Source organism: Sprattus sprattus, assembly GCF_963457725.1.
Source record: "Sprattus sprattus genome assembly, chromosome: 5".
In the NCBI taxonomy this organism is placed as follows: Eukaryota; Metazoa; Chordata; class Actinopteri; order Clupeiformes; family Clupeidae; genus Sprattus; species Sprattus sprattus.
This window is the reverse complement of record NC_137924.1, coordinates 25,586,845-25,657,640: the sequence shown is the minus strand read 5'-3', so window position 1 is coordinate 25,657,640 and position 70,796 is coordinate 25,586,845. Positions and strand designations below refer to the sequence as shown.

The 70,796-nt window shown below is 43.0% G+C and overlaps 6 protein-coding genes across 6 annotated transcripts; 2 read left to right on the top strand and 4 right to left on the bottom strand.

Moving 5' to 3' along the window:
• Positions 1-3,769: 3,769 nt before the first annotated feature.
• On the top strand, positions 3,770-21,276 carry wdr75 (WD repeat domain 75). Its single transcript, XM_080839185.1, has 21 exons — positions 3,770-3,857; positions 4,518-4,647; positions 7,852-7,917; positions 8,034-8,133; positions 8,813-8,937; positions 9,259-9,329; positions 9,799-9,915; positions 10,655-10,743; positions 11,054-11,209; positions 11,428-11,487; positions 12,320-12,435; positions 12,832-13,007; positions 13,528-13,679; positions 14,128-14,326; positions 16,151-16,245; positions 16,665-16,760; positions 17,226-17,395; positions 18,908-18,967; positions 19,073-19,222; positions 19,668-19,759; positions 20,758-21,276. Exons 1-21 carry the CDS (start codon positions 3,772-3,774, stop codon positions 20,978-20,980), a joined length of 2,529 nt encoding a protein of 842 aa, XP_080695311.1. The 5' UTR covers positions 3,770-3,771; the 3' UTR covers positions 20,981-21,276.
• Positions 21,277-22,678: 1,402 nt separating this feature from the next.
• slc40a1 (solute carrier family 40 member 1) lies at positions 22,679-30,960 on the bottom strand. The gene is made up of 8 exons (XM_080839196.1): positions 30,816-30,960; positions 30,617-30,684; positions 30,075-30,234; positions 29,781-29,896; positions 27,358-27,484; positions 26,653-26,898; positions 25,717-26,352; positions 22,679-25,496 (listed from the first exon to the last, which is right to left on the bottom strand). The coding sequence occupies exons 1-8, from the start codon at positions 30,847-30,849 to the stop codon at positions 25,183-25,185; spliced, it is 1,701 nt and encodes a 566-aa protein (XP_080695322.1). The 5' UTR covers positions 30,850-30,960; the 3' UTR covers positions 22,679-25,182.
• Positions 30,961-35,943: 4,983 nt separating this feature from the next.
• Positions 35,944-38,621, top strand: asnsd1 (asparagine synthetase domain containing 1). The gene is made up of 4 exons (XM_080839195.1): positions 35,944-36,019; positions 36,096-37,580; positions 37,730-37,911; positions 38,152-38,621. The coding sequence occupies exons 2-4, from the start codon at positions 36,162-36,164 to the stop codon at positions 38,396-38,398; spliced, it is 1,848 nt and encodes a 615-aa protein (XP_080695321.1). The 5' UTR covers positions 35,944-36,019; positions 36,096-36,161; the 3' UTR covers positions 38,399-38,621.
• LOC308365692 (glucose-1-phosphate adenylyltransferase) lies at positions 38,581-40,414 on the bottom strand. Its single transcript, XM_080839201.1, has 8 exons — positions 40,159-40,414; positions 39,971-40,060; positions 39,656-39,735; positions 39,423-39,538; positions 39,176-39,273; positions 38,988-39,056; positions 38,811-38,869; positions 38,581-38,713 (listed from the first exon to the last, which is right to left on the bottom strand). Exons 1-8 carry the CDS (start codon positions 40,348-40,350, stop codon positions 38,593-38,595), a joined length of 825 nt encoding a protein of 274 aa, XP_080695327.1. The 5' UTR covers positions 40,351-40,414; the 3' UTR covers positions 38,581-38,592.
• An 11,026-nt stretch (positions 40,415-51,440) lies between these two features.
• Positions 51,441-53,340, bottom strand: rfc3 (replication factor C (activator 1) 3). Its single transcript, XM_080839200.1, has 2 exons — positions 53,238-53,340; positions 51,441-52,912 (listed from the first exon to the last, which is right to left on the bottom strand). Exons 1-2 carry the CDS (start codon positions 53,322-53,324, stop codon positions 51,929-51,931), a joined length of 1,071 nt encoding a protein of 356 aa, XP_080695326.1. The 5' UTR covers positions 53,325-53,340; the 3' UTR covers positions 51,441-51,928.
• A 16,481-nt stretch (positions 53,341-69,821) lies between these two features.
• LOC308365693 (claudin-like protein ZF-A89) lies at positions 69,822-70,454 on the bottom strand (the record flags this gene model as incomplete). Its single annotated transcript, XM_080839202.1, has 1 exon — positions 69,822-70,454. The coding sequence occupies one exon, from the start codon at positions 70,452-70,454 to the stop codon at positions 69,822-69,824; it is 633 nt and encodes a 210-aa protein (XP_080695328.1).
• Between the last annotated feature and the right edge of the window lie 342 nt (positions 70,455-70,796).

Genomic DNA, 70,796 nt, shown 5'->3' with positions numbered 1-70,796 from the left:
GCGCGTACAATCTCATCAGAATACGTGAGGGGGACGAGTGGAAGACGCCTTCATCAACCCTAGTGGACATTATGAATATTGCGTGATGCCTTTCGGGTTGGCCAACGTCCCCTCCGTATTCCAAAGTTTCATGGATGACGTGTTCCGGGAGTACCTGAATCGGTTCGGGATCGTCTACATTGACAATATTTTGATCTACTCCCGGAACGAGACCGAACACGTCCAGCATGTCTCCCTGGTGAACACCACCTCTTTGCCAAAGGGGAGAAGTGTGAGTTTCATCAGGACCTGATGAAGTCCCTGGGGTACTACATCAGCCCAGCTGGCATTAGCATGTACGAGGGGAGGGTGAGTGCCATCGCTTCCTGGCTCCAACCGAAGACCGTGAAGGAACTACATTGCTTCCTCGGCTTCGCGAACTTCTACCGACAGTTCATAAGAGGCTACAGCCAGATCACGGCTCCACTAACCACACTCCTGCGGGGTCAGCCGAAGTCCTTACCCTAGAACCCAGAGGCCGTCGCAGCCTTTGCCCTGCTGAAGAGTGCCTTCGGAACCGCCCCCATCCTCACCCTGCCGTACTCGGAGGTCCCGTTTCTCGTCGAGGTGAATGCCTCCAAAACGGGGGCGGTGCTCTCCCAGCGCTCCGGCTCTCCCATTCAGCCCGGCGGAGCTTAACTATGATGTGGGCAATCGAGAACTCCTGGCGGTCAAGCTCGACCTTGAAGAGTGGCGGCACTGGTTCGTGGGGGCTCTGTACCCCTTCACCGTGCTCACGGACCACAAGAATCTGGAGTACATTCGGGAGGCCCGCAGACTGAATCCCCGGCAGGCCAGATGGCCTTAATTGTCGCTCCGATCGTGTGGGTCCTGGACGAGGAGATCCGCCAAGCACAGATACAGGATCCTGATCCGCTGGGCACCCCCGCCAGAAAGACATACCTCCCCGCCTCCCTCCCGGAGCAAGTCATCGAGTCTACACACACCTCACTGGGCACAGGTCACCCGGGGGTCAATCTGACACTCTCTCTCCTCCAGGAGCGTTTCTGGTGGCGTGGCATGGCTGAGATGGTTCGTAGGTTCGTGGCTGGATGCACAGCCTGTGCCATGGCGAAGACTCCCCGACAGCTATCTGCAGGGAAACTGCAACGGCTGCCCATTCCCAGAGACCATGGTCACACCTAGGCATTGATTTCATCATAGACCTATCCGCCTCAGATGGATAAACGTGTATTTTTGTCGTTGTGGATCGTTACTCTAAGTCATGCAAACTAATTCCCATGCTGCACCTTCCCACAGCAGCCGAATCCGCGCCCTGTTTCGACCACGTCTTCCGGCACTTTGGTATCCCGGAGAACGTGGTCTCGGATAGGGGTCCACAATTCATCTTACGCTTCTGGAAAGCCTTTCTCTCATGCCTAGATGTGACGCTCAGCCTATCCTCGGGTGAACACCCGCAGACGAATGGGCAGACCGAGAGGAAGGTCCAAGAGATCAGCCGGTTCCTGCGAACCTTCTGCCACGGCCACCAGCACAGCTGGAGCCAGTTCCTCGCCTGGGCTGAGTATGCCCAAAACTCCCTCCGTCAGGCCACAACTGGGCTCACCCCCTTTCAGTGCGTACTCGGGTACCAACCGCCTGTTTCCATGGTCTGGGGAACCTTCCATGGTTTCCGCGGTTAATCACTAGTTCCAGCAGAGTGAGAGGGTCTGGAGCGAGGCACACGTCACCTCCAGAGGGCAGTCCGACGCCATTAGCATCATGCGGATGTCTGGAGGAGATCTAATCCTGCCTACACCGTCGAACAGAAGGTGTGGCTCTCCACTCGGGACATCCTGATGCGACTGCCCTCCCACAAGTTAAGTCCTCGCTTCATTGGCCCCTTTGTCATCATTTCACAAATCAATAACGTGTCATTCAAGCTTGATCCTCCCCCTCACTATGGTATTCACCCTATATTTCATGTGTCCTTACTTAAACCGTATCACCCACCGATCACCTCTCCCTCCTCTTCTTCACAGCCTGACGTCGACGTACCGCCGCCGCCGCTCCTGCTCGAAGAGGGGCAGGTCTATGCCATCCGAGAAATCCTGGACACACGACGTCGTCAGGGTCGCCTCGGATGCCTCATAGACTGGGAGGGGTATGGTCCAGGGGAAAGAGCTTGGGTGCCCCGGGACGACATCCTGGACCCTGCCTTCCTCGCCGAATTCCATAAAGACCACCTACTCCGCCCAGCACCCCGGACTAGAGGTAGACCACGGCGACGACGTCGGGGTCCGAGGCCCTCAGGAGCAGTCCCTGGGAGGGGGGGTACTGTCACGTCAGACCCCGGAACCTGCACCAGCCATGCCCACCTTGGTTCCCACTCGCTCACTCTCACGGAGTACTAACACCTGCATGTCACTTTCCTGCACCACACTCAGTCATGGGAGCATTGATCACTCACACCTGCGTCCTCACTCACCTGCACCGCATTTGCATTCACCGAACGACTAATCACCCACACCTGTCACAGCCCCTTCATATACCTCACTTGCCTTTCACGCAGTGTCTGGTATCGCACTTTCAAGGAGGGCACACGTCTCAGTATTTCCACAGCCTGAGTTCTTTAAGTAAGATCTGTATCGTCGTATTCGTTAGTTTCTGTTTTGTTCATAGTCTTAGTTTCAGTTTGTATTTTCAGTAAGTTCAGCGTTTCTCTTTTCCAAGTGTGACTCGTGATTTGTTTGCCGTAACGGTGTTTATAGTTTATAGTTTGTTTATGCAGAGGTTGCCTCTCCGTTTTACTTTCTGAGTTCTTGTGAACCAGTATATCAGTTATAGGCAGGGCCTCAAGCCTGTGCCCCTCCGTGGGCTGAGCAGTCCGCTCAGGACGAACATTCCCTGTCGTGATTATCTGCATCCTGATATCCTGTTCTGTGTGTTGCTGGTTGATATAAATGTTGATGTGGTCATGACAGTTGCCATAAAGGGTTTGTATTTCTCATGTTCATTAAATCTGTGCAAATTTCCTCACAGGTCTGCTGCTGTCACTGATAGTGAGCTGGTGCCAAGACACCTGCCACCTTGTGGCAACTGTAAAAATAAAAGTTTATCTGACAAACTGATGTCCAATTCCTGAATAATCTGAAAACATGTGGGACCAGATGTGTTTCATATCAATACCACAACAATAACATTAACTCAAAAGACAGAGTAATGCAAGGTAAAGATGGCTGCAGTATAATTAGGCCTATATAATTAAATTGGTTATGAGCTATGATTGTAAAACCTCTGTTTGTGTCAGATCTAAAGATTCTTGTTTAAGATTCTTGTTTAAGTATTATTATGTATTCACTGTTAAGGCATGGTTGAAGAAAGTAGTTTACATTCCTGCTCCAGGCTGACACAAAGTAAACAGAAAAGATGCTACATGTCCGCACAGACCGTTGTTGCTTTGCTGCACGTCAGGATAGTAGGCTGTTCCCTGCTGGCCCTAAATTAATTGTTTTCAAAACAGTCAACATAAATGCTTGCAATTAAACGTTCCACTGGACTGCTCTGAATTCCATTTAGGTAATTTACCCGATCAGAAGCGAAAAGTAATATAATCCGAAACTGGAATAAATTGGGGTAAAATATGCACTGTCCAAAATATCCCAAAGGCTTCTTAACGATGAGACACGATATTAGAAGATACCTGACATTGTTGCAAGGGGGCGACAAAGAGCCACGTCAAGCACGTGTGCTGTGAGGTCAGAGTGCACAGTTCATGGGACAGACGGAAAGATGGTGGAAGGCAGCGAAATCCGCGTGGTTCGTTGTGGTGGAAGCAAAATAAACACGAGACCGCCGATAATCACTGTTGATTCAAGGTAGCGTCTGCGACCGAGTATAACTCTGTTTTTGATATAGTGGAAACTGTTTATTTTATGCTGTTGCTGGTAACGATAAGTTGTTTACCATTCCAGTTAGCCGCTAACCATATGCCCAGCAAGAACTTGATAGAGATGAAGCTAGCTAGTAGCTACAATATTCTACAATGTTACAACCTAGCTGAGAAATATATTTTTTTTTTTCTTAAACTTATGTATCGCAGCACATCTGGGCGTGGTTTTCGTGTAACGTTAATTGATAGGCTTAAGGTGATTTAACTGATTTAAAGCCGGTGACTGCTGATGTACCGGCAGCACTCGTGAACTGATGCATTCTGTTAGCTACGTTAATGCCTGTTGCATCTCACATTGATCTGATTTGTCTTTTTCAACTAGTTGTTAACAACTTGCTTCAGACATCCTTGGTGTTACATGCTGTGAAAGATTTTAGCAGACAGAGCTTACCAGTTTGTTGCCTGCCATTGTTTGGAAAATACCACAGATAATTAAGTTAGTTAACTAGCTTGACTTGTTAAGTTAACTACTCCATGTCAGGATGGCTACCCATGTTACTGAGGGTAACACTTGTTTTAACACAGCCGTGTCTTGCTTGGCAATCCCTCCTGCAGGATTGTATTAATATAGAATATTTTTTTTCAGGTTTTTACTATGCGTGTCGGGGGATCTTGTGAAAGTGTACAGCACCAAAACAGAAGAACTGGTGCGGGTTCTAGAGGGCCACACGAACCAGGTGACGGGAATCGCCCTCAACCCGGCCAACCATCTCCAGGTCTGTACTGAGTTCTGTGTGTGTCCTTGTTCTGCAGGGTATTTGCCCTTACAGTCACTGTCCAAGTCACAGTCCAGCCATGTTATGTTGTGCTCTAACAGTCCGGTCCTCTTAGTTTGAAAGGCAGCTTTAAGGGTTGCTCTTGCACATTACATTATGATATTGGTCTAACTAATTAACTAGCCTAACTGTTCTAGGCTTGGTTTTGTGAATAAGGTCATGTAAGAATCTTATCTCATCACTTCATCGTAAGTCTAAAAACATTTAGTTTTTTTGGTCAAAAAATGTCTAGAAACTGTCACCCTCGTGAAGACGATACATATGTAATCAACCAACCACACAAGCCTTGAGCTACATAGCACTCCGATGATGCTATGGTTGTCTTAATTAAAGAAAAAACAGTTGCTGGTTAAAATTGTTCATTTCAGATAGGTATTTGCTATTATATCCATCATTTGTATGTATTTCAAATGATATTGTCAAGCTTGCTGCTGAGAAGCCTAGACACAAGTCAAGCCAAGATCCGACTGAACAGCTGTTTGTCCTTATTAGAGGTGGTAGATCAAATCAATACAGTGTAGTATCACTATATTTCTTTGCACAATATATCAATATAGCGGTGGCAAGTGTCAATATTTATTTATTAAATAGTACGATTTACATTTACATATTATGATTTACAATAAAATTGCTTCTGAAGTCCACAAGATGGAGCAATACCTTTTTTCTCCTGTGTCACAGTGGAAATTAGAAAGGAAGTCAGTGCAGTACAAATTTACAGCACATTACACGGCTATGACTGAAGCTTTAAGTTATTTTAAATAATTTTTAAGTTGCTAAAGTGAGTGCATATTTATTTGTATAGACTTTTAACATCATCTAAAGTCTAGTCCTCCACAAGTGTATGTGTTAAATGAAGGATTGATTTGGAATATTGTACGCCACACATAAAATACCCAAAAGTAGTCCCTTTTGATTTTATTCCATTCAGTTCTGCCACACGTGTGTGTGTGTGTGTGTGTGTGTGTGTGTGTGTGTGTGTGTGTGTGTGTGTGTGTGTGTGTGTGTGTGTGTGTGTGTGTGTGTGTGTGTGTGTGTGTGTGTGTGTGAGATGAAGGACTGAGTTGGTATTTTGTACTATTTACAAAAAGTACAGTAGTCCATACGCTCAGGTGTAGGAAATAGTAGGACATAAGTAACAATTTTGTTCACAGTATTAAATGGGAAGATTCAAGTGAGGTTAAATGAGTTGTGTGTTATTTACCTTAAAACTTCCAATGCATTTTAATTATATAAGTACTTATATTATTACATTTACATTCAGTAATTTAACAGTAGCTTTTATTAAAAGCGACTTGCAAGGAAATGTAAAACTACACTGATGTAGGGAGTGAGGGGAATCGAACTAGCAATCTTGCTGTGTCTAACCGGCAGCGTTAACCTCTTTCCCACATCATACTTGCCATTTCGCATTCAAACATAGATCTAAGCCAAAAGACATCCTCACACAACGCTTCTTGCCTTACTCTCACAGCGGTGGCGGTGTTGAATTTTGCCATGATTACGGTCTTGTATTCTTCATAAGGGTTCCTGTTCATCTCCTGCTCGCCAGCAGAGAAAATAAGGTGCCATTTTCTTTGAGTTTATAACCATTATACCGTTAGAAAATCATGGTTTTGGTGATCGACCTTTCCTGCCTTTTGAAGCAGGACGTGCACGAGCAATTTAGCTGATACGTTTAACCTGGTGGACATTAACCACATGATTAGGATGTGGATCAGCCGTTGACGAGCCGATATATCCTGTTCTCATTTAGCGAGATTAACCTGCTAAAATGACAATTGCTAAAATGACAATTGATTAACTTAGCTTTAGTTCTACGCCGAATGGACCCCTGAACAGCTAACCCACTGTGGCACTGTGAAATAACCCTGGATCAATATAATAACCAATGTACAATTACTACCTCAACCATATTTATTTATTTCAACCTTACTGTATAACTATCATACTCATACCGTAAAGCAGGGGTCTTCAACAGGGGGGTCCGCGGAGGTACTGCAGGGGGGTCACGAAATCTTTGGTTGATAAGATAATTTTTTTAATATTTCTAAAAAAAAAATTCAACAAATTTTTTTTTCCGCAAATTTAAATGTCTTCCTTATCAGAATTGTATTTATTCCCTTTACATTAACATAAATCCAACATATTGTAGCGAACGTATAAATTGATCAAGAAGACGTTATCTTTCAGTCCAATCGACACATTCAGCTACCCACAGGAGCTCTCTCAAGCTGGGCACCGGTTCACTCACAGCACCTTTCATGCACAGGCACTAGCCAATCAGATCGCGTTTCTGCCCAAGTCTAAAGAGCGCGAAAATCAAAGATAAAAGATGGCAGACCAAACTCCATAGCTGGTCTTGTTTGTACCTATAAATTGTTAGTTTGACATTTTTTTGCTTAGATTTAAAAAAAAAAAAATAAAATAAAGAGAAATAGACACTGTACAAGGTCAAAAAACGTAAATTGTAACTGAAAAATAAGTGAGGATTTGCGAGGTGTGTGAGCCTCCTAGCTAATGTAAGCATGCTACTACCTACAATCTTAACAACTTGCTTGCGGTGTGATTGGTTTGTTGACCTGTCAATCTCACTATAACATCTATGTTGTCAACACAACTCCATGCGCCAGACTCCTCCTCCGTCATCCGTTGGATCGTGTCAGTCAGGAGTTATTGAAAAGAAGATACATCTCACTAATGTGGGAGGATGTGTGCCATCGATACAATAACAGGGTAGCTATGTTTATTTGGCACTAGGCCCAGTATATTATAAACAACATTTTATGCAATTTATATAGTAGGGGGTCCCTGCTCATCTCGCCATCAGTTTGGGGGTCCCTGGCCTGAAAAACGTTGAAGACCCCTGCCGTAAAGTATTTATTTATTCCTGGACTTTCGACCTCTTTTTCTCTTCGCACTATTTCTCCTTGTATATACTTTAGACTTCTGGGACTGTTAGACCATTGCACTGTTGTATTGTTTTGCACTGTTGTACTGTTTTGTGTTGTGATGTTTATTTTGTGTAATATGTGGAGACACACTGACAGCCACTTTACCAAGACAAATTCCGTGTTTGTGTAAACTTACTTGGCCAATAAAACCTGATTCTGATTCTGATATGGCGTGATCTTGTTCTTGCAGGTCTACTCCTGTTCAGCAGATGGCACTATAATGCTGTGGGACTTCATGGATGGCATTCTGATCAAGGTATTGGATGTCTTGGGAAGTTTACACAAACCATGGAGGAAGATGATGTTCGTGCTGTGAACAGCTTTAACTTGTTTTTTGTGTGTGTGTGTGTGTGTGTGTGTTTGTCTGTACAGACATTTGTTGTCAGTTACCCGATAACGTCCATGTACGTCTCCCAGAAACATCAAGGGGTCATTTTTGCTATCCTCCCCATGGCTACGGCAAAAGACTCCGGTAAGTGTGTTTAATAATGTGAAAATATTCATATGTGGCACGTACATGCAGCGTCTTGATTCTCCAAAAGTTTATTTTGAGCAACTTGATATGCTGATCTGCCTCAGGTGCATGCACCCCCATTGATGTTTTTAAACCTCACTTCAAAACTGCACTGACATACATAGTTCTAATGCACAGATACAATTGATAAAAAGAATATAGATAATAAGGCAATAAATAAATTGACCATACTGACCAAGTGATTTAAGCGCCTTGAGACAATTGTATTGTTATGACGCTATATAAAATTATATTATATTAAATAATATAAAAATTGAATTGAATGTGGAGTTGGCCTTATCAATTACAATAAATGCTGCAGTAGTGTGGGCCTCATGTCTTGCATGTGTTCAGTGGCTGGAAAGAAGTTAGTTCCCCAATAATAGAATGTGACAGTCAAAGAGTTTGCCCTTAGACAAACAGGCCATACCTGTCCAAACCTAGTCTCATTTACTCAAACTAACACACACACACATTCTTTCTAAGGCTTAACCATAAAGCGCGCACACACACATACTCCCTTCCTCTCACCCTAATTACACACACACACACGCACACACACACACACACACATGCACTGACAGACATACCTAAACACACACTGACTGACCCTTGGCGTGGTGTCTCTCTCCTCCAGACTCTTTCCAGTTGGTGGCAGTGCATCTGCCCAAGGTGGTGGAGGCAGAGGTGGACGCTCCTGAGCTCAGCGCTGTCTTCACAGACGTCAGCGCCAACCCCAGGTGCACCACCTTTGGCAGAGAGGTACGCCTTAGACAGAAAGAGGACGGCCATCAAAACATGAAGTTCATGATGCACCATTAATTTTTTTAATAATTCATAATTATTTGATTTAATATTATTTGATAATTATTAAGTATTATTTTGTGTGTTTTTTTTTTTTTTTTTTTTTTTTTTTTTTTTTTTTTTTAAATGAGTGGGATTCCACTTTTTAATGAAGCACATCCCATGTTTCCCCTTGATGCAAATAAGAAATTGTCTTTTTGTGAATGAATGTTATGACGTGGAATGTATGTTTTCCTCCTGCCTGTCTTCGTTTGCTGACAGAGAATGCTTTAATTTCAGGGTGAATACCTGGCATCAGGAAAGGGTCTGCAGCTCAGCATATATTTTTTCAGAAAGCAGAAGACCTACAGGTTGGTTTTACACACACACACACACACACACTCACTTCAAAGTATTCACATCTCCTCTCCCACTATCCTTTGCCAATTGTTGTTTGTGATCTCATTCATTTAGTTGCAATTCATGTAAAGATGATTTTATATTTCCCAGTCTACGTCATAGAATACTGTTTAAAATGTGATTTGCTTTAAACGTGAACCAAATCGTTGAATGCCTTTAGCAGCACAACAGAACCCATGACCCTAGTCACAGAAGTGTTGTTTCCTGATGTGTTTGACATGTTGGAACCTGCCCAAAAAGCTGTCTCTACAATCAGTACTTACAACCTGCCTTGTCTTTTCCATAGATGTTTGTCCAGCTTCCAGAGTTTGTTATCAGGAACATCTGTGATTCCAGGCAGTTGGACATGCTTGCCCGTTGTTGTGACTGAAATGGCATGTCTTTGGTTAATTTCCCCATTCTCTCTCTCTCTCTCTCCAGGCTTTTCCTGAAGGCTTCGGATAAGAAGGGGACCAAGAATGGGTTCTCCTGTGTGGCCTGCCATCCCAAGGAAGACTGCATCGCCACGGGCCACGAGGATGGCAAGATCCGTCTGTGGTGAGTGAGCAGCTTTAGGGAACTGAGGCCTCATCACTATGACACCGTCCTCAACTATTGCACGTCAGTCATTTACCCAGTAGCACAAATGGTGTGTGAAATATGGTGCCCATTTCAAGCCCTCAAGATAAAATGTCCTATGAGGTTCGTGCAATAATGAGATGTTGACTGCTTAGTTTACAAACGAAATCTATGTTTTAACTGGTGAAACTGGTAGTCATTAAAGAGTGGTATTTTGATTGGATGTGGAGGGTGGGGGTCAACCCTATGATTTAAGTGTAAGCCTGACAAGCTGTCATCTAATGAGAAAGGAGGTCATACTCCCCACCCCCCTGCAGCTTGGGTGCAGGGTATTATGCTGTTGCACTCCCCAGTTTATATGTTATAAATATGAATTAAGAAATTACGTCAAGGCAGTTATGTTTTTCGCATTCTGTTTTTTTTAAGTTTTAAACTAAAAATTCTTACAAATGGCCCCTTAAACATAAGACAGCTTAAGCATTGTTTAAGCCCAAACCATGCCCTTCTGCAGCCTCCTTTAACATCATCACCTAACCTGTAATGGGAACACAAATCGATCCAGGCGTTAGCATTTAAATTGTCTATTTCTGGTCGTATGGCAACAAAGCCTTAGAGGCCTGTTCAGACACGATCATATCCTGGTCCTTGCATAGGCAATGACCGTCCATGATCCCTTTCCTACATTTCTAAAGGGTTCCTAAAAATTGTATCCCCCCAGGAGAAACTTTGACCACAAGAAGGAGTACACGTACACAACGATTCACTGGCACCACAACATCGTCAACACACTGTGCTTCACCCCAGAAGGTAATCATGTCTCCATGGTAACATTCAGTAGAAGGCCACACATGCTGCTGTTAGATGGTGTGCCTCTTAGGAAAGTTATCATGTTGCAGTTGTTCCCAGGCTGACTTCCACAAGCCTTAAACTAACTAACTGACTAACTCACTTAGCTTTATGATGGCTCCTCTAGAACATAAATTGTTTATTAATTTCCTCCTGTGTTATATTCCTCTATTTTGTTGTTCTTTTTTGCTCATTCTCTTTGTCTTTCCCTCTCCCCCCCACACTTCCTTTCTTCACTTCCAACTGTCCCCCGTGCGGCCTTGTCTGGCAGGCACTAATCTGCTGAGTGGTGGTATTGAGTCAGTACTGGTGCAGTGGCAGTACGGGGACACCAAGAAAGCCATGCTCCCGCGTCTAGGGGGCGCCATCACTCACATCTCAGTCTCTCCAGACGGCGCTCTCTACTGCACCTGTCATTCAGACAACAGTAAGGGCTGCATCCTGCACATACACCACACAATCCTCCATCCATTTAGCTGTTAATGTGTCCTTTTTTTATATGTAGATTGTTGAAAATCACTGTTGGTTTAGATTATGAATACAAACAGCATCTATTTAACACCCCAATCACAATTTCCCTTCTTTTTTTTCTTACTTTCTTTTTTTCTTTTTCTCCCCTTTCCCTCCCTCCTATCTTACTATCAGAGATAACACTCATCCAAAGCAGCATCAAGGTGTGTGGTAACATCCAGGGCCTGGTCAAAGGTGAGTACCACATAGTGCCATTCTCCAGCGCAACCATGCAGGTTTAACTAAGCACAAATATGAAACATAACCACAGAAGGCTCCTTTCTTTCAAAAGCCTCTCTCACGAGGATTTTTATCAGTTTAAAGATGTAATCTGTGATTCTGCTGAAAAATTATGGATATTTGAGCTCAACAGCCAATCAACTTACACTCCTCCCATCTGCGCTCCTGAATACAGGGGGGGGGGGGATACAAAGACATTTTGATATGACCAAGAGAGGAAGGGTGGTGAAAACACTCACTCTCACCTTCCTCAGGGCATCTCATCTCAACCAGAAACTCTTGCATTTTAACCTAAGTCCAATTTAAAAGCAACAAATACAAATGAATATAAGGCTCATTGGATAATTGATTATTAACTCTGATCCTTAATTCTGATTTTGCAACTCCTTCAGAGTGGTCTTACGTTTGACTACTCATGTTTAAACTGGAACTAGTAATCAACACAACTGCACTATGTAAAGTCAGACAATGAGAATGAGTTAAGGAAATGGTAATGGAATTGAATGATGCTTATAAGCACTCGAAGTGCCCTGCTATTGACATGATATGATCTTTGATATGATCACATGATTTCCTGAAGTGCCCTCTCCCCCTAATTCTGGGCCCTCTTCCCGTTGAAAGAGCACTTTTGATTAAATACTGTTTGTCTTCTGGATAGTTCTTCACTTTAATACTATTTATAAGTTAAATTAACTAATTTGTCTAACTCCAGTGAACAAACAAATAAATAACAGAAAATGACGAAGCAAACAGACAAAAATAAAACTGAACTTTAATTCCCTCTCAGGTGATGCCGTGCGCACAGACCTGCTGGTCGACCCCCGCAGTAAGGCCCTGGTGCTGAACGGGAAACCGGGTCACCTGCAGTTCTACAATCTCAAACGTGACCGCCAGCTCTACAATGTAAGAACACTGCACTGTACACTATAAACCTATTAACCTGGCTTGTGAAACTGTTTCCTCACAATCTCCTCACTGAGATGGCCCTCACGACTGAACCTGTAAAGTGTTGGGAGTTCACAAAGGTCAAAAGTTCTCGTTCAGGTCGAACATTTCTTTGGTGTGTGTTTTTTTTTTTCTTGTGCAGTGTAAGCAACTTTGTTGCACAGCGGAAATTAAATGAACTGAAAAGGGGAAGTTCACCTACAAACCCCTTATTGCTTACTTGTTGTCCTTTTTTTGCTTTTAGTTATCTTGTGACCCTAATTTGCTTTATTATTGGTCTTTGAAAACTGTGCCTATTGCTTGAACATGAGCGTTATGTGAGTCAGACCCCTCTCTCGTGGTGTGTGTGTGTAGCTGGATATAGTGCAGCAGGAGTACATCTATGAGGAGGGTCTGGACCAGTATGAGGTGGTGATGGCCGCGTTCAACAGCCAGGGCTCCTGGTTGGCCACGGTGGAGGAGCGCGGTCGCAAGCTCAGCGACCTGGAATTCAGTCTCAAGCTCTGGGCGTTCGATAGGAAAACGCAAAGGTACGGGAGCCTGACTGGACAAAACACTGACGACAGAGACAAGTCCCACTGAAATGTACTAGAAACATGAAAACTAAAAATAACAAGTCTAAGTTAGACAGATTTTCTTCTAAGAGCCGCCCCCCCCCCCCCCCAACACCCACATTGACGTCCATTTTCCAGCCTCCTTCACTCCTATCCTTTTGTAGATGTTTGGGTTGGTGTGAGAATTTCAGATGCCAATAATGCTTTAATTAAAAACACCACCTTACTAAACTTGTCGGTTCTCCAATTCCCACCAGGGATTTCTCATATACTGGCATGTAAGAAAATATACTTTTGCTGCTTATCTCAAAAGTCTATGTAACCCTGTAACCTAGTAGGCTATAACATCCCCATACGTAAGCAACGTATGGAAACCCTGACCCTCAGCAAACACCATACGCATGAACGACTTCCCCATAAAGATAAGCTGCATAATGTACATTTTCTCACCATGTGATGCGTGACCATCCCTTTCCCTTTCTTTTCCCCCCTCCAGCTTCTCTTTGAACACCACTGTGGCTGCCGCCCACAACGACCAGATTAGGTCCATGTGCTTCTGCCCCAGTAGCACGACCACCGTGCTGGTGACCACCTCCAAAGACGGCCACTTCAAAGCCTGGCTGCTCGGAGCAGACGTGGACGCGGAGAGTAAGTCTAGCTTTCCCGCCACAGACCTCCGACCTCCTTGAACTCCCAATAGCCTCCAGTTATATATAAAGCTCAGTCCGATGTCCTGCAGGAGCTTTTTTCCGTCCCTACAGAAATGTCCATGATGTTTGTTGTAACAGCTTTACGGGTGAAAAGTCAAGGACTAAATATTAGCAGGTTGCTTGACTAAAATGTATCCAAAGTATTCGTTGTCTGAAGGGTAGAATGAATTGCTGTATCTGGGTTTATTCATCTCATACCAAGCAAAGAACAGACCAAACCAATGTTTTTGCCTTAGCCATCTCCAGTGTGCTTTGCCAGAATTTTAGTTCTGTGAAATATCTCACTCTAAGATGAGGATGGGGGTGGTGGCTTGCTATCAGCTTTTCTCCCTTGTTTCCTAACTCTTTTTTCAACTCTGGTTATCTGGCATGTGCTGCTCACGCAGAAGCGGACGAGGGAGGTGAAGGAGACGGCAACTGGTCATGTGACTTTGTTGGCAGCTACCACGGCCTGCAGCCCACCCGCAGCAGCTTCTCGGCCGACGGCTCCCTACTGGCCGTCAGCTTCCGCGAGGTCATCACACTCTGGAGCCCTGACACCTGGGAGCTCCTGTCCACCCTCTGTCTCCCCCCAGGGGACGTTAGGTAAGATGTGCAAGGGGGAAGGCCTCTGGTAGTGACGCGGAAGCTAATCGCGCTACGCTAATCGTGCTACGCTAATCATGCGAAATGTATGTGTGTGTGTGTGTGAGGGAGAGAGACAGATTGTGTGTGTGTGTTGAAACTACCAAGATCAGAATAGATTGGCACACAGTGGCTATGGGTCATTGGGTCTCCACTGGCCTAATTACAATGATTTAATTCTTCTAGTTCTTCAACACTGTGGGCCTTAATTTCATTGATGGGCAATGGGCAACTAGCAAAGTCCACTGCACACGGACTGAAGCTGATCTCATAACTTGGCAAAATCATTTTGCTAATTTAATACTATGAGCAGGATACTAAGCACAAACATGGGTGGGTCAGTTTAGTGCTCCCACATGCCACACGATAACTTGAAACGGACTTTGCACATTAACAGTTTCCCGTCAATGAAATTTTTTTTAGTCACGCTGTGAAGACCGCCATGTCTAAAGTAACAAAGATATACTATCTAAATTTGAATAAAAACTGCTTCAGTCATCAAAAAGGACACTAATGTGTCTTGGGCATACAGTTGTGACCCATAAGATATCCTTTCAAGAAAAATCCACTGTGTTTGAACAATGGCCTCCACTCAGGGCCGTGCTCTAGTAGGCTGCCATCCATATTTCACTGTAGAGTAACCTGGCCTGGCACTTGTGCCACTTGTCAGGGCTTGCCAGCTTGTCACTCAGCAACCTAACCTGACCTCTCAAGTAACCATGCCAGCAGAAAGTATCCATTTACAGCTGTATTAAAGATGATTAGTGCTCACATGGTACTGAGGGGCGTCAGAGCAGATTAGTTGCTAACGTGCTACATGATGTTTTTTATTTTGATTTACTGTATATTTAATATACATGTATGTATTCACTGTTAGGTCCCCCTGCTTGCACGTTCAGTGTTAAAATTCAGAATGAAGAATTATTTGAATTCAAATTCATGTGATTCTTTTTATGTAAAGATAGATTCCTTTTGATGTAATCAACATACTGTTAGGTGAAAATTCACACTCAAATTTACCTCGGACTCCAGAGTTGGATATCTTTTTATTCAACAACAACAAGCAGCTTGTCGGGCTCACTCATGTCTTGGCAGACAAGAGTGAGTCACGGGCTCACCCTCGTCCTGGAGGATGAGGGAGGGAGAGAGAGAGAGCCTGGTCTTACTCCCAAAATGCAGCAGTCGATAGAAAAGTTAAACACATCACACAAGGTTTATATGGAATGAAGTTAGCGTTCTCTGACGCTAAAGCACTAGAGATAACAACATGGTGGGTCTCCCACATTCAAGGTCATTTTGCTATGCTTTTTGGAACCTTCTTCTTATCAGCCCTTGCTAACACACACACACACACACACACACACAGAAGGTACACTTTTTAAGCACATACACAGAGAAAGTAACATCTTGTTTCAGCTCACAAAGGCATATGATTTACACCTACATACTTGATTAAAGTCAGAGTTTCATATTTCTCTCACAAACATTAAATCATAAGGGGTTTCCATTGTATCCATAGTAGAAAGATCACTATTAAAGTCTTTCATTCCATTTTAAACTTTGAAAGTCATCTCTCTTACTTACTGGATATCTGCAGATTATTCTCCACTCCTTGGAATAATTACGCTTTTGTTGTCTGTCTGACATGTCTGTTAGTAATAGCTTTTACTGATGCTAATAGCTGCTAGTGCTAATCCACACCTGTGTATGGGTGAGGTGTTTGTGGCCAAGGGGCTGATGGTGTGTCTTGTCCTCCTCTTCTTCCTCCTCCTCCTCCTCCTGTAGGGATCTGTGTTTTGGGAGCCAGAGCTGCTCCAAGTACCTCCTCAGTACCACCACCAGAAACATGCTCTGCTGCTGGAACCTTCTGACCTGTTCTTGTAAGTGTGTGTGTGTGTGTGTGTGCGCACACGTGTTCATTTTGTGCCTGTGTGTGGGTGTTAATGCATCCTTGCGAGGATGTGTGGTTGTATGTGAGTGTGCCTTTTTGTTTGTGCATGGTTGCTTGTGGTGTGTGTGTGCGTGTGCAAACATGCCTGTCTGTATGAGGAAGTCTGCTGGTTCGGTTCTCCTCTCCAGAATGCTGAATTCTAGAAGAATATGAAGCAAGAGAGGGGCTTATTGTGTTCTCTGCTCGCAGGCGACATCTGGGAATAATCTAGTATGATTGGGTTGTGCTAATAGAGTGTGTGTGTGTGTGTGTGTGTGTGTGTGTGTGTGTGTGTGTTGAAAAAAGCCATTGTTTGTACATGTGGTCTTGAAATCCTAATTTGTTTCTTTGCCTCGTCTGTATTCTCAGTGGAGTGGAGCACGTCCATGGATGTGGTGTTGCTCAAGCCTGACTCACTCTCTGACAATGTGGCAGCCTTCACCAAACAAGATGGAAACACTGACTGTGAGTTCATAGGGACTGATAGTGGCCACAAGAAGTACTTGTAGCGAGATGTAGCTGATGGAAAGGCACTGGGTTTGTGTGTAACACTGAACAGAGGCAGCAGGAAGGGCACACCTTCTCTGATGTTCTGTATAGCAGGACATGACACGAGTAGTGAGTTTGGAGGCACGTATGAAAAGGCCACATAGAAATTTCCTGAACAGCAGCAGCCCACATGCAGAGAATACCTGCGCTCGTTGATATTCGAGCAAGAGATAGTCCAGTACTGAAACAATGTCCAGTATTGTAATGCTTTGTGGCTGTGAGTGAAGATGAACAAGCATGTTTGACCCAGATCAGTTCTGCCGTCTTCCTTGAACTGATATGAACCATTCACTTGGCTCCAAAAGAGCATTTTTTCCCCCCATATTTGCTGTGTTTCGCAATGGCTCCTGATTGCAGCGTTTCCTGCCATGTCCCACACAGTGTTCGTCTTCAAGCCCAGTGAGCCACGGCCCCTCTTTACCCAGAAGGCTGTGTGCGCGGGGGACGTGAGCCGTGCCATCTTCGTGCCGCGGAGTGAGCCTTTGGACAGCTGTGAGGAGAGCACGCAGTGGCTGAACCGCTCCCAACTCTACATCCTCACAGAGAACATGGTACACACACAAGAATACTGTGCTGCATAGTATACTTACAGGGTTCCCACGGTACCTGGAAACCATGGAAAACATGGAATTTATTTTTTAATTTTCCAGGTTTGGAAAAGTCATGGAAACTGGGCAAAAGGGAACACTTACATGGAAATTGAAACAGTTGTCCTGGAAAATTTTATTGGATGATGTGAAAAATAGTACTATTGAGCACAGAATTAAGATGCGTTTATAAAAACCTTTACATGTGAACAGCTTTTGCTGTTGTTAGAAATGGATGATCCCATGTTGTAGATGTAGAGCATGCTCTTGGCATCCTTTCTGGTATATTGGATGTTGGAATTTGATGCAGGCAACCTGGTGAAATGGACTTTAAAAGTATAGTTTCGGATTGGTGGACTTCGGGAATATAGCCAAGAAACGTTACTCGCGATCTCAATAGACGGGTCAAATACATACATTTCCCAGCCAACATGGGAGCCTTGACATCTACAGTGAAACATCTTACGCAAGTTAGGGTTATTGTTTTAACTGTGCGGTAAACCTGGGTTTATCAATGTTAGGTAGTAAGCAGTGCAATCTTGCTAACTAGCTGGCTGCAACTTGCTGATTTTTACCTTGCTTTTAAAATACTAGAACTATGTTTGATCCCCATATGCAGTTTTACTCATTGACTTTTCCTAAAACCGTGTTATTCACCACATTTAGGGGAGTTTGTTTTGAACGTGGATTCATTAATGATGGTTAGCAAGCACATGCAGGTCTCAGCAGGGACGGGAGGAAGAGAGGGCCGTGGGAGCTGGGTTAGAAACGTGTCCCTAAGGGCCGTACACCAGCACACTGCTTTCTGAGGGCCGTACACCAGCACACTGGGGTGAGAGTAACGGGATCGGTGAAGGGAGAGAGAGACAGGGGATCGGTGGAGCTAGAGAGAGAGAGAGACAGGTGATCGGTGGAGAGAGAGAGAGGGAGGCAGGGGATCGGTGTAGGGAGAGAGAGAGACTTCTAGCCAACTTCTAGCATAGGTCAACCTCACAGTTGATTGTTCATCTACAGCTTGTTGCATTATTTCATGCATGAATATTATAAAAAAGACATAATCTCTAAGCATTTACAATGTAGACTTGACTGACACATCTTTTAAATCAAGTAAGTAGTCAGGTGTTCCAGGGGGTTGTGTGTGTGAGGGAAGGGGGGCACTTCAGGGGCCTATAGATCATCACTTTATATGGTACCTGAAAAATCAGGAGGTAGCATGGAATTTTTTTTCAAGGCAAGCGTGGGAACCCTGACTTAGCGTCCACTGTTGCATAGTGACGTTATGTTTAGTTTATAATTTAGTTTTGCTTGTTTCTATTTAGTTATTTTTGTATGTATTTATGTATTTATTTTCCCTTTCAAACTGTCGTAGCCTTTTCTGTTGAATTGTTTCTAAATAGGTAATGGGGGTGAATGGGAGTCCTAGTGAAGTGTTCTATCTGTTTTAAACCCTTACCTCTTTCTCCTTCTGAACAAAAGGACTTATTGACACTTTGTACGAAAACAGAAGAGGACAACATGGCCGCTTTGAGTAAACAGGTTTGTCTCTATCAACACTAAGTGACGAGTCAGGTTTTCCTCTTGCATATTTAACCCCACTTGGTATGATCACTGGTTGACCCTGTGCCCTGTTGCGTGTTTCAGCTTGTCGTCGATAAGAGTGTCGCCGTGACGCCCTTCTACCTGTTGCTAGGCCAGCACAGGCGACAGCAGCAGGAAAAGCAGGATGCTTCTGTCCACAGCGGTCTGGTGCAGAGGACGGCATTGCCTCAGGGCTCTGTGGCCATCAAAGAGGTTTGACATTCTCCACTGCTTACATCACTCCCCCTGGGCAGCCAGAATGTGTCAGAGTTCGGTTTCAGGTTTCGGAAGGTGTTCCATCAGGGTGCTGGTCTCCCGTTGCCTGTCCATGTAAACAAACTGGTAGAGCAAGGGACCAACAACAACAGTCATGGGTTTGATACTTAGAAGTACACATACTGGGGGAAATGTATATTTGCGAAAAACTATAAGCTATTTTGGATAAGAGCATCTGCAAATCGACTAAATGTCATGTAAATATGATATTAAGGCTCACATAGTTAAGGCTGTTCCTCTGCATCCTCTCTCTTAAACTAGGCTGTGTCTGTGAATATTTCAGATAACTTGTGCATATTTCTCCTCTGGTATGCTGTGTTTCTGAGCTAGTGTTGTTTGTGAGTTATTCTGACAGTGCGTGTTTGTTTCTCGCTCTCCTCAGCTGTTGCACACACCAGCTCATGTCCTTCCCTCGGCCTCGTTCCTCTGCTCCATGTTTGTCAGCTCTCTGCTCATATCCACGGCAGACAACAGGTAAGATGAGCTCCGACCGCTACTAGTGTTTATCTCTAGAGATTTGATGGTAATGAGCGCAGAAGGGATGGAAATAACAGTACTTTTTTTCAATTTTTTTATTTATTTGCATAGTCATGCAAATCTCAATTGTTTTGATTGTCACATGCATTGTCAAAAGTCATGACTTCACATCTCCAAGTTTCGGTCTTGTGACACGGCACATTTTTTTCTAAGATCTGCTGAGTCGCTGTCAGGGTTCCCACGCATCCTGGGAAACAGTTGGCCAATTTTCCAGTCATTAAAAACACATTGAAAATGAGAGAAAAAGTCAAATCTTTTGTTGTCCTTGAAAGTTATTTCAACATCCTCCTATTTTCCTTTAGCTCTGAATGAGCTAGTAGGCTGTCTATCAGATCTCCCCCAAATGGAAGACACTGCCATCTGAAAGGGCTTAGTTATGTTCAGGATCATATTCACTTTCAAATGATGGTTTATGGACAAGAGTATTAATAGGCTGCTCTCGGTTATGTTTTGGCAACGCTGTGGACACCATGTCAGGTTTGGAGGGGGGTCTTTGATATTAGACTTCCAGTGAGGAACATGTTGATGTGACCCCTGTCTGTCATACCAGCTAGATCATCACTGAAAAAGTCCTGGGAAATGATATGGGGGCTGGCAACCCTGCACTTTGAATGAAAGCTGTTCGTCAGTGCTCATTTCTGCTTCATCTAATAGAAATATGGATATAACATTCATGTCGCCTCTTTTTTGAGCTATTTCTTGAAGACATACGAAAAGAAACGTTTACAGGATACAGAGTAGTTGTTTTCTTTAGTTTTTTCGAGTGTGTGTGTTTACACATGGTTATGGTATTTAGCAGACACTTGCGGATTGTGTCTTCATATCTATACAGGACAATGAAACTGCCACTGGTCCATATAGTGTTTGAGGATCTCACCCCATAAGCTCTCTTGACCCTCTCACCTCACTCTACCTGTCCTCTCTTCCCACACAAGCAGGGAGAGCGTTCCCCAAGAAGAGGAAATGGACAGTGAGAAGGAGGAAGAGGATTCGGAGGGGGAGTCGGAGCCGGAGTCTCGTGGCGGCCAGCCTGACCCCAGCGGCGCCTCGGGCTCTGTGGTGGAGAGCGTGCCCAGACTCTCCAAGGCCCAGGAGAGGGAACTGCGGAGAGTGAGGAAAACAGACTACAGCTGGCTCAGCAGCCTAGTGGAGGCCTAGCCTCACCAAACATGACTAAGCAGACTGAGCTTTCTTTTTCCTTTTTTTCTTTTTTGTTGGTCATTTGTCTTCCACACTCTTGGAATCGATCAAACAGATATTCCGTTTCAGTAATGTAACACGGTGGTGAAATATGCCCTTAAATGTGTGGCTTTTGAGGGCCATAACACACAACAAAATGCTAGTGTTCCGCAAAGGACTAAAGGACTTCAAACAAACAGCAATTTCCATTATTGGAACACCTTCATCCTACAGACAAGATGGGGGTTAAGCGAGTAGCCAACCTGTATGGCAATCTCCCCTCTGGACTTATTATATATTTTCTTTTTCTGTATTTTTTGTTAGTTTGTTTATTTGTTTTTTAAATAAAAAACAGGTTTTACAAGCATGTTTCACATACATTTTTCTCTGACTGAAGACCTCCTAAGAGCTCATCCTTTCATAAAATGGAATAATTGTACAGCAGCAATTGGTCTATTTGCTCTCCGTGAAGAAACCCCACCCATTTCTGACTCAGCATTTCCTCATCTTTGCACTGTACTGTTCAAGGGTCCTTTTTTACAACCTGCTAGTGTAGGGTGAAATGTACACGTTTATTGGCAGAGTTGGCATACCTGTGGAATCAGGCTCATCTGTAACCAGTAGTGAACTCAGGTGATTATTCAAAAGTGGAAACTAGGTCATGAGTACCTTTTTTTTTTTTTTTTTGCATCCACTATGGATAAATAGGTTTGTTTTTGTCTTGTCCTAATATCAACCTAGATAAGAGGAGGAATAGAATGTATGTAAACAGCCTCCAACAACAGCACGTGCTCGCCTGTCTGTAAGGGTGCAGAGATATACTTGGTCTGCCCTAGAGAACTTGACTGCAAAGGTTTGGGGCATAATCCAACATCCAAAGATAAAAGGTGGTGCAATGCATTGGGTCAGGTCATATTTTCATCCACAATCAAAGTTTTCTTTTGCGTTTTATTTTCAGAGCTACATATGAACCTCTATTTATTGTTTAGTTTTTTTGGTCTTTGTTGTTTACAAGTTACAAGCCTTTTCATTTCCAAAAGAAGTATGAAGCTTTCTTATCATGTGGCCCACATTTTTATCACGAGTCCTAGTTTTAAGTCGACATTGGACTTCTCTTACCAAACACCCCCTTCCCACGTGCCTCTGGTTCCTCAAAGATGGACTTGTATAACCAGACCGTAATGGAGTCGTGGCTAAGCACCCTTTGAAGTAAGCCCATTTCTGTCGTGCAAAGTATTTTTTTTTTTTCTTCTTCCCTGAATCAAGTCCGTCAGAACTAAACTGTCTGGAAGAGCCACACATAAAGCAGGCCTTTCGACCGTGCCCACGCATTAACACCAAGGGTGTTTCTTTTTCCTTTCTTTGGTTGTCAAATCAGGTCACTCTTTGTCCGGCAGTACCAGGCTGGCCCTGATCATCCAGTTCGGCTTAAAGTCAGTCCATTAAACAGGACCCGGTTGAAAGGGGGACTCTGGAAGAAAAAAAACTACCCACTAACCCTGTAGAGGAATGTGACCCCTTACAATGGCTGCTGTGCCTGAGCCAAAACCCAGGCCAGTTTCCAGACTACTTGGCCTGTTCGAACAGCCCTCCTTTTTTTTTCTCTCCCTCTCAAATTAACATCACACACTGATTTTTTTTTTGTGCGTTTGTTTTATTACAACTGTAGTCATCATCTCATTTACACATTAACATGCAATTTCAAGAACGTTTTTTTCCGTTTTCTTAAATATATCAAAATGCACATGCAGTCAATTTTTGGCCATATTTTCCTCCTCAGTATGGGGTGGCAGCTGTGCTGGCCCCCCGTGTCTCAGAGAAATGGGGCGAACACAGCAATTCAAACAATGATTACAAAAACTATTCAATGTACAGACCTTTTTGCTCGGTAAATTACTCTTTTGTGCATTACAATCGATTCTTCTCCATTCTACCGTGTTCCGACAGCATGATGAATTACAAGTATATTCACGTGATTTTTGTGTAAAAAAGAAAAGAAAATCAGAGTGAGAAAATGACAAACTACCTTGCTCAATGTAAAATGAACTGTTACCACTAGTGTACAAAACATTTTAAAATACAAAAAGTTAAACATTTAAAAACAACAACATGACTGCATGATCTGACAGTGACAGACGTACAAAAATAGTTACAAACACAGTTCACAAAGTAGTACTGATGGATTACCCAACTGTTAGTTTGTCTGAAAAAAAGAAATCGTCTATTAAAAAGAATACGCCCTCAAACCACTCCAGCACAAAAAAGAACTCAAATATTCAGTGCCCTGTTCTTGCAAATGTGCTTACTCAACATTTGAAGTCAAACCAATGGCCAACATCAACACCTGACAGTTCTGGCATTTGCTTTTAAGAGTGGAGGGAGGCCGACTGTACGGACCAGCTGCATTTCAACGAAAGCCACAAAAAGTCAACAAAATCACCACCGGAGGACCATCCCACCTGATCCTCCAGCCGTCTGCTGCGATCCCAACACAATAACCTCCTTGTGCTGAGCGCATGGCAAGGCTGCCCACTCTCAGTCCAACCTCAACATTACTTCAGTTTGACTTCATATTATTTTTGTGTGAGCCATCCTGCTCATACAACCATGGCTGACACCATGAAGGCAAACCGGTTCCCCCCGCAGGTTTATTAGAGCAGGCTAGGCTCCCAGTGTCCATGGTGTCAGCACCACAACATGGCAGACCAGAACAGAAGCACTGGTGTTAAAGGCTGGGTGTTTGAGGTATACCATGGAAGAGGAAAAGAGGTACTTAACCTAAAATCTACAGGACAGGGTGGGTCAGATTCCATACGCAGGCATCTGGTTCTGAGTCTCATTTTTGCTGATGTGTGATCCTTAGGGGGATGAAGTGGGTAAAACGTGAGGCTGTTTATTGATCGGTATAGGTCAGGTGGTATGCGGTGGAGGACCACCTTTGGAAACAATAGGATATCAGGAGGTTTGAACTCAGAGAGAGAGAGAAGAACGGCAGTATCTCAGACCTTGTGCAAATATGTTTTGAGAATATGCCTGAAATGTGCCTCATGGGGGGGTTTCTGTTTCATCCACTGAGGAATCGCATAAAGTGCCTGTGTAACAATCACAATCACGGCGTTGATTTCCATTTGAAGAAAATTAGACAAAAAAATCAACTTAAAATCAAAAAGATTGTATGCTAACTTAGACTGTAAACGCTGTCTGCTAATACAGCCGCTGGGGAATTTGATTGATGTACTTGTGCCAACATGAACAAAACATCACCATGATCACCACCATCACAAAAACATTTGGAATGTATTGACATGATATTCCCTCACTTCCACCTAAAAGTTTGCTTTGGTAATATGAAAATGTCTTTAAAGAGAATGCATAGCAATGGCTAACACGTAAGCACCACCAAGGCAAAGCTGTAGAATACTGACGGAATATATAGGCCTACTATACTTAAACATACAAGTTCATCCTCCTGGATTCCTGAATGAGTGTTTTGCATAACCCTTATAACCACAGATTAAAGAGACTTTATCCCTGACCTGACTCAAGCAACATGGGAAGAAATCAATTCAAGTGTATATAGCTTAACATGCTATAGTAACTGAACACAGGAAATAACACCCATAGCTACTCAGTTAATAGCACCCAAAAATGAAAATTCCCTGTACTGATCTGAAGCTCAGATGACGTGTGGATTAGGACCTTTTACAACCCGCCAAAATACATGACAGCACTACAATTTAGCCCTGCACTACTAGGTCTAGTCGCCTTCTCCCTCAATCTTAGATATTTCTTCTTCTATTTGTATTTTTTGGCTCCGGGTTGCACAACAGCACAGGCTTGGCTGAAAGGAGAGGAGAGTGCAGCTGGTCATCTTCAGTTCAAGGCTACCCTGCCAGTTGCCCGTCAGACCGACCCAGCGCAGCTCTCGTCCAGGGCCTCAGGCGGTTCTCTGCTCTGCTATCTCCGCTAATGACTATTGATACCTACCGCCACTGCTATCTGCTATAGTCAGGGCAATGCTCCAGGGGTTAAAATACGCATAGATATACATAGGCATCAGCAACTGCTAAAGAAGCAAGTATATTAGCTAAAGACTGGAATGGGTCCCCATAGGCTGGGGGCACGAGGTTAATGTGCAGAGCAGGTAACACTCTGGCTAGGGATAGGGTCTCTTTAATCAGTTACACGATGGTTGGAAGTGAGGGACTGTTGGCCTCCTCCTTTTGCTCAGGGGAGCAGCAGAGGAAGAGGCGACTCCCGAGGCTTTTGAAGGCAAACCTGAAGTACATCATGTGCCCCATGGCGACGAAGGAGACGGAGATGATGACCAGGAGCCCAAAGGCCTCTGGGTTGGGCGCCAGGATGACCATGATGAAGTGCACAAGGTCCAGGAGATAGTTCATGGAGTTCTGGACGCCGTTGATGATTCCGCGCTCGGACTCGATCACATTCTCTTGGATGAGTTGGGTAACGGTCAAGTCGAATGACCATAAACCTGGAAGGGGAAGAGAGAGGATGTCTTGGCATGTTTATTGCCGCATTAAAATGATTTAGATGACTCATTATCACCTTAATTGCATAAACAGCTAGTCGTACTAGAGTCAAAGGTTGGCAACACAGCTCTCAGTGTTTAAAGACTACAATCTGAAAATCAAGAGCTACGTTACGACACTTCTCAGAATTACCAAATTACGAAACCAAAATAACCAACTTACCAACTCTAGCAGCAATGACTCCTGCAAAGAGGAGACTGACAGACAAGTAAGACTCGACTTGGGGTGACTCCTCGAACACCATCGTGGAGCTGTTGGACAAGTTGTCTATAGGGGGGATGCTGGGCATGGGACCTTCTGGGAGGGAACCGCTGTCCCCAAACAGGTGGCTGAGGATGTCCTTGAACGGCGAGACGGTCAGGTCCAAGGGGCTGCCCGGTGTGAAGACGGAGACAACACATAGCATGAGGCACGAGAGCTGCACCATTCCCGACAGGAAGCCAGTGCGGATCAGCCCACACTTCTTCCGGATCCAGGTAAAGGCCACCGTCCCGAAGATCCCGGCGATGGCAGAGGCACCCATGAGGAGGCTCAGGATGGAGCCGTTCAGGCCCTGGGTGTAGGCGTAGCCAGTGGTGATGCAGTCAAAGCCCAGCACAGTCATGTAAAGGAAGGCCAGAGCCATGCCGGCGAAGAAGATGGACTGATTGTAGTACGCCACCCATCCGTCTCGGAAGGTGCGCAGAGGTTCAGCCATCTGGTAGCAGCAACCAGCTGGTTTCTCCGTCTCAGTCTTCACTACAGCTGCCTCTTTCATCAGATGAGAACCTTCAGCTGGGCTCAGTCCGTTCTCCATTTCTGCAGGGGAGATTTTAAAAACATACTTCTGTCAAAATGTTTACAGTGACAGTGAAGATGATTCTGCAAGCACTGTGTTTACTATGTTGTACAACTAAGGAAAATAATTATCTCCCAGCTGAGCAAATTTTATTTGGACTCAGTGAGTTTCCAGAATGTTTTAAGTTGTCCAACTATGACCAATCTTTCTGCAACATCACACTTACTCCTGTATTGTGTTTTAAACCAAAGACAGGACACAATAGGCACAAGCTATTTACAGATATTTCTTTGTAACGGATACTGTACTGAATGGCAGACCTTTCTGGCTGTTCAGTTGTTTCATCTCCTGATCGGTCTCTTTCTGCCCGCTCTTGATGGCCAGAGCAGGTGTCTTCTGGTACACCTTCCATAACAGGCAGTACTCCAGACACATGGAGCACAAGTTCCAGCCTGAGATGAAGCCACAGCCAATGAAATGAGAGCAGAATGCCATGATATGCCCGACCAGCATGGGAGCTAGGATGTTGGTCAGCTGGTCGATGATCCTCACGGTGGCGTTCATATCTGATGTCAGAACAGAACAGATAAGAGTAAATGATGATGACGGGTCATATAGCACTTTCCATGCAGTTTCCTGAGGTCAAAGGATGTTTAAGTTTATCTGTTAGAGAGGAAATGTACGTATGCTAATGGGTGTTAACAACGCCATAACGGATGTTTCAGAAATCACAAGAGTACAGGAGGCAATCACCTGCGGATACTCAGTGGAAATGTGACTACCATATAACTGCCGTTGAGGCTTGTAAAGATACTCAGGGGAAATGTGACTACCATAAAACGTATGTACAGGCACTACTGACAGAAAAATTAAGAGTTGTAAAGTCGAGGGAAAGAAACTGGGGATTAGTGTCTACGAGCAAAGGTCAGTGCCATAACACGTGTTTTCTGTCTGCTGTTTGGCAGCCACCACCTCATATGGTTCAATCAGGGGCTTCCATGAAAGAGGCCTTGGGGGAAACTGACCTGCCAGTTTGTTGCGGTCCTCGCCGGCCACGACCACGACCCAATCTCTCTGGATGGCAATGGAGGTGGCGGTGCTGGCAAGGTTGGCAATGTTGGCAATGCTGATGACCAGGATGTAGCAGGTTGTCTGGTAAAGGAAAAATAAACAAACACATATGAATAAACTCAGTGAACTCAACTGTTCCTTCTCACTTGAAGTTAATTTTGTTTTTATGGAGCACAGAGAGATTAGCATTAGCATGGATTTCTAAGATATGTCCATTCAAGGAATGCTTTATGAGACCATAAAGGAAGACAATTACTTTATGTTCAAAGGAGGATGACCTCACGGTTATGGTCTTTGCGCTCTAAATGAACTTATGGAAGCAGTTGTTTGCACTTTTCTTCCAGTACAGCTGTCAACCATTCTTTAGAATAATGAGCTAGAACTGCTCCTTGCCATCTGCAATCCTACCCAAGGTGTTGCTTTAACCCGGACTTCATCCTGCACTTTGAAGGCCTGCAGTGGTTGAATAATTTGCTAGCCCACTGTTACTGGTCGTTGGTGTGCATTTTTTTTGGTACAGCTGTTTCTGTCATAGAAACAAGAGACGTGATTGGCTGTGCAGGTTCAGTTCCGTATCTTCTGCTAACATGACTGGCTGTTGACCTGCTGACTCATGTTTCAAAAGAAAAATGCAACAGTGGTGTAAACAGCCAGGGGCCCATCTGGGGGGGAAAATGGAGATGGGGGACTAATAACCTACTTCCCCTACTGAGTAAAACTTGTGACTTCTGACCCACTTAGGTTTCATCTCATGACTGCGCATTTCTTGTCGACCGCAAAGACATGAAACAATAAGAAGCAGGATCTTGGCCGGGTCTCCCCAAAAACATTGTACGCGTTGTAAGTGGCTCTTAAAATCCCTCTTACGGATCATCTTGAAATTTCGTAGTGTTTCCCGAAAGTATCGCAATTTAGTAGTGCTTGAAAACGCTCCTAGATTTACATTTTCTCTGTGGCTGAGAAGTTCTAAACAGGGGCTTTTCACTTTGTTCACCAGCAGAAGGATTATAATTAACATTAAATGAGGGGCCAAGCAGCGAAGCTGTGTAGGCACCAGGAGGTCAGGAGGTCAGGATTTGAAGGGTTAGCTTCCAAATTCCAAAATGTCAGACCATGTGTGTTCACTTCCGGCACCATTTCTATGAAAAGCCAATTAGGCACCACTCTATGACAACAGGCGCTAAAAAACTGTGTGTCGTCAAAGCAGATTGGTGGATGTTGAAAACTGCTCGTGATGACAGTCACAAAGCCATTTGGGAACAGCGGAGTTGGCTAAAAGTGGTGCAAGATTATATCCATGGTTTTCTTGAGGGGTAACATTTTGCAGGACAAAATGCCAGGGGAGAGATTAATGATTCAACTCAAGATTTAAGTATCCAATCCCAAACAACACCATAACGCTAAATAACTGCTAAAGAAATGGTTTTCAGTGTGAGTGGTAATGGGGTATAAGTTAAATATGCAGATGTTAAAGTTAAAATTCATCTTTAGGACAATTAGCATGTAGGTCCTATGTTTAAATGACAGCTGTGACGTGACTGTTAAACTGTATCACCAATATCCACTTGTGGATTAAACTGACTGAAACCGCAGCAAAGCACAGTGTGCCCAGCAAACATGACGTTACTTTTGGCCATTGCATCCGTGCGCAAGGACAGCAATGGCAACCATAAATCACCCTTTAGGAAGCAACCATGCTCCCGTGGACATGGCTACGTTCATTAGTTTGTGCATGACGCAAATTTCATCGGCAGGATGGTCTAGACTGTCTGTGCCGCACCAACATTGTGTGTCTGCGTGGACTTCTGTGTGCATTGACTGAGCATGTGCATGCAAGGTTTAAAGCACTGGCTCAGGGTTAAGAGAAAACAATCTATTTACACTATTACAACAGACAGCATATGGTTTTATGCAAAGTGACTTACATTACAAATGCATATTTACATCAGTATGTTTGCTCCCTGGGAATAAAACTACTGGATTAAAAAAAAAAATCATTGTTACTGGAAAACCCAGCCTTTTCAGTTTGAGGTCCTTGTCCGTATTCTCAGTGGTCAGTCTCTTAAACTCCATAATAGTGCTCTGGGGGAGAACTTACTTCCAAACATCATCCAATTTGGCATAAATCCAAAAGATTGTATAATTATGAGTCATATGTCACTCTTGTTCAGGATCAAGCCTGAACAAAAAAAATTATAATCTGGGGCTAATCGCACCAAATTAAAACCTTTAGGTCAGGTATTATCAAGGGCTAATCAAGGAGCAGAGGCTCAGCTTTGTCATTGCATCAGCACAGAATTCGACTGTTCGATTTGAATAAATTCATTGTATGACATCTACCTATTCTAACATAAAGCCTGTCTACAACATCACTTACCAACAGCCATCCATTGTAGAGTTCAGTGAGCTGTTCTTTGAACTGGAAAACCACCATAAGGAGAATGCCACAGAGTATGACTGCTGAATTCTGGATAACCAGGGAGGTCTGAGCCACTGGTCAACAAAAACAGATATCAGGCATATTACACATCTGATAAAAGCATTTTTTTATTATTATTATTTTTTTTTTTTTACAGTATATGCTCATTTTTCTCGACATTTAACTTGTTCTAGCTAATTGTTGAGAAACTAGTCATAATGCCCGTTCTGACAGGCCTTCTCCTGAACTTACCTTTGAGTCGTGGGTTTTTGTCCACCCAGTCGCCAATGATGGCGCCAAGCAACAGTACCGATCCCGCGACTACCAGCCCATACACGGCAGTCAGAAGTAAACTGTTGCCGTAAAGTTCCACCAAGAAAACGGCAACGGCGAAATTCCACATGCGATCTCCCTGTTGTTCATAATAACAATGTAAATAAGAAGGTGAAGAAAGTAATATAATTTTCCATGCCTTTTAGAATACTGCATTTTGATGTAGAAGCACATTTGTATTCCTAACTTAATAACATGTTTATGACATCAGCTGTATATTCAATAACTTTTTAGGCTTGATAATAGGCTAACTTTCAAGTATCAAGTTAACTAAATGTCGCAAACGAGAAATTCCAGCGTAGCCTTCAAAAGAATTTGAATTCTCTTGCTTTACAGACTTCGGTTCTCACCCGCTAACAGATCTCAGCTATAACCTACTTGACTTGCTTACGAATAGGTTCCTTCCTAACGTCCACAAACATTGCATGATGTACAGCTTAGAAATTAGTAGTTTTCCTTACCCATGTTGACAAAGCGTGACTGAGGTAAATAAGGAACTTTGCAGACGTAAAGAAATCGCAAACAGATCCTGCAAATGACAACCAAGGTTTTAGTGGGCTAGCTCATATTGAATGCTAGCCAAATTCTGACCCAATAGCTGGAATGCCATATTATCTGTATTCTGCTAATAGTAATGCATGCTTAGGTTACACAACTCACCACAACAACGTTTCTTCGATCCAGTGTTTTCCATTGTAACGTTAGCCTAATTCTCTTGTTTTGACCAGCTGGGTAGATGATGTTGCTCCGTTGTTGCTTAGTAATTCCTGGTTAATATTTTCTTGCGATCAAAACTTGCTTTCTCCGTTTCCCCTTCCAAACTTAGCTAACACTGTAGCTGAAGTCGGAAAGAAATAATTTCTTCGGAGAGATTGCAGAACAATACTGCAGAACAATAATGCACGGCTTCACGCGCCTTCTCCCAACAGCGATATGCTGCTGCTGCTGTGTTTATGACAGCGCTGGCCACAGCACCTTTATCAGCACTACTAGCCCGCGTCAGATCACGTGACTTGGCTTGTCAGGCGTGTGCATAACAAGAACCGCGGTTTTGCACTAGAACTGAGGGGTAACCAAATCATTCGATTGTTCACACTTAAGGTGTCTTTTTTACATTCAGGTTTGAAAGAGTAGTGGGAACTGCGGTGAGCTGAGGTGTTTGTCGCCGTAGTGTGCCTGTAACTTAACCATTGTTCACCTAATTCTTTGAAGATGGGTGGATAGGCGTATTGAGTAATTCTGTTTACCTACCTGTCTAGCCGATGGTGTCGAGGGAAGTCTCATGTTTAAATAATGTAGGCCTATTATGAATGGATTTTTCAGGTCCAGCTACTGAATTCAACTCTTCGTTACAATCACACCTTCCAGGAAATCTTGGTTGTTTTTGGGAGCAACCTTTTAAAATATAACACACTGATAAAGATTAAACCAGTGGTTTCCACCCTTTTTGGCTTCTGACATCTTACAAAAAGCAGTGAGTAGCCTAGTTGGGGTTTCATTTCAGATGGGCCAGTATCTCACCAAAAAATGTAAGATTAGAGATTTATTTTAATTTTAACTGAAACTAAATATGTGTATCCGAACTTATAGTTTTTTCTTCTCTCCTCTCCCATTAATCATCTCATGACCTCTTCAGCAGGAATTTCATGTAGGACTTTTACTTGCAATGGAGTATTTTTTGCATCATTGGTAGACCACTTTTAGTTAATTATTTGTATGTGTGTGTGTATGTGAGAGAGAGAGAAAGAGAGGGAGTGGCTCTGCGTGTGCTATTTGCATGCCAGATTGTGAGTATAAATAAAACTGTTATCATAACTGTTATCTGTTAAATGCCATTGCTCAGGTGCAACTCATTTAATTTCAGTAAAAGATAAGTAGAGTGGAGTTGAAATGATGATTTCTGTGAAACAGTCTGTCAGTGGGGTTTATTTTGGATTTTGTATATTCAGTGAACCGTTGCCCTATACCCCTCGGTTCTCCACTCCACACATACTCACATCACTTTATCTCCGACACAAACATGAGTTCACTATGATGTGAACACAATGTGACCTCTCTGTCAAAATGAACACTGTTCAGGAACTATCATCTTTGAAATGATTTATAACATTTTAATACAATCCTCCAGCAATATGTTTATGCATTACAACACAGCACACTAACAAAACCACCTGCATCTGAACTGGAGTTTATTTCATGCCAGAATGTCCACTACCAGCCAGCCCTCTTCTAGCACATGACAAATCTTCGAAGGTAATTTTTGAGAAGATGACTAAGGGAATCCATTGGCTGATGTCCAAAACCACAAGGCCAACCCAACCCGCAGAAGCCAGCTGTTGTGTTGTCATTTTCACTTGGTCCCAGGCCACATGGAATCCTTTTTCAACAAAGTATGGCATAGCTGTAATTACAAGGTGACACCTTTAGCATTGTTTTGTATGCCAGGATTTGGAAGTGTTTGTATGAATAGGATGGCATATTGTGGCGGTTTAGCACATAAGGAGATAAAGAGAGATCTCAGTCTTTTAAAGCTACTCCAGTGCCCCATACACCACACGACTCCATGAAAATGCTGTCTATTGGCTTAACAACACACATTCACACACCAGAACAGGAGAACATAAGGCAGGTTATGCTTTACACTTATGAAGACATTAACGGTGGACAGATTGCGCTAGACTCACAAAGAACATAGCACACAGACAAAATTATAATAGTCACACTATAGGGAGGCTTGAAGGCAAAAGGCAAAAAGGAGGCATGAACCCTATTTCAGAACAGAACCCAATTAACTAAACAGAAAAGTCTCTTGCTTGCATGGCAAGTCATTCATTAAGTGGTGGTAGATCTTCAAAACCACACTGAGGAAGTTTGAAACTATGCTGACAGGGCAGATTTGTGCAGCACATCCCTGAAGGAAATAACCTTTCTGTGATTAGTATTTCTGACAGATTGAAGATGACATCCTTTTTTCTGTGAGAGATAGAATAACTGTGGTCAGACAGCAGCAGATACTGCCAGTCTGATCAGGTTGGGTTCGGGTTCGGGTCCAGTTCTGTGCCATCTGCTTGTAACAGATTATGTAGAAATGATGTTTGTTTTTTCCACACTACAATTGTCGGTGCTTCAATTGAATTTGTGTGTGTGTGTGTGTCTCTGTGTTAGCCTTGTGTCAGTCAATAAGGTTTGTGGTTATCCACATGACACAAAAAGAGGCACACTTCATTGCGAACTTCATAGTGCCAAGGTATCTATTTGGCATTTTGTTTACCAGCAATTATTCTTTGTAGTGTCACCGTAGAGAAGCCACCCCTTATCTATTCTAATCCTACCTATATATAGACATTAGTAAACATGGACTCACATATCCAACACTGGACATGAATACACATTATCCTGGCCAGTCTGTTATTGTTCTCTTTGTGTGGTGCCATTTAATGGATCTGGTTGGTCTGGGTCGGTCATCATTCATTATTCTATCATTAGTGGTTTGAGTGAGAACATTTGTTGAGCATTTTGATTTAAAAAGTTGAAAATTTGAATGGATTGACATTCTGATGTGTTAATCATTGTAGTGTTGTACTGGGTCTTTCTCTCTCTCTGGGAGGTGACGACAGCAACTTCTCTGGCATTGCAAGCCTTTTACACGTAAGGTCACACATAGAAATAACTCATACACAATGGGAAGGGAAGGCATACAGTATTTCACAGTGATGAAGACATCAACTGTGGACAGATAATATGAATCTAGCATAATGGACACAGGCATTAAACAGCGTAACACATAGACAAAATGATGATGAACAGTCACACACACTCTCATTAGACACGGAGACATGAACTGTTTTACTTTGAGAATAACATTAGAACCTGGTTGAACATCTCTTACTCTGCAGTGCACTGCTACACCCACCAGCCCACATGCTACATTATTGAGTTTGCATAACTTTTTTTAAGCCCAGAAGAACATTTGTGGAATCATCATTTTAATCATGAGGCATTTCGCAGATTATAATCCTGTTTTATAACACTATTTAACAGAAAAACAATATAAGGAAAATAAAATGCAACTTTCAGATATACAACAACCTTAAAGTAAAGAAAACAGAGGTTCAACAGGTGTTTTCGATCAATACACAACTGTGTATTTACTTAAAACTCCACTGACCCTAAACAAACTGGACTGTTTGTTTGTCCCATTGCTGGTGGCTACCCACTAGTCATCATAAGCCATGTGACCGACCTCTAGGTTTCTAAACATTGGGCCAAAATCCAAACGTGATTCTGCAATGGAATTTAGTGTTCAAAAATGTTCAAAACCACATTCTCAGTCAGTTTCAGTAGCCCACATGAAGCATATACAATCTTTGTGTTCATACACGTATTACATATTTCAAAGACATTAGAACATATTTAATATTAACACAACACGGATACCACAATTAACCCTATATAAACATTTACAGAGTTTGTGCAATTCAAGACAGTGTGACTGTAAGTAGCTTAGCATGACAGTTGATAATCAGTTAAATGTCGCCATGGCAGGCCCTACTCAACCCTTTGACCATAAGCTATTTTAACACATTTGCTGCATAAGGACACTTTGTGCCTGGCCACGAGACCTGAATGTCGAACTGAAATTGCTGAGAGGTTACTGTGGACCTGAGTAAGCAGTGTGCTTAGGTCAAGAGGCAAAGTCCTTTAAGTGTGGCAATTGAACTACTGCCTTCCTACTACACTCTGTATGAAGAATGCACTGAAATACCTTAAAAAGTTTGTCATTATTTCCTTCAGTGTGATATAACATTTAGGGCAATTCTCAGAAATGTCTTGATGGAAATGGTCTCACAATCACTAACCTACAATTCACTTTACTCACAAAACCATCAAAGATCAGTAAGATCCTATAAGTCGTGGGATTCTTATGACTATTTGAAACTGTAAAAAGGCTAGGGTAGGGTGTTGTACCACGTTAAAAGAACTTTGGTTATGCTCATGCTCACGCTAGTCCAAAGGTGCAGGGGGCGATGTTATGGTCAAATAGCTTAATTAAACTTTATTAACTAATGTATGTATTGCACACTAAATGCATTATTAGACATCACTGATGGCAGCTGCACAATGAAGGGGGGTAAGGTAAGAAAATATTATAACAATATACAGATTCATATAATTTTAAAGATTCTTGATACGAATCACTACTTTAAGCTGTTGTGTTGACGTCATCATTAAGCGACGCCCATGCTCAGTTAGCATTAGCCATGTGATGTGGATTGTTTGTTTTGTGGTGTTAAACTGTCAGAAATATTTCTAACATTTCTTGTTGTTTGAACTGTTTTATTGACAATGACAACCAAACGCAATCTTCCGGCAGCCAATACTGAGCAAGACGAGACTCCTCAAAAGGAGGAACTGAGCAAAAAGGTTCGAAATAATTTAGCATGTTACACTAGCTAGATCACAACCAATAGCCTAAAGGTGTGCTAGTATAGTATTATCGTATTATCAGTCAACACAACTTTTCTTCCATTCAACACACATACAAAATGAATGCAGTTCTGTGAGATACCTTTTATAAACAATGCTTCTAGTCGGTACTGTGCTGTTGTTTGCAACATGTGACGTTACTGAAAAGAGCACCTTGTTCATCAGATAAAGGAACAGAAGATTCTGGTTGATGAGCTCTCCAATCTGAAGAAAAACAGGGCAAGTATCTACTTTTGACATTCAATCGTTTTGCCATATATCCGCATGCCATAGTAGTATTAACACGTTTGTCTTTATGCAGAGGGTCTACGTCCAGCAGCCAAATAGCAACATTTTCTTTCTGACTGATCGAGGACAGACGCTGAGCACGAGTAAAAGTATGCCTTTCTCTCCAAGTACAATTTAAACTTATTTTGGTTATTATGCGTATAACATTGGGCCCTCTTTTCACAGAGGAACTGGACAACCTAAAGAAAGACTACCAAGATATGTAAAACAGAAGACCGAAATAGAAGCAATATGTGTGGAATTTGTTGTGTGGTGAGCCTGTCCCCTCATTCTTGTGTGCTGACGGATCGAGTGCGGACAAACTTGATCAACCGTGGCCCCGACAACAGCCAGGATGTTATAAAAACTGTGATGAAACCAGATTTCCAATGCCTCTTCTCAGCCCATGTCCTCCATATGAAGGGCAGCCTGACTCCACAGCCACTTCAAGACTCTGCTGGTAATCTGCTCCTTTGGAATGGAGAGATCTTTGGTGGCCTTGAAGTGGGACCAGAGGAAAATGACACTGTAGTTATTCTCCAGCATCTATCGGTCCAGGAAAATTCCACTGGCATATGTAGGGTCTTGTCCCGGGTCCGTGGGCCCTGGGCGTTTGTGTATTATGAGGTGGCAAAGCACTGCATTTGGTTTGGCAGAGACTATTTCGGCAGGAGAAGTCTGCTATGGCACTCTGACCCTGAGGAGGTGATTTTGACACTCACATCTGTGGCATCATGCCCCTCTTCCTCTGAACAGTACCAGTGGCATGAGGTGCCTGCAGCTGGCATTTATAGGCTTGATCTGAACGACTGTTCCCGAAGTAAAGAACTGATCATAGAGGTTTTCCCATGGGTTAACTCTGAGGACCATCCATCTGTTCATACTCCTGACTATACATGGGAATACTTGCCAGCGTATGCCACTGTCATGCCAAACCTCTCTGGTGTGTTCCTCCAGTCTCCTGTATGCCCTATGAACATGAGCACGGCAGCACCAGAAAGACACTTGGGACATGTCCAGAGCCCCCAGCTTTCTCTGGAGAACTTGGAAGAACATTTAATGCAAAGTGAGAAAGTTGAAAGGGTGAAACAACTCATAGAGGTACTGAGTGAAGCAGTGAGACGAAGGGTGCAAAGCTTACCCTGCAGCAGACCATCTACTGATCAATCAGGCACTAATGATGAAGCTGACATTGCCGTACTTTTCTCAGGTGGGATTGACTCTATGATTCTGGCTGTCCTTGCTGACCGGCACGTTCCTGCTGGCAAGTCGATTGACCTTCTCAATGTGGCCTTCAAGCTCCAAGAGGCCAAACCGCAAACACAGTCTAGCAAAAAGGGCAAAAAGCCCAAAACAGACCCTCTAGATGAACACCGCGAACAAGGAGACCATAATCTGACTCGCTGTTTTGACGTTCCTGACAGAATCACTGGCAGAGCCGGCCTGTTAGAATTGCAACACCTAAACCCAGAACGGCAGTGGAACTTTGTCGAAATCAATGTAACTCGAGAAGAGCTCCAACGAATGCGACAAGAGCACATCAGCCACCTGGTGCATCCTTTAGACACAGTTCTGGATGACAGCATTGGCTGTGCAGTGTGGTTTGCTGCCAGGGGGATTGGCATGGCGATGGACCGCTCAGAACAGAAGCTCTATACTTCAAATGCAAAGGTAATGAAGTGTTAGCGAATAGCTACCTGTTTCAGGCCTGATCTTGGAAATGAAAACAAAGCACACAGTGTTCTCTGCCTAGCTTGAGAGAACGGAATCATTTTGAGGTTTGTTTTGTCTGAAAACCGTGTTTAAATGTTTCCTGGCAGGTGGTTCTGACGGGCATCGGGGCGGACGAGCAGCTGGCCGGATACTCCAGACACAGGGTACGCTTTAAGAGCGAGGGGGTTGAAGGATTGGTCAAAGAGCTGGCCATGGAGCTGAGCAGAATATCGACACGGAACCTTGGCAGAGACGACAGGATCATCGGGGACCATGGAAAAGAGGCCAGGTAAAAAACACGCACAAATTATTCTATCCCAACTCATGCCTCTCTAGTGTGTCCAAAGACAAGTACATGAAAACCAATTTAACATGGGTTTAAGCTCTTAGTATGTCTTATTTCACCCGAATCTGGGTTTGTTTGTTGTTGATTACTGCTGCAATATTCTTCTGCAAGGAGCAGTCTAATTTTTTTCAAAGCTGCACGTTTACAGCTGTCTGTCTTTTTTTAACCTTTTATTTTAAAAAGATTTCCATACTTGGATGAGGATGTGGTGAGTCTGTTGAACCAGCTGCCAGTGTGGGAGAAGGCTGACCTGTCCCTGCCCCGGGGGCTGGGGGAGAAGCTGCTACTAAGGCTGGCGGCCAGAGAGCTGGGCCTGGGGCCCTCGGCCATCCTGCCCAAGAGAGCCATGCAGTTCGGATCCAGGATCGCCAAAATGGAGAACCGCCGTGAAAAGGCATCGGATAAATGCAAAAGACTCAACACAGAATAAACCAGACTCAATTCAATTTGATAGTTTATTATAGAAAATTGCATAATTTCTGAATAATTCATTTGAAAAAAGACAATCACATCGGCCACCCTCCCCCCATTAAAATATCTGTATTTAAGTAGTTACATCCTTATAAAGAACAAGTCCTCACTTTATCTGTTTAAGCAGGGCATACAACTTTTTATTTTTAAATGTTAATGTAAATAAACATTGATATCTTGGACTCTGTCCTTAAAATATTGGTCACAATCTATGTAGGATGGAAGGTTCCCCACGTCAAAGCGACCAGATATCTCGTGGACATACACAGGCTTTCTGAAATGAAACAATTACTTTAAATTAATGCCCTTGCTTCTATGTCAGGAAATGTATCATTGTATATTGTTGTCAGGTATCTTGTAGAGAGAAATACCTCAATATGAGCCAAGACAGAAAGGTTCCTGGAGCATCTCTCTCCTCAATGGGTGCATTCTGTCATGTGTGAATATGATATATATGTCCTTAATGTAACATGCACAATCATTTTACAATAACACAATTTTTGGTCAAGGTTGTGAAAAATTAAGATTTCTTTACGTGAATCGTTTACCTTTTTCTCCTCAAGAAATACATCTAATAGTGGAAGACTCCCTTTCGAGAACAAATAGAAACAAGGGCACTGAAATAGAGAACAACATTTAATTTCATACATTTTTCAAGAATGCCTTTTTAATGCTAGACTAAATTAGGTGGACAGTTAACTAGTACTCTACTTCTGAATACATGAAAGTATCTTACTGCCTTCCTGGACTGAGTTTCTGATGGGCGGGGCTTCTCCTTCATACAGCTAACTCGCATGTGCGCATCAACTTCCAGAATCCCGTACTTGGATGTCTCTGGAGGAAGAATTGAGCGACAAACAGTATGATCAATTTTTGTACTCAGAATACTTACAATTTACTAATTATCTCAGGCTAAAATGGTGTGTGTGTGGGGGGGGGTGATACAGTTTCTCCACTCTCATCTGGATTCATTGGACACTTACCCTCTTCTTTGCATTGGTAAGACAGCACTAGATTAGCATCGGCATGTCTTGCCTGGTGTTCAGAAAATCTCTCTGTAAACTTCAAAAGACTGAAGTCTTCTTTGAACAGTGTATCACTGTTGAGCAAAGAGGAGAGGAGTTTCACACATTTTACACAAAGGTTAATATTGACATGTGGTTATTGTATATACATGGAACACTTAGATTCAGCAAAACTACATTAAAGTGTTTACCCTCCAACAACTATCACATGGTCCTCAACGGAGAAGTGCTTGACTGTAAGCTGTAGACAAGCAACAGCACCAAGCCGTTCCTGAAATCAAACGTGAGAGGTCATACACATTCTGTAAGACAGGCTATTACTCTCACCACAAACAAAGTTGTAGTTCAGCATGGTCTTAATTTCATGTATTTGTGGTTTTAGAAGTCTGTTAAATGAAGGCATTGCATTGATGCAAAGGCTACAATACAAGGCCCGACACTATCTGTATAAGGTTGCGACAAAAGCATTCTAATTCAGCTAGAATCCATGTGTCAAATTGTCAGACCTCATTTGTTTTGGTCCCATCACTGAGAATCTTCACATTGGGAAACTCCTGAGCCCATGCCTGAAAATCTTCGAAGTAGAGTGCATTTGTCTAAGGAGAAGATCGTTTAGTTTCATCAGATTTGGGCAAATACAAGGTTTGATTCTGATTACGGTATTCGGTTATATGGGCCATTGCAGGTTACTTACAACCACGAATATGGTATCCACACATCCAGTTGCAGTCATTGCCTGGATCCAATGAGATATGAGAGCACAGTGGCCAACCGGAAGCAGTGGTTTGGCAATGCCGAAGAGATGCTTGAATCGTTCAGTTTTGTCATTCTCAACATCTCTTTGCAGCCGTGTTCCATATCCTGCCGCTAGAATAATAGCTTTCATGTTGGAGGCTAAATCAAACAGAAAAGTTTGCCCGTAGAGGTTACCAATTTAGCTAAAGCTGTGATAGCTGAAAGCTTCTCCTTCGTTCTCAAAACGACTATTTCAATCGTAAACTTTCGTAACAGCCTCAACTTTCAATTGTACGTAGTTGGAATTGTTATACGATCCTGTACCGAGGACATTCCCAATGGTTACAACAGTAGAGTTATCTGATCTTAAGTGACATGCGCCCTAGACACAGCACATTCAAAGCTCAAAACAGTGCAATGCTACCCTCTACTGTTTACAAGAAGGCACTTCAAGTGAACAAGTACATGACGCAACGTGCACCTGGGACAAGAGCGCCTCTGTTTGCCATGTGAAACGCAGGTATCTGGCAAACTTGAACTCTTTCTTGGACGCCAGGAAAGTCTTGATTTGTGGAACTTTGCTGAAACTTACGTAACTCCAGAAGAGCACAGTACACTGGTTAAGGGGGGAAGACAGGTGAAAAGGGGGAAAGAAAGGGGGAGAAGGAAAGAGAGGAAACATTTTGTATGGCCTTATCCTCCATGAGTAACTGAAGTTTTTCAATGTTGATGTTCATCATAACTAATGTATAAATTATACATTAAATAATCTTAAACTTCTGTTTTTATATGCATTTATCTGAGAGAAGAGTTGACCCCAAGGTTCATGTTTCGAGTCCCACCGTTAGCAGACATTGAGGTGTGCATTTTGTACTGCAAAGTTAATTTTTATTATGAAAAATCACAATTTGTTTGCATATTACTTTTTTTCTAACCTTATATAAATGCGATATAGATCATTCTACATTGAATATTTCAATGTATGTTCATGTAAAGTAATGTGTGAGGTACTTTAATTTTTCACAAAACATTTGTGCTCCAGTAATACATCCTTCTATCCACAAAAAGGAGAAAAATACATTTTTGTTGTAAACTAACTTTTTTTTTCAATCACTAACAACAATAACAATAACAGAAAACATATATAGAACTATACAGAAATTAAAGTGTCCAGTGTCTATGCCTCGAGGAAGGGGAGGGGTTGAGGGGAAACTAGCCCAGTGGCCATGCCTCTGGGAGGGGGGAACAACAATATACTGTACATTTTACCATTATATACTGCCTCCCCGCTGTGTTGTGCAGTACATTGCAGGTCCGTTTTCGGACTGGAGCAGGAGAGGCAGAGGAGAGGCTAGCACCCAGAGCCTGTGGAGTACCAACCAGCACAGGCCCCTATGAGGTCAGTGGACCCAGCATGAACAGCTGAAGCAAGGGCGATTCTAGCAAATTGCAGGCCCTGGGCAAAGAACAATTTTGAGGGTCCCCCCCCCCACCTCCAAAATCCACCCCACCAAAGCACCAATCCCCTCCAGGCCAACACACAAACACACAGACACAGACACACACTTAATGAGCCATGTTATGTGAAACTGACATTTATTGTAAATAGATGACTTTAATAAATTATTTGAATTATGAGGTTTTGAGTGCAGTGTAACTTTTTGATTACTTCTTTATACTTGTGAATGTTTTCAACTGTATTCATTTTCATCCATTTAAAGCTGGCAATGTTAACCTAAAATATCCTTCAACATTTGAAGGCTACTGTCAAATATCTTTCAAAATCTTTCAAATCTTTTGATTTAACTTTACAGAAAAACGGCAGACTTTAACACCTCTTTTGACTATGTGTGTGTGTGTGTGTGTGTTTGTGTGAGAAGGAGAGAGAGAGAGAGAGAGAAAAAGAAAGAGAGTGAGAGAGTAAGTGAGTGTGTGTGAAAGGGAGATGTCTGTGTGTGTCTGTTTTTATTAAAAAATAAAAAATAAACTTGGATGTAATGCGACTGCAGACCATACCTTCCTCTTCACCCGTACCTGGCCCACGGTGGTGCCAGCCGGGTGGAACTGTTGAACTGGACCTGGTTGGGGGTGTGCACACGGTGGGCACACATTAGCAGGGAGGAGAGGGTCAGTCGTCACAGACAAGCAGCTGGGCAGGTCCAGTCCCTGCATCACCACCACGTTATCCTGCCTCTTCACCCTCTTGTTGTGCCACTGTACCAGGGTGGTGTGGCTCACATCCACCAGCTGCAGGGTGGTCTGCTGCATAACAGCCCCATTGGCCAGAATGCACCGGTCAATGCCTGGCACGCCAGAGCCATCCAGAGCCTGAGAAAGAATAAAAAACAGGTGATTTTGAAAACAGAGATGTGGGACAAAATGCAGATTTGATTTCTTTCCATACAATTATGAATGAATCTACCCCACACTCATCAGAAGAGGATGGGACTGGGGTTGCAGCATGGAGCAGTCAGTGAGGAAGCAGCAGCAGCAGGTTTGCCCCCCCCCCCCCCCTAGTTCCTGCAGCAGCTGCTCAATAAGGCTGATGGCGGCCTCCACGCCGCATGTCCTCCTACGGCAGTACTGGCTCAGCTCCTTCTTACTTATTCTCCTGTCCACGAGAAGATCAGTAAGGGCTAGCACACCCTCCTGCCTGAGCTGCTCCCTCGTCATCTGCCACAACAGAGCGAGGTCCCCTGCATCCCACTCAAAGGTGCATGCAGACAGACAGCCCATGAAGGTGGGGCAGAGCATCGGCGTTGCAGCCGCCAGCCAGCCTCCTCATGAAGTGCCAGATGTCAAGCCGTATGTGGAGGTCTAGCCACTCAGCAAACCTGGTCTGGAGGTGCTCAACTCCTCACTCACACAGTCCACATATAGCAGGACTGTGGGTGGAACAGCTGCTTGGCGGTAATGCTCCATCAAGCCAGACACCATCCTGTCAAGTTCCAGCCCCTCCTGTCACGACACTGGTCAGGATCTAGCCAACCTCGTTGCCAATGGAGGTCACCCAAAGAGCTTTCCCCCTGCCATGGCAGTCAGCTCCTCTGTGATCTGGAATTTGATTACAGTGATGTTTAATATTATGCACTTTTTAAAAACATTATCTTCAGCAGTAAGTGTATGTAGATTAAATACACAGCACACATTTGTTATTGTTATAACTGCTTATACTTTAAGTCAATGTTATTAGCCAACTAACTAGAACAATACAACAGGTAAAATAAGCAAATAGGTACTGTAAGCAAACCACAGTAGTCAACAAGTAAACACTCAATGTGAGCATGCTTTGAACAATACACTGTGACACTGCAGCACATAAACATACACTCCTGTCCTGTACCGTTATCGTTATTAATAGCAATCATATTATGTATGAACAGTTACAGTAGCTAGATGGATAGCTACTTGGCTCAGTATAGTCGGATAGAGGGCTAGAGTCAGGATAGAGTGTATGCAGACACACGCAGAGGAGCGCAGCTGTCAGAGGTCTTGCTCCGTCCCAATACTACCACTTCACCCTAGTTGTGAAGGGGCACTCCCCAGTGAAGGGCACTTCAATTAAGTGGTAGGGTAAAGGGAAGATAGTTGGGACAGAGCCTTGGTATAACATTCTGTCAAGTGTTCTGTCAACCCATGTGAACTAATACATGGTGGGACTTAATAGTACAATATTATCAGTAATCGGACACGACCAAGAATATACTTAGCCTACTGATTTTCCTGGTTACATTATGACATACTCTGCTGTATGTCCTTCGATTTTGTTAGAAGTTACTAAGATATACTGTCAGTTCTGGTAGACTTCCCCCCTGGCTGACTGCCGCACGCACACCTATCCAGCCACTAATCATTTTCACTGTACCCCCCCCCCCCCCCCCCCCACCCTCACCCTGGCTTGACTGCCACACAAGTGACAACCACTGAACATTTGAATGTCTTTTTTTATCACACTTTACTGTTACCCAACTCTTAACTGTATTACCTGTACTTAGAATACTATTTTGCTGTTTTACTGTACTAACCGTACTTACACCACTTACTAATCATTATATTACTAATACCTCATTCACTTCTTTTTACTTATTACCACCACTAATACTTACACATGCACTTTATATATTTCACATTTATATATTTCACATTTATATATTTCACATCTATCTACACTTCCTACCTCAATTGCTGCTAGTCCCAATTCTGTTCTTTTTTTTCTTCATACCCAACTCTTACTGTATATCTATTTGGCACTTCTGGTTAGATGCTAAACTGCATTTCGTTGTCTCAGTACCTGTACTCTGTACAATGACAATAAAGTTGAATCTAATCTAATCTAATCTAATGTGAAATAATACTTTTCAAGCCATCGTAACAGAACAGTCACCACTGAGGGCGCTTGACTGACGACACTATAGTGAGAACCATCAGTGCAATGCCAGTGTTATATCAATATCAATAAATCAATTAATTACATTAATAATGAAGTATATGAATAGGGAATTAATTACATTAATGACCAAGAGCAGCAAACATTTAAGAAGTGAAGTATATTTTTGGCTTATTGAATTTAACCAAAAATATGACAATGTATTCAAAAAAACTAAAAGTAACTGTTAGTTAAATATCAAAACTTTTTCTTTAAAAAAAAATATATATATATAGATAAAATGTTAAAAGTGGCTCTCCAGGCAAAAAAGGTTCCCGACCCCTGATCTAGACATTACATGGCATGTACCTGATAAGAGCGCTTGCCACTATACACTATCCTAAATGGAGAGCCAGGGCAAGATTAATTATCCTACCAGGGATGCATTGAAAGCTAGCCTGCAGCCGGTAACAAAATGTATTGAGTGGGAATGTCAAACTTATTGAGACGGATACTATTGCAAGGGAATGCTAAAATATTGCGAGAACGCACAGGTAGCTCAAAAAAATTCCTACCATGACCCGTAGATGGCTCGTCATAACAGGTTAGTCTAAAAAGGAGCTGAAATACTCCGCAGCTTTAGGGGGAGCTCAATGGCCAAAAATATCAATTCTGGCACAATGGGGCTATAAAATGTACTTGCTCAGAAACAGACGCTCATTTTCTTCAGCGCTCAAATAGGTACTCTTGTGCGCAGTGAAGAGTAGCCTACGTCCAGGTAGAAGAGCGCGAAAGAAAAACATTTTAATTTCCCTGAGATTCCCATGACACTTTATTGGGACAGAACCAAACAGAGATGCTGGTTGAAGGAAAGTTCAGGCTACAACTACGAATGCATTGATTTGTGGATAGTCGTACATGTGAAATCACTCCTCCATTCCGGAATGACGAAATTGATTGTAACATGGATTAAAACATTGACATTCCTCACGATGTGTGTCAACGGTAAGTACATATTCAAATTTGTATTAATGCATGTAAGCTTAAGCCGTCCTTCTTGAAAATCAACCCCAACAGGATGATTTAGACCCGGACCGAAAGCGCATTAAGTGTAGACTATGTTTATGCAGAACGTAGATGAAGTTTTGGTGTGGGCTAACTGACATGACTACCTTCCCATTCTTCTGCTTGGAAAAAGTGTCATTACGCTCCTGGTGTAATTCGAGGCCATGTTCAGTTTAAAGTAAATGGCTGAACTAGTAGTTCCTCCAAACGTTTTTTTGCGGTCACATTTGACAAGGCGACATTTAACTGACTGCTCTCTCTCTCTCTCTCTCTCTCTCTCTCTCTCTCTCTCTCTCTCTCTCTCTCTGAAGAATGCTTTGCCAGCCAGCCAGCCACCATCCCTGTACAGGCTTTTGTCGGAGGAAATGTCCTTTTACCCTGTGATTGCAAAAAAGGGTATACATTTTTTTGGCAGACAAAGAAAGACAAAGAGGACATAATTATCAAGCATGGCGAGAATGACTCTCTATCCCATGCTGAATACACAAACAGGATCTCCATTTCTCCACACAAGGAGAAAGGAAACTGCTCTATACGCTTGTTTAGCGTTACTGTGGCAGACCAGCGTGAATACACCTGTTTTGTTAAGACAAAACCTCTTCGCCAATGGAGTACCAACCTTAAAGTTGTGGGTGAGTAAAATAAAGTGTATGGTAAACTGTCCTGTCCATCAGTCTATTTTTTTTTTAACTTGTCTTGGCTTCCGTCTGCACATTCAGTAACTTTTCTTTCTTGCCTATCCTCTCATTCGCCATTCATATCTCGGTTCATCTGCTGGTATCCTGCTCTGAGTTCTGTTAACCATGTCTCTCCACAGCAAATTATTCTTCAGTTAAATGCACTTTCAACAAGACGGTTTACCACTGTAATGCAAGCGGTGGGTACCCAGAAGGCAACATCTATTGGGAGCAAGATAACCAGCGTACAGTCAACCATACTACGTTTAGTAGCCATGCGGATACTTCCTCCCTGCTCTACACTTTGAGGAGTACCCTGGAGGTGTCTAATACAACAAGTGTGAAGTGTGTTGTTGAGAAACCCGGTCAGATCATCATTGCAAACTGCTCTGAGGATTTAGGTAAATATCACAGCAGTAGACTAGATGAAGGCTCTGTTGTTTTCTATGTTTTCAGAACACTATTATTCAGAATTGAGTTCACTGCAATATTAAGAAAGCTGTGTAGGCATGATTAATAAGTAAACTATTTTATTTGACCAATTATTTTCAATCCTGAAACAAGGACCAAATCAAGGCTAAATGTACAGAACAAAACGGCACAGAACTATCACATAATGAGGGCAACATGATTATACAACACAAATAAAGGATAGATCTCCACTGAAATCACAACACAGACATTTGTTTTGGAACATTTGACAGCTCAGCTACACAAATTGTTAATTACTAGATAACAGAAAAGTGTTTTTACTGTACATAGGGAAACTAGTTAATGTGCGATAAAAATGTCTCCTAGTTGTGGCTCAAATATTTTTCCTTTGGTGGGTTTATTGACATTGAATACCTAGGCGTGGATGTCCCGTTGCTCTCATTCTCAAGTGGTGACTCAATTACATGTTGGCACCGGTGTCTGTGGACAAACCCGCAGGTTTAAACAGCTTTGCCGTTTCTTTGCACATTGTGTTACACCAAAGGAAAGTACCTAGATTCCATTCAGGCTAGGCAGAAAGGGAATGGCGGACGTTACTGAGCAACACTCACGCCCACTCAAGGGCCTTGTGTCAAAACCTACCTCGAGGAATTTATCGGCATTTATGGCCACTATTTGTTCAGTCATGATTTTATGACCTACTTGTCAGACACTTACTTACGCACAGAACTGATCTTAGTTAGTCTTATTTATAAAAACCGTCTTAGACGTAGAAAAGGACGTATCTCTACGTCTTGTTTCAGTTCGTGTAAGTACATTTCCTTGCGGCAATACTGGAGTACTGCAGGAATTCAGGACTCTCCGAGCGCCAACAGCCGACACACAGTTTCATCAACGTCAGCACCACCGTCACCATTTGGGCTAATGGTGAAAGGCCAAATTAATGTTTCGCTCAATAAAATCAAATAAACTATTAGAATAATTTACACATGAATGATATTCACATCTTATAGGTATTCCGTTTTAATTTCACAAGTGTAAAACATTTAGCTCAAACTTATAGCCTATAAAAAGACTAAAAGTGGCTTAGTTTTCAGTAGGAGATATGGCTGCATTGGCGTTGTTAGAGGATATGGCCAACTGCGCAATAAGGAGAGAGAGGGTTTTTTTGTGATCGCGCAGACTGTTTGACACAGGATGATGTATGTCTGATAAGCAGGTAGCTACCGCTTGCCGAGAGCGTTGTGCACAGTGGTGTAGTCCAGGGTATACCCACTTATTTTTCAGTCAGTATTGGATTAACCACTTCTCAAAACAGGGCGTTTATCATGTGCTGTATGGGCTGCTTAAAAATAAATAAAGAGTTTACCCACTTCTCCAGGGACCACTACACCACTGGTTGTGCCCAAATGGCCTCTCGTCTAGAGAGGCGCACCAGAGGCAACCAGGCCATACACGTTCAGGTATTGTCCGTTCTTGGATTCCTGGCTACAGTAACGTTCCGATGAGACCAGTCGAGCAATCCCCGTCATCATTAAGCAGAATTTTGCCCGATGTTCTTTGCAGTATACTATCCCATATGCCCGCAATTTATTAGATTTCCATACAGTGCCCAGCAAAATGTGAAAGAGGATTTCCTGCGTAAAACAGGTTTCCCAATGTATTCGCACACTCAGAAAGCCTAGGAAGCCAACTTCAATACAGCACATAGTGGAGCGCACCAAAGCCTTGGTGCTGCTGCCGCAGATGCGGCTTCTGGTGCCTCTCGTAGGCCTACCGCAGGTGCTGGTGCTTCGGAGACGTGTCTACTACATGTCAAATACTTTGCTTTTGCCATTACGCCACCAGACAGGCTTTCTAACGATGTTTTGACCCGCATCTGCTGTTCCATCAGCAGAACGTCGATGTCAGCCTCACTTTAATTCTGTTTACATGTTTCTTTCTTGCTTGCCACTGTCACAGAGAGTTTGTGCATTGAGGATGCGCTCTGTTTGTGCATTGATAATATGCTGATTAGATTAAATTGGGGCGTTTTGAGGGCGGAGATTCAGTTGCGCACTATTTCACGACCATTTGTGATTTATAACCGAAGGATTGGCGTACACGTGTTTTTTGTGTGTACGTCTGTTTACTGTGGATCTCACTTACGCTCATTTCAGGAAATGTCTTAGACAAAATGTAGGATGGTTTCTACGCAACGTTTTATAAATGAGGCCCATTGTTATGGCTAATGACCGGATGAAATCCGGCAGAAGTGAAATGGAATGTGAAGTGGTTTGGTGCCGTTGCTCATGCGCTCGAGCCCCACTGGGTTGGGCTGATAGTGTTGTGATGACGGAAAAAACTCATTGTTCTTCATTTTCTGTTTGCCATTAGAGTTGATGTAGTGTGTCTGACAGCCCACACACACATTATGCTGTGAACCACATGAAGTATGTAGCTTACTATTTGGGAAATGCCGGGGGAGTCAACTAGTTAAAGTGTCATGGATATCAGCACTGTCAGTCAGAGAAATGTGTCTCCTTGCTCCTAGAATCATTACGTTTTTTAACAGTAAGTCAGGAAACACATTTTTGAAAATGTAACCTGTTACCGAGTTACACCAAAACATCAGCATGTTGGACCTAAATGCAATGATTATTTGTGTCTAAATAACACACAAGTACATTTCAGATAATCCTACAAATCATTTGTTATCCAATTGACATTGACTTAACTTCATAATACAATTTACAGGAAGGTGCTACATGCAGTTTTGAATATAGAAAAATAAAAACACTCTCTGGCTTACACCTTGTGTGGTGCTGGAGGCATTGAAGAGGAAAGCCATTTGACTAATAATATTTCCCTGCTCAATATTTAAGGTTCAATATTTTTTTTTTAAGGCTCAGTTTTTAGGCTGCCATGTATCTAACATTCTGTCCTGTCTGATTCTGTGTTCTATGTTTTAACCATGTTTTAAATCATTCTTTTAATATTTTTTTCCAGTTCCAAGTCATCATCATCATGACTATCATGTTCCAGACTATCATGTTCCAGAAAGCAAAAACAACAGTGTCGTCATGGGTTTATGTGTCATCATTACGTTAGCGGTGGTCCTTTCTGTGGTTCTGGTACTCTTGCACTGTCGAAAACGTAAGTCCTTTTCTTATGATATAATCCCAGGTTTAGTAAATAACCTCATGTCGAGCATCACAAGCATGAACAGATAACAGCTTTCCAGAAGCAGAGTCTAGAAGTTGGAAGAGAAATTAATCTGGCTGTTTAGTCCACAGAAAGTTTTTGTAGTGATTGTAGTGATTACACTGCATCACTATACACGGGTAATCTAGCAATCTAGTTTGCGCACATTACAAGTCTTGACCTTGTATCCCAGTGTCTTACTATCATGGTGGATACATTGTGGCCTGCCTTTGTTTTCAATTAGCACAGGAAAGTGAAAACATGTTTTCTGATAACATCTGTATTTTCCCAATGTAGGTGAGAGTAATACCTCAAACACTTGGAATGCTGAGGACGGCGAGGAGGAGGCTGAGGGACTGAACATGGAAAATAGAAACTAAGGAATTGTCCTGACATGACCTGCAATTAATTACTGTGATATATTGTGTGTGTGTGAGATTTATACAATGAAACTGAAATATGCAGTATGAACCTTACCAACTTACCAAACCTTATAATTTTTTAGTGCAGAATCAGGCCCTTTCTCATGTGTAATGGACCAGACTCTGTTGCATAGTGCATTTCAGAATATACTCAGAACAATATCTAAGCTTCTCGAGGATTGCATTTCATCAGAAATGACAGAATTCCGTCTATGATCCAAAGATGGAATGCATGTACCTCCCTCAGGCTACTCTGAAGTTATTATCTTAACCTTCCGGATTCCATGCTAACCGTCTCTTGTGAAAAAGCAATGATTTGTGGAGTGGAGGAGTCTATGATCTCCTTAATGTGTTCTGTGAATTTTTTTGTGTGAAAGTTTTGTAAATACTAACATACATCATAACACCATGTACATAACCGATTTTATATTATTTGCTTATAATAAAACATGTCAAATTTATGAACATTTTACAATGTCTTTATATTGCGGTTCTATAATCTGGCTACATTGCAGTTGTTAAAGGTGGTGATAACATATTTACTTAGCTTTTAAACCTTCAATTAAACTGACCACCATCCACCCAGAATACTCACCTCTGTATTCACCTCTATTTCCGGTTGGCCTTCATTGTATTCTAACTTGACACTGTTGTCACCGCTGAGAGGACGTGGCAAATTCCCACAGCGCTGACTCAGCGTTCCAACTTATTGTTGGAATGTGCATGACTAAGTCCAGTTGACAGTTATGGCAACTTATATTTGGCATGTGATGTAATTATTCTTAGTGATTATGAATAATAATTAATTAATGATTCTCATCCAGCCAGGACTTCCTAAATGAATTAATAGGGTGTAAAGCTTTTCAATCATTAAATCTCTAATTTGATAACTACAGGGATTTAATCATTTTTTTGTAACCCAGGATAGAACTGCCATTAAAGTGGAAGAACATGAATGAATACACAACCAATATACATCTGTGTTTTTTAATGAGAAGTTTATTCAAAGCCCTTCCTGATGAAAGACTCTGACCTTATGCTTACAAATCGCATTCCTCCCTATTTACAATGAAGGAAAATGTAAGTAGCTGGTGTTCCCTACATGGAAAACAGTTATGAATCATGCACTGTAATGATAAGGTAATTTATACACAATGTATACCAGTGGATAGGTTGGGGCTGTTTGATTGTAAGGTCACTGCACTGACCATATCTTTTTGAGCCTTAAGAAATACATTTTTATTTATTCATATGGCAGACCTTTTAGCGTACGTGGTTTACAGAATATTATACATTAAACGCAACTCAGTATAACCAAAAATTCATTAAATTGAAAAATAACTTTATCGTATCCAACTTGAACATTGTGACACATGATCAAGCCTCCAGACAAGTATTACCATTAAGTAGAGCAGTAAGCCAGAGGCTCCACGAAGCTTTGTAAAAACCATGGTCCAGTTTGGATAGGGAGAGATGTAGCTCCATTCTTCCCCAGTAATAGACACATTAAGTGCTAACAGCAACCATTGCTTCACTCCTGTGACCAGGGTGCAGTGTTGGAGTGAGTGCGAAACCAGACCTAAATCAGAACATTAAATTGTCCAATCCGTCTTCCATGAACTTCTTGTAGATAGCCATGAACTTGGCAACGAAGGCCTCCAGGTGGTAGATGGCTTTGCTGCCCATCTGAAGCCGATGTTCATAATGGGCAGCCATTTGGACCACCTCACCCTTGAGGTGCCCGTCACAGTTGCCCAGCAGCTCCGTCACCAGCCCCCTCATGATCACCTCTGGCGGAATGCAGTGGGTCAGCAGCTCGTACAGCCTGGCACGCACCTCCAGCAGCCTCTGCGGGCTCTGCTGGCTGACGATGGCGTTGGCTGTCTCTCTCAGGTACACCTCCCAGTCGGTTTCGGGGATCTCCTGGTCGACCGAGAAGGGGTACTGCTGCACTCGACACGACTCGCACATCAGCAGGGCTTTGCGCAGGTTGCGGCCAGACCTCTCTGCGATTTGCTTGGCAAGCTCGGCAGGGAGCAGCAGTCCCTCCTTCTTGCAGATGCCGGTCAGGACGCCGCATACCTCCTCTGTGCTGGGCAGAGGAACCCGCACAGCCAGACACCTGCTCCTAATGGGGGAGATGACCTTTGACATGGAGTTGCAGCAGAGGATCAGACGGCATGTGGACATGTACTTCTCCATGGTGCGGCGCAGAGCATGCTGGGCGTCTTTAGTGAGCCGGTCCACCTCTGTCAGCAGGACCACCTTGAAATCCCTCTGCGTGCTGGACTGAATCTGCTGAGACTGTGCCATAGTTTTTATCAGCTCCTGTATCACCACTCTGTCACTGTTGCCTGCGTCGCTAGGGTTGACTTCCAAGTGATAGTTGCTTGCTACTGTGTTTATTTCTATTTTCTTCTTTGAAGGTGCAGTGATAGACTGGTGCTCGATGCGGAGTTTCTCAACACCTGCGCCATACAACTCGCGCAGCAGACACATTATGCGTGTTTTCTTTCCCGCGCCAGATGGACCATAAACCAGGAGATGGGGAAAGTCTCCGCATTGTACCTGAAATACAAACAAGAATGTAACACTACATTCCCTGATACGATCAGCAGTATTTGTCCTTTCAGTTACAGCGGCGGAGTTTGTTTACTGGTAGCCTTATTAGCAGGCACAAGTTATTCTATATAAGCTTCGTTACAAAGGATACCAGCTGTCAGTTAACCCATCAGGAAAAAAAGTTAAGAGACCAGAAGCAACATTTTTAAGAAATTCTATACTAGTTTAAGGATTACGGAATAACAAAGACGTCATAGTCAGTGCAAGTCCTATCACTGTGCTAGCAAGCTTATATTGAAACATTTAAGCCACACACTAGGATTACTCTTACCAGGTTTTTTAGTTTATTAGCCTGCTCTTTGTGGTAGTCCAATTTAGCGAGAGATGTAGGTCTGTACTTATCCACCCATAAACTCATGTTGGCTTGTTATGATACTCTGCGATTAACTGACAGTAAGTTTACAATACGTTTTTGTGCCTTGTTGTCACAGGAAATGTGCAGCTTTCCCGCGAAGTCTTTCACAGCAAGCGCGCATGCGACTACGGAGACGGCCGAGGGACAAATCAATTGCGTTTTTTCAAAAATGTCAACTGCGCTATCCAGCAATATAACAATAAAAAAACTCTAAACAAAAATAGTCTTGAGCACTGCTCTATCGAGAAAGGCTGTATTGCCGTAAAACACGACATATAACATTTTTTGTTACATTTTTCATATGAGAAATAAACTTAAAAATAACACCCAAGTGTTAGTGAAAGTAGACACTTTAAAGGCACCCAGTGCAACTTTCGAGGCTTAAAAATAAACATTCAATTTCTAGTCTTTTTTACACGTAGTAAGTCCATACCATTACATATCGACATTCAAGGAGCAAAGATGAGACGTTGTTGTGTGGTGAGAACTGATAGAAAATCGTAAACAACAACAATCGCCGCCATTTCCCCAAAAAAATCTTTATTTATTGGTGCCACCAATAAATAAAGCAGGATTCCAGTCAATGGAAAAACTGCCTCTCCCCACCGGCGATTGTTGTTGTGTACGATTTTCTATCAGTTCTCACCACACAACGACGTCTCATCTTTGCTCCTTGAATGTAGATATGTAATGGTATGGAGTTATTGAAACTTACTACGTGTAAAAAAGACTAGAAATTGAATGTTTATTTTTCGAGTCTCAAGCCTATAAAGTTGCACTGGGTGCCTTTAAGTGAAGGAGATGTCCTTCAGTTAGGATCTAAAGCTATGTGTTCTGTTCAGATTGTGTACTTACCAGCAATCTAAATGTGTGTGGGATTAAGACAAGGCAAACTGTTACCTTGACACACCCCAAAAGTACTGATCCCCCCTGAGAACTGCATGATCAACTCTTTAGCTGTCCTCTCTTTTACACCCTGTGGACTCAAAAGACCACTCTGTTTGGATTTTCTTAAATAATTCGCTTCAAAGACAATGCTACTTTATTATTTCTGACTGTGGAATAATGTGTATGGGAGAGTTAGATTTTGAATCTCTTACCAATACAAAACGCAGACCGTGAGAGAGAGAGAGAGGAATGTTGATGAATAGCCAGTTCTCTGGGAAACTTTAGTTCTTAGGGACCTCTTCTTGGATGGGTGCCTGTTTGCTTCGGTTTTGTTTTGTTTTTGTGCAAGCCTGTAGACTCCCCAAAAAAATAAATGAACCGAAGAGAACACAAGAGTTAGCTATCCCATTTGTTTCTATGGCCTAGTAAGCTCTCATAGGATGTCTTGGTTAAAGTCATGTCAGTGTCTTGGCCATGGCCAATGTGCTCTCTGTTCTGTAATTGCATAAAAAAGGGTCTTACAACTTTTGTCTAGGCTATTTACAAAATATTATCAGGGTTGAGGGAAGATAGATGTATGTAGCAAATATTAGATGCTGCCTATATAGATAATCAGGGAATGTTGGCTTTTTGTCAATTTACTCATTTAGATTCACCTCTTAGATTGCCAGGCTGAAATGTTTTGATATAAATATGATTGTGTATTATAATGACATTTAGAATGCTGCAATCAACTGTAAAGATGTGAGGACATCAAACTGACCCCATTAAACCCCCTTTCCTCAAAATAGCTGTTGCAGAACAATTGTCAGGGAATCACAATTCAACTTCTGTTTCGACTCCATCTTAACTACTTCTGTAAATCTGGAGCTTCTGGCAGTGTGGGTGATAAGAAGGGCAGTGAGTGGTAATTTATCTGTCGTCACTCATTGTGTGTTTGGAGTGTATGAATTATGCAGCCCTAACCAGGAAAGGGCATGCCTGGCATGCCTGGCAGTCCTAACTCTGCTGAACCATGGTTCCTGTTCTAGAGTTCTCCTGTTCACCTTTCATTACAAAGAATACAAATAAAAACTCTTCAGGAATTCAGGTAAACATTCAGCGACACTTTACATGTGTTTTAAACTCTCCCTTTATCACAGAGATAAATGCAGTTACACAGGACCGTACAAACACAACATTTGTTTTGATGAAGAAGATGAGATATACCATTTTATTCTGGGGAAATTATATGTTTTCTGAACATGTATTCCAATCTATTATGCTCCAACAGGAGAGACGGGTAATACCATCAGGGCACAGTGAACCCCATTCATGATCATTGGAAAATAACATGAAACATGATATGGACAAAATGTTGCATGACGGTTTTTCTTCAGGTGGCAGTTGATAAGATCTCTTAAGAATGTGGTGTTAGGAATGTGAAATGATACCTATACTGTGATTGCATATCTTCTCCTACGTGCTTCTTTATTGAAGAAATATATAATGTAAAAGTAAAACAAAACCTACATTGGAATTCTGTTGTTTTACTTACATGAACAGTTAGTTGTCCTTTAAAATGTTTTTCACTTATGTGTGAGGTGGTTTTCAGATTGTGCAAGATCTACTTTCACCTTTGATTTGTCAGATTGGTTTCCAGATTGTGCAAGATGTATTTTCCCTGTTGATTTGTCAGACTAGTTTTTCACCCACGACTATTTTCCATTGTCATGCTTGCGTGCAAGACTGATTCTAGACGGTCTAAAATTGGACTGCTTTTCTCTCTTCCAAGATCAGGATGTGCTCTTGACAAACAGCCCTTCTGTTGTACCACCAGCACAGTGTAAGTGTTCCTGCTTGGCGAAGAGCTCTTTCCTGCCTTCCACTGAGTGTCACTGTAACATTGCGGAATGGTGAGCCCCCCAGTAAATACCTCTCCTAAGCCAGACATGGCTCAGATCCCCTCGCTCCCTCTCAGATGAAGCTTGCGGAAATATCACACAGGATGGTATATGGAAATTAATCAAAAGCCCTATCTTCCCTAAATACACTGGACCAACTGAGCTGACTGAATGGGTGAATATGTGAAACAGGCAGGCAGATTCTTGTTAAGACCCTACAGTACAGCAAAAGACGAAAAGACTTGAAGAGAGATTAATATGAATTATGAAGAAAGACTAATGTAACCAACCTGAGAGGCTAAATCTATCACTGGTACTGTAACACATTCGCCTTCTTTGGGTGGAGGCACTTGAGGCTCTCTCACCACCGCCTAGCCTAGCCCTTCTGTTTTGTGTGGAATGGATGGGAAGTAATTTGCCTCTTTGTGTGAATGATAGGCATTAATCCACCTGTCGGTTTGAGGGAGCTCATTGATTTCAACACTCACACAGGGCTTTGTTTACTGCGTGACGTTTGTTGGGCTGCACGTTTTGAGAAAAAGCCTGTCAGGATTAATGACAGCCAGAATATTGAGCCTGGTGTGTGTGTCTCTGTGTGTGCATGTGCGTGTGTTCAATGGCTGAATCATAGCCCTTCTCATAGACTCCACCACTCTAAAAAGAGTTACCAGTAAGAACTGTTTCAAGGCTCCGTGTGATCAACTCTAGAAAAGTAAAAAAAGAAAATAGAAAAGTAATTCCAGCTTGTAAGATGCCTTTGTTATTGATGACCTCATTTCCCACATGCTGTGTTGCTGCTGAGGCCCAGGACCTGAGAGAGAGAGAGAGAGAGAGAGAGAGAGAGAGAGAGAGAGAGAGGGCTTGATGTGAAGAGAGGCATTTGACATGTTTATATTTGGAGGCTGAAAATGATCCTCCAGTATGCACTAACCTCCTTCCGTCCTCAAGCTGAAAGAACCTCTCCCTTCTGTGAACTGCATGAGACCTGTGCCCTCTGTCACTAGTTTTGTCACAGTCTAGAGGCTGTGCCGTTTTGAAGTGACTGAAAGACATAGCATGACTATGAGCCCTCTTCCTGCAGTCTCATGTCACATTAGTATTTACACGAGGAGCTGCTGCTGTGGTTTCCTTGCAATCAGGGCACAGGAGCAAGGATGATGCCCAGAGCGGGAGCGGCTTTTTGCACACCAGCTGTTCCTCACTGACGGCACATGCAGCTCTCCGATGGGAACGCGTGGCGGATCACGTGTGTGTGACACGATCAGGAGCAATGTTAGTATTACGCTGAACAGCGCTGCACCCCACCCCTCTGCTTCCTCCCCAATTCCCTGCCCCCCAAAAAAAACCTCCTCTAGATTGACATAAGCACACTCTCTCTGTCTCAGTGTGCCTTACCCTGGACCACATGCTGATAAAATACAGGGCATTTGCAGGCAGCTGGGCTGGTTTTATTCCATACTGTGCAGCTCCTCCAGACTCTGCCACCCTGGACAAGGGCAGTGCTACAGCATGTTCAGCGGGTTTAACCCAGGTACCTGGCTAGGCTCCAGGTTTGGAGAGTATTTTTTTTCTTCCCTTAAATGGAAATTTGACATTTCACGGATGCTGCCGCTCTGGACCTGTGCGCTGGCTTGCCAGCCTGTTGATTGGCACATCTTTGGAGAGGTAGTGATGGGTGAAATCGCAGGCTGGTGGTGGTGGGAGTTGGGGGGGCTGGGAGGAGACTGGCGGGTGTTGGGGCGATAGGGGTTGCAGGTGCTCAAAACAAGTTTGCCTTCTGTGTGGCAGGCGTCAGAATGCAAAGCGAGAGAGGGAATAAGTGCGAGGGGGAGGAGAGTGAGAAATCAGAGAGCGAGAGACTGAGCTTACGCCAGAGCGAGAAATGAAATGAGACGCAGGCTGATATTGGGACTGCCAGAGCGTGGGCCACCTCTGGCCTCCTGGCAGCAGTGAGTCGACGTGGCCCAGGTTGAGGCAGCCCAGCAGACCGACCCAGCTTTGGATTCCTCTGAGCGCTCCACAGAGTCAAAGTGACAGTCCAAACACTGCTGGTTTTGGTCCATTTCTAAATCAATAATGAATCCTGCAACATGTATGTTTTTGTGGCAAAGTCCAAGGAGAGGGAACAATAGAACAAAGCTCAGGTGTTTGAACAAGAAAAAATAGGCAAATATGACTGTTAATATGATTTATTGCTTTTGGCGGAACATTTACTGACCTTTGTGTTCCTTACATCTAAGAGGAACTTCTATTTTTTCTTTCTACCCTTTCTTTCTTTTCGGTGCTGGGTTCCTATTTGCAACTTCCTGTGCCACTTTCACATGATGTTCCACATTTCAACCTCTCAGGCATCATATTTTCAGATCCTGTTACTTTTGTCTCATGCCCCAATGAACTCCACATAGTAAAAAACATTAGCATTAGGCCTTCACATTGACATGGCAAAATGAAACCTGTCCTGTCCTAATGCATTTCTAAATTTCTAATATAGAGGAGGTAGAGATTGAAACAGAATAAGATGAAGAAACAAGTAGAAATCTGTACAGCTGGTAAAAGACAAGGGCATCCCATTACGAATGTGCACCAAAGACGAGCATGATATTAAACAACTCATTAAGGAGAACACCTGCACCATACTAACACCACTGAGCATTTAACCACAGTGTAAAAGCACAAAGAGCACAGAGACCTTGCAACATCAGGAGGGTGTGTAAATAAGCAGCCAAAATGTTAAAAGAAGGAAAGCACCTGGCTGGAAGGTGTCTGAACATTGTGGGACAGAATGCATTAGATTGGTAAAACACACAATCAATCTTACTCTATTAAATTACTGAAAGACCTCCAGTATTACCAAGCAGTATATAAGCTTGTTGCACAATGTAATGGCATGACACACAAGGACATAGAGTATATGAATGGTTAATGACTAAACAGTTTATTAAGACAATAGAACGGTAAGCTTAAATGTTACAGGTACACATCAAACTGAATGTAAGGTTAACCGAATGGATAAGTACAACTCCAAATAATAACAACTGAAGAAACCAGTTGGATGGATGTCAATTAGACTAAATATACTTACATGAACCAAATAAACCTGAATGCATCAAATGTAAAGAAATGAAACCCAAATCGAATGACTGGGTGAATGAGATGAAGAGATGAATGGGGGAGAGATAGAGATAAAGATATGGGGGGGAGAGAATTAGAGTGTGCATGAGAACAAAAGAAGTGAAACAGAAAGAAAGCCAAGAAAAGACCAGGTTGCAAGCTAGGTATTTGTTTAAGTTCTTTCATTATCTTTGTTTTATTATGATTCTCTCGCCTGTTATTTAAGGTTAATTCCCCAGGACGAGATAAGGGAACCTGAATGTGCCAAGCTAGGGCGGACTGGATAGAGATACGAGCTGCACAGAGACACTACCAGAGGGACTGGTAACAGAGACAGAAACACTAATGAACCAGAGCAGAGAGAGCCTGGATACAGCTGCTTGCCCAACATGCTGGACAGAGGAAAGACACAAAAGACACCAAAGTTGATTGGGAATTCACCTAAAATAACAAAAGAGTGAATCATAGTCAAGCAAATGAATCATGAAAGAATAGAAACTAGTTAGGGAACTTGAGAAGAGAATCCTCTGGAGTCGTATCAGGACACTTAAACAAATGCCTATAACCTTGCTACTATTATGACCTTAAATGCTGTGCCTATAAACACACAGAGATTGTGCCATTGAGCCATTAGGAGCTGGTGATTGTAAAAAATCCTGGACTGGAGATGACGTTGTTTGATACAGGTCAACTGTGCACTCCCTCTCGAACCCGAGGGGGCTTGCACTGATTCCACCAACCGCCAGCAGCCACACTCCCTCTCGAACCAAGGAGGCTTGTCATGAAAGTGATCATTGTAGTTTGAAAACAGAGTGAAGAATCACAGCTAACCCTCACAGGAATTCCTGCAGGAATTTAAAAAATAAAATACAACTTTTTTTTTTTTACTGCAATTTTTGAGAATTCCTGCAGCCAATTCAGTCACTATCCAGGACTTTGTTTGGTTGAAATCTTCACTTACACTTCACTGACTTACAGCACCTAAAGCTTTCCTTTCCAAACCAAATGGAGCACGACTGCAAGAGTTTGTCTCGTGCCTCTGGATGCTGTTTACAAACTAAGGGTGAGGTGACACAAGACAGACAGGCTTGCTTTATGTTTACCTGCACTGAACATCGCTCAGCAGATAATTGCAGCAGCAGCATACCTGTGGCCCAGCAGGACTGTTTGCTCGCCTTGTACGTTAAAACAACTAAGATGGTTCTTCACCAGATCAATTATCACTATTTCCTTTTGGCACCATGTGGAGCTGGCTGTGGTAAGAGGGGGCTGGGCATGTCTACATGTTAAGAATGTTATTCTCGGACTCTTTCACACGGCACTAAAAAAATATAAAATGAAAGTTCACCAAGCACTCAGCACTTCCTCATTAAAAATGCCACACTGAAGTTTTGCGTTGAGAGCGTATCAGACCGCATCAAACATAGACTGCTGGCAGCAGGGACCTGATAAGAAGCAGTAAATACACACCAGGTGGTACTTTGATCTGAGCGCAATAAGAGGCATGAGTCGGTAGAGGAGGGCACAGGGGTGGAGGTAAGATGAATGAGTCCATCAAACAGTGTGGCAGAGGTGAGCTATGACTAAATAGCATATCTTTAGTACATATTTTAGTACAAAGATACAGATATTGTATCATCCCTTATCATTGCTCGTAAATGATAAAAATAAGACTGCAAGATTAAACTTAGATAAAGATCATGAAAAGAAGCCTGATGAATATTGGGAGCACATTCTTTTGTCAGATGAGACCAAGATACATTTGTTCGGCTCACATGGGGTCTGGCATTTGGGGTTTGGCGTGAGCCTGGCCAGGACAGCTACAGTGAATGCATAGTCCCAACCGTGAAGCACACAGGTGTTGGGGAGATGACATTTATTGATGGCACCATAAATGCATGTGGATATACCAAACATGGGCAGACAAGATGACTCCCCGTCTGCAGAAGCTTGGCAGAAGAGGAATATTCCAGCATGATAATGATCCAAGGCAATCTAACAAAATCACTCAATAGAGAACTACGACCTGGTCTGTTTTTATATCGCCTGACTTGAATCCAGTAACACACTGTCCGGGTATTTTACAGAGAAAGGTAGAGCAACACAACCGCTCCGGCAAAGAGCAGCTGAAAATGTTTCCCTCCAATGAACCTTTCTCCAGAGATATCCTCCATTTCATCATAAATAATGGAGGACATAAGAAGCATTGAAAAAAATAGAAGATTTAAATCTCAGTAATAAAAGATCTACTGACTTTTATTGCATCGAGGGCCTGCTGTGAAGATTGTCTTTTCAATATAGTAAATATAAGATTTAGCTTTTAATTTTCCATAAGAGGAAATACCCTAATGTTGAACCTAAAAGTACTGCAATCATTATAAGGTGATACAATTTTGACTGATTTGATATTTAAGTGATATTGCACAACTCTCTTCTGTTGTATACTGCATGTTCTATGCTCTAGCTCTATGCCAACTATCTCTATGACTACTAGCTCTATGCCTACTAGCCCCATGACTACTAGCTCCATGACTACTAGCTCTATGCCTACTTGTATGCTCTTTTACTTGTTTTTTGTACACTATAAGTAAATCAGAACCCATACAAAAAACAGAGGTGCAGTCTGTGTAGATTTTAAGGTTGGAATATTCACATCAGGTGGTTGTACTTGGTAGTTTTGGTAGCAATACTTTGATGGAACTGGAATTATTGTTATTATTATAGGTAAAGATGTACTTCTCTGTATCTACAACTCACTCTGAACGTATACTACGTCTGTCTCTCATTGAGATCCAATGCAAATGACATGTGACCCTCCCCCCCCCTCTTCCTGCTAGAGGCCTTGTGTCCTGGCATCCCCATCCCCCCATAGGTGACCCTCTCAAATGTATCCCACCCCCCCTTCTCTTTGTATAAAACCTGATAGCATACTGCATCAGGTTAGACCGTTCTTGAACCAACAGCGAGAGGGGTCTCCATGCTGTAATACAAGCCAACTGAAACCGACTCGGCCTCCTGTCCATTCTTCAACTTTAGCGTGCTATTATTATTCCATTAGATGGTCCTTCGCAAAGCCGGGAGTTATTAACTCTCAGAAACAGCAGAGAATACAAGCCTACGCTTCAAAAACTTTGAACGGAGACAGGTAAGCTTTTTACCAACTTTCTGTGTACAGAGGTTGTGTGGGGGTGAGAGACAGAGCAATTTCATAAATATATAGCACTTAATTCAGCCTCAACTCTTTACATATCCAGCGCTAAGCGTAAAGTGCACAGGCATCGGCCAGTTTAAACCAGAAATTAACAACGTTATCGTTCCGGACGTTGTACTAGGGTCGTGACTGTAGCGCGTGTTTTAGGTTAAACACTGTGCCGCGCGGACTAGTAAACGTGATCGAGGCGTGTTTTACATACACAGTCTCGGACGTTTTTATCATTCGGCGTTTAATAGACCTATGCATTTTTAAAAGCACTGTGTCGGCGCTGTTATTGGGAAGGCACGAGTGCGAGACGAACTGTGTCTTGGGAGCGGCATTGGCTCTGTTTGTAACGCTTTACAAATTGAGAAGTCTACCATTGTAAGCTTTCGGTTAAATAAACTGGTTACTGTACGGATATGAAAGAGGTCTCTCATCTGCTTAACCGGCCTCTGCACATAGAAAAAGTCCCGTTCGCAATTGACTTATACTATTCATTATAAGGACCAGGAAGAGTCGGTTTCGGTTGGTTTGTTTCAGCGTGATATGTTTGTCTGTTCCATGTTTCATGTTCGTTGTGTAAGCCTGTGTGCGTCCATCTGTGTTGTCTTTGTTCTTAAAGTGGCCAGGCTTGACTATCAGTAGTGATTCAAACAGCCCCATCTATCCTATTGTCTAAATTGATCTAACTTAGTCAGTTAGAAGGAGAGGAGTGAAGACTTTTAACAAAGCCTTCATCCTGGGTGTATATGTTTAAGATACATGGAAATAAGATGCCTTTACGGAAACACATACGTAAATGTATAGACACATTAGCTGGGCCCACAATATGTTGGAATGCCCCTTTTAAGTAAAATCAAATGAGCTCGCTGTTCAAGTGATCTGCCTGGTAGTCACACAAAGCCAGTGAATGTTGAGGAGGCAGACTTCTGCTTACTCTCTGTGTTCTGTGTTGCCTACATGTTGTAACCAGATTATTAACTTCTCTTGTCTTTGTTTCCCCACGAGTCAGACAACGCGTGTTCCGAGCGAACAACTGCGCAAGCGCTCTCTTGTCTGTGTTTCCACGCGAGTCAGACAACGCGTGTTCTGAGTGAACAACTGCGCAAGCGCGCGTGTGTGTACGTGTGTGTGTGTGTGTGTGTGTGTGGGCTGGCCAGCCGATGAATGAATGTACTTACACGACTCCCAGCCGATGGATGAATGACTTCAATGCCACTCTCTGACTGAGTGAGATTTTAGTGTGACATACTTTTGACCACTTTTGACTGTTTTGTTCATATGACTTTTGACTGCTTTGTTTATTGTCTGGTATATGACTTTTGACTGTTTTGTTTATTGTCTGGTATGATTTAAGTCTGACAATGCCTTGCTTTAACTTGTATTTACTTTTCAAAGGTGATAGCTTCCAAGCTATCATATAGGGGATTTGAAGGCTTGTTGTGACTTATCTGCTGACACTATTTTATGTTTTCTTTGTTTGTTCCACCTGTATTCCTTTTTATTTTATTTTGTCAGAGTCGTGTGCTATTTGTCTTTGTTTGTTTCAACCTTTATTTTTATTTACTCCAAGCCATGTGCCTTGACCCCTTAAGTAATCTTGCAGAATCCTTTTACCAAGCACCCCTCCCCCTCCCCCATATCACAGTCAAATGCAAATGTTTGAATGGCTCTAAAACCCCTCATACTGTTGTGGTTTCTCATGCGGACCCTGAGATCACACACAACACTTTAGGAGAAGACTACCCCTCCCCTGCCCATCTGCAGCCATCAACACACCCTATCTAACACCTCCCTGTGTCCCGGGTGTTTTTGGCTCCGGCTGAGGTCATGGACTGTCCAGCTCTCCTCAGAGATATACACTCAGCCTAAACAAAAGGACTCTTGACAACCCTGTGACCACAAAGGAAACCTGAACTCATCAACTGGCCATCCACGTGCTTGGTGTTTCAGCACCTGATTCAGCACGTCTTGCCATGATAGAGACTACCCACCCAGAAAACATGGCAGAAGGACTCTGCATGTGGGCTCTGTGTGTTCACAAGATAACTACTGATGGAACTGCAAAATATATATTCCACTGTTAAATTGTATCATCCCTATCTGTAACATATTTCGATGTGTCCTGCCCTGATTGGCTGTTGCCTGGTTATTATTGTGTGAGCATATATATGCTCAATTGGGGGACTGATGGAACTGGAATTATTGTTATTATTATAGGTAAAGATGTACTTCTCTGTATCTACAACTCACTCTGAACGTATACTACGTCTGTCTCTCATTGAGATCCAATGCAAATGACATGTGACCCTCCCCCCCCCTCTTCCTGCTAGAGGCCTTGTGTCCTGGCATCCCCATCCCCCCATAGGTGACCCTCTCAAATGTATCCCACCCCCCCTTCTCTTTGTATAAAACCTGATAGCATACTGCATCAGGTTAGACCGTTCTTGAACCAACAGCGAGAGGGGTCTCCATGCTGCAATACAAGCCAACTGAAACTGACTCTGCCTTCGGTCTATTCTTTAACTTTAGCGTGCTATTATTATTCCATTAACTTTGTCTGTGTGTGTGTGTGTGTGTGTGTGTGTATGTGTGTGTGTGTGTGTGTGTGTGTGTGTGTGTGTGTGTGTGTGTGTGTGTGTGTGTGTGTGTGTGTGTGTGTGTGTGTGTGTGTGTGTGTGTGTGTGTGTGTGTGTGTGTGTGTGTGTGTGTGTCAGTACGCAGATGCACACCCGTGTTGCAGTGCATCCATCTCTTTTACCTGAACACAATCCTAGAGTGGCCATTGACTCACTGCATCGTCTGGTTTCAAATGGATTTCCCTCTGGCTGCTCCTTTCTATTTGCTGTTTAGCCTGTGCCCCATGTTTAGTAAACATAAGACAGCAAGAGAGGCCTCCCCCTGACTGTCTGACTCCCGAAGTTGCTGCGGAGCTCATTGTTTTTTGACTGATAAGGCTCATGAGAGCCAATCGGCTGCGAGGAGGGCAGAGGCGGGCGGTTGGAGGCTGGTGGGAATGGGATTGGATTCTCCATCTCCAAGTCATTTCTATGTAAATGATCTGGGGCTAATTTTTTGGCGACTGGAATTGACTCCCATCTGGGAGAGATGGTGGAAGACGGGAGGAGAGTCACCGTCGACGCTGGTGCTTACTAGGCCAGTTCACGGGCCATGGCTGCATGATAAGCGCCCTCTCTTTTCCCTTTAACTTCAGCGCATACAAAACACACACACATACGCACACACACATAAGCACCCACAAACACACAACGAGAGGACTAATTTGATCGTTGAATACGATTTCTCAGAAGATGGGAAGAAGGGCCCTTTCCGCTTTCATGTTGTGCACGTACTGTGGGATTCACATTGAGTTTATGAATCATACTGGCACACCATGCCCAATGCTAGCCGGCTGGTACAGTGCTATGCAGTGAGTAAACCTCAACCTGGACCTTGTTTCCCTATCTTTTTGTTTCCAAATGTTGACTAGGGACAAAAATGATCAGAACCAGCCCAGTTTTGAGTTAGAATGCTATATCTAAACACAAAAAGGCTATGAAATATAATCGTATGTGTGAAAGCACCCACGTAAAAGTCAATCACTTGTTTTAGCCACTGACTGGCTCAGAATGTTAGTGTGTCTGACAACATGGAAATGATCCCTACACAGGTAGACCTCTATTACCTGAATAACTGTAAAGAAACTGTAGAAACTGTACTGTTCTACAGTCATAGTTTTATATCTCTTCAACCGTGTGCAGGACTGTGCTTGTTCACACAACACTTGAAAGTCTAAAATTCCTGCTTGGACACACTCACTCACTCACACTCACTCACAACCCACCAACGCACACATGGTCAACGGTACAGTCATAGAGGCTTCATGATGGATGGATACTCCCAGTGTATTCTTTGGCATACTTCCAACACACAAACACATATGCATGCACTCACGCAAAGATGGTCGAGAAAAAAGAGAAATGAAGGTCGACCTGTACTTCTGCTTCTGGGAAGGCGAGACGTTCTGTGATTGCTCGACGATCTCATCAAACATATTTTTAATTCATCTTTTCCAGAATGAGAGGGAAGGGAGAGGGAACTTGTTTAATTGGTTTCAGGCTGCTGGGTGGCTGAATGGGGTTTTATGCGGATGGATTTATGTGGGTTTTATTGGCAGGTCCCAGCAGGAGGGGCTTTTGAACAGGAGAGCAGAGGAGACGGCAGCGCTGCCTTTCACAGAGGAGAGCTGCTCCCTGCTGGACTCCTGTGAAAGGCAACTGATGGCTAAGCATGGAGAATTAATGTGAATCCAGCAGTGGGCAAAACACACAATTGTGACACACACACACACACACACACACACTCACACACACACACACCCGCACAGTCACACACACACACGCACACGCGCACACACGCACGCATGCACGCACACACACACACACACACACACACACACACACACACACACACACACACACACACACACACACACACACACACACACAATCACACGCACACAGTCACACACATTCATACACTTATGGATTAATTCCAACAAAAGGCACTCACACACACACAGTCACTTACACACACAGTCACACACATTCATACACTTATGGTGAAATTCCAACTAAAGGCACTCACACACACACAGTCACTTACACACACAGTCACACACATTCATACACTTATGGTTAAATTCCAACAAAAGGCACTCACACACACACAGTCACTTACACACACAGTCACACACATTCATACACTTATGGTTAAATTCCAACAAAAGGCACTCACACACACACAGTCACTTACACACACAGTCACACACATTCATACACTTATGGTTAAATTCCAACAAAAGGCAAATGAGAAACGTAATTATTTCCAGCATATATCAGTCGCTTCAGGATTATGCGATCTTGCGTTTTTACAAAATCAAGGATTTCCTGCAACTTTCTCTTATGACCACAATATTTCCACAAAATAAACATGCAAGTAATGAAACTTCTGCTTTTTTTGCTATTGATTTAATTTAACTCAAGCCCCTACAATTTTGACCTCAACCTTTGGGAAATTCTGCAATTCGGTAAACTTTAGGTTACTTTTTACAATCACAACAAACCCATGGAGGTCATCCTGGTGGGATCACAATTTTTAGGAACTCCTGTGATATTGAAAAAAAATACACCAACTCAAAATCAGTCATTTAATCGCATTTTAGGAGGATTTCCGCAGCAAATTCAGTCGCTTTTCACCAAACCAATCCCAACAAACCATCGCAAGATCCCGGAGAGACTGATATTTAGCTATGGCTATGAGTGCATACTTTAATGGACTGTCATGTAGTCCTGTAGTCCTGTCATTTAGTGTGATAAGATGTAATTTACAAGATGCCTCATTTGTTGGTAAAAAAACAGTTCTTGAATCTTTGAATTTATTATAAGGTTACAATAACGTAATCGATACCACAGGATGCAGGCTCCTCTCTGCTTCCAACAAAGCACCACAGACCTATTTACACATCAATCTTAACATAATAAAACTTTAAATGAACATGACTTAAAGCCCCATTACAAGAGAATTGGTATTTTTGCCACTGAGCCCCCCCTAAATATACTAGAGTGTAAGTTGATGCTCCTCGTGGTCTGGAGTGGCATGTGTCTTGGAAGGGCGGCCAAGAAGTACTTGTTTATTCAGGGATAGTCTCATAGTTCCCACTGAACCAGTTGTCCCGGCCTTCATCAGATTATCCTGTAGATGTTTTGCAGCATACATTTTCTTTGTTGATTTTATGTTAATCTGAACTGATAAAGAAGTCATCCAAAGCTAAATCATGCTCTTTAAAAAATAAATAATAATCTGCTATGTTAATCATTTCAATCTTATGGGTGTTGAATATTTGCAACTGTATGTCTGTAACATAGAGCTGGAAGCCCACCCCAGGGTAAGCCCTGCAGGTGAAAGTGAGGGAAAAACTATGCTGACTGACCTGGGTAAACCTGTTTCCACACTAACACCAGCAAGATAAGCTACTGTCATCAAAAGCTGTCTGCTGCCTAGGTCTGCTTCAACACACCACCCCAGTATGAGGAACTGCAGACAGAAACTGTGATTCACACACACTCACCTCAGGGGGGTTGGCATAGTTTAAGAGAACTATACAGCAGGTGTTTCAACTTTGAAGTTTTCGTGCATGCAACAAGCACACAGCAGTGCAATCTTTACAAACCAACACACTGCCCATAAGGGGCTTCTTCCCATAAGATTCATACACTGGGGGCTTTTTATTTTTGTTGACAGTCCTTGCCCAAAATAGAATATATAAATGCTTTCAACCAAAAAGACCAGATTGAAGAGAAAGCAAACTGAAGGCATGGGAATGTCAATGTACCTTAATGCCTTAAAAAAAAAAAAAAAAAAACTTACAAAAACCTCACATAAATGACAGTCTGCTTACCGGCACATAAACAGAATAACCAGGAGGGCAGCCAAGTTTAGGTCCCCAGAAGGCTTGAATATGTGATAGTGTGACCATGCTTAAATGCAAGTCATATGCAGACACTGGTGCCAAGTGGCTTCATTCAGTTATAGACAATATAACCCTGGTGTAAGAAAACTGAAGAGCATGAGTGTGAGATTTAAAGCACCCACTGTGAACTTAACAGCTTTGAAGTCTGAAATATTTAATTTACAACATGCAATGTAAAAACAAGCATCTGATACCAGTGAGCTGCAAAAGCCTAGAAAGCATTTAAATTATAGAGGAAATAAATGGAAAGGCTCTAAAGTTGTAACTATTTCAGTAGCTCGGCTCCTAACACAGGGCTTGGGAAACCTGCTCTGGCAGTACACCGGGTCCCATAGGGCTTCCATTTCCTCCACTGAGCACCTGACTCAGCAGGGCTCTTGGTTAGCTCAACACAACCAGATTTGGGCAAGAGAATCATGATTAACTGATCAGGTGCGTTTAAGCAGGACTACAGACATGCAGGATGGGTGGCAGTCCATCAGAGAGCACTCACCCCAAAATACTGGGTAACAGAAGCTAGTTAGAAATAATAATATATAAAGAAAAGTCAGTCTGGCCACAAAGGCAGTCCGGCCACAAAAAGGCCTGTTGGCTGTGCGCAAAAAAATGTGTGGAAGCAGCTGCTCCCAGGCAAAAACTTTAAAAATGCAGCATATCTGCAGATAACCCACCAGTAAATCGGTAGCAAGCATGAAATGCAAATTCCATGGCTAAACATGCAGACAATGGTGGAATATCAAAAGGTGGAAAGAGAGAGTACACAACCAAGGTTAAAATTCAAATAATTTATTTAATAAAAAAACCCAGAAGAGGTGAACAAGCTCGCTAAAACCATTTTAACACAAACGTCTCCACACAATGTGGAGTTCCTATAAAACCACTCTAGGCAATCAGACGTAGGCTCGCCCGGTAGAATTTGACCTTGGGGCCGAATACTTTGCAGAGTAGCCGCGGTCGTCACTCTTGGGACACTGGCAGCAGAGAAGGGCTCCACCGAGAAGCAGCAGTCCAGCGGCCCCCCAACCGATGAACAGCGATGCGCCCAGCTCCCGCCTCTGCGCGTCGACGATGATGGGGTTGTAGAAATCCCTGATGACGGAGTGGGCCGACCAGGAGACTGGAATCAAGCAGAGGACGCCGCCGACTAGGAAGAACACGCCCGCTACAACAACGACTTTGGCTTTGGCTGCCCCATCTTCCAGGCAGTTGGTGCATTTTCCTCCAGCGACGGACAACAGGATACCCATGATGGTCACCAGGATGGAAATGACGACCAGTGCGCGGGCGGCCTGCAGGTCCCGTGGGAGAGCCAGCATGGAATCGTAGACCTTGCACTGCATCTGTCCCGTGCTCTGCATCACGCAGTTCATCCACAAGCCTTCCCAGAAGATCTGCGCCGTTACTATGTTGTTACCAATAAATGCAGTCACTTTCCACATCGGTAGAGCGCAAATAACGATAGATCCCATCCAGCCAATAATTGCTAGAGTAATGCCTAAGATCTGGAGACTGCCGGATGCCATCTCGAATGAAGCTCTATGCCAGACTATGTTGCGAAGAGAAATGAAATCCAAGTGCGATATAACAGGGCCTAGAAGCCACTGTGTTTTTATACTTGTTTTTCTGCACGTGTTGTCAATTACTGAAAGCGGGAACCTTCCTGTGGACCATGTTTCAGCTGCGCTCAATTGATGAATCAATTAACAAAAGGGGCAAAATCCCGGCGTGTAATTTACATTTGTGATGGCAGTCAAACTTAATGAATACATATCAGCCACGATAACATAATTGGACATCACGTCATCACCCTACTTTGGAGGTTGCACTAATAGATAATACGTTAATTATTGTTTACCTCCGTATAA

Bases quoted from the DNA above. Each gene is read 5' to 3' on its own strand.
- wdr75 (XM_080839185.1), top strand. From the start codon at position 3,772: ATGGTGGAAGGCAGCGAAATCCGCGTGGTTCGTTGTGGTGGAAGCAAA. The intron at 8,134-8,812 runs GTAAGTGTGTTT...TCTCTCCTCCAG, and splicing joins GGCTACGGCAAAAGACTCCG to ACTCTTTCCAGTTGGTGGCA. The intron at 19,223-19,667 runs GTTTGACATTCT...CGCTCTCCTCAG, and splicing joins GCTCTGTGGCCATCAAAGAG to CTGTTGCACACACCAGCTCA.
- slc40a1 (XM_080839196.1), bottom strand. From the start codon at position 30,849: ATGGAAAACACTGGATCGAAGAAACGTTGTTGTG. The intron at 27,485-29,780 runs GTAAGTGATGTT...TTCCTTTACCAG, and splicing joins TCTACAATGGATGGCTGTTG to ACAACCTGCTACATCCTGGT. The intron at 25,497-25,716 runs GTAAGTTGGTTA...TTCCCCTTCCAG, and splicing joins AGTCATTGCTGCTAGAGTTG to GTTTATGGTCATTCGACTTG.
- asnsd1 (XM_080839195.1), top strand. From the start codon at position 36,162: ATGTGTGGAATTTGTTGTGTGGTGAGCCTGTCCCCTCATTCTTGTGTG. The intron at 37,581-37,729 runs GTAATGAAGTGT...GTTTCCTGGCAG, and splicing joins TCTATACTTCAAATGCAAAG to GTGGTTCTGACGGGCATCGG. The intron at 37,912-38,151 runs GTAAAAAACACG...TATTTTAAAAAG, and splicing joins GACCATGGAAAAGAGGCCAG to ATTTCCATACTTGGATGAGG.
- LOC308365692 (XM_080839201.1), bottom strand. From the start codon at position 40,350: ATGAAAGCTATTATTCTAGCGGCAGGATATGGAACACGGCTGCAAAGA. The intron at 39,736-39,970 runs GTCTGACAATTT...GTTTGATTTCAG, and splicing joins ATGGGACCAAAACAAATGAG to GAACGGCTTGGTGCTGTTGC. The intron at 38,870-38,987 runs GTAAACGATTCA...CACACATGACAG, and splicing joins TATTTCTTGAGGAGAAAAAG to AATGCACCCATTGAGGAGAG.
- rfc3 (XM_080839200.1), bottom strand. From the start codon at position 53,324: ATGAGTTTATGGGTGGATAAGTACAGACCTACATCTCTCGCTAAATTG. The intron at 52,913-53,237 runs GTAAGAGTAATC...TTTGTATTTCAG, and splicing joins CTAATAAACTAAAAAACCTG to GTACAATGCGGAGACTTTCC.